Genomic DNA, 72,089 nt, shown 5'->3' with positions numbered 1-72,089 from the left:
GGATCTATCTTATATTGAGGAGCCAGTGGCAATATTGGATAAGTAAATTAGAAAGCTGAGGTCAAAGAATATTGCATCAGTGAAGGTCTAATGGCGAGGTCAGCCGGTCGAGGAGGTGACCTGGAAGACCGAGTAGGATATGCGCAGCTGTTACCCTCATCATTTCACTACTTCAGGTATGACTCTATGCTCGTTCGAGGACGAACGAATGTTTAAGTGTAGGAGGATGTGACGACCCGGCCGGTCGTCTTAAGAATTAACGCCACGATCCCCTATTAACTGCTTTCCCCAATTTTATTTCTGCTAATGTGATTTGCCGGAATGTTCGGTTTTGAGTTTCGGGGAGTTTTGGGACACTTAGTCCCTAAATGAGAGCTTAAGTGTTAGGAAGTTGACTGTAGTCAGAACAGTATGAAGACGACCTCGGAATGGAAATCTGATGGTTCTGTTAGCTCCGTTGGTGATTTTGGGGTTAGGAACATGTTCGGATTGTGTTATGGAGGTCCGTAGCTAATTTAGGTTTGAAATGCCGAAAGTTGAGTTTTGAAAGTTTCCGGTTCGATAGTGAGATTTTGATCCGAGGGTCGGAATGGAATTTTGAGAGTTGCAGTAGTTCTGTTGTATAATTTGGGATGTGTGTGCAAAATTTTAGGTCATTCAGACGTGTTTTGGTTGGGTTTTTGATCAAAAGCAAAATTTCGAAGATTTTAAAAACTTAGGCTTGAATCCGATATGTTTTGGTTGTTTTGATGTTGTTTGAGGTGTTTTGAAGATTTGTACAAGTTTAAATAAGGTTTTAAGATACGTTGATGCCTTTGGTTGAGGTCCTGGGGGCCTCGGGATGAATTCGAATGATTAACGGAGGAAATTTTGGAGTTAAAGTTGCTGCAGCAGTTGGTCTTCTGGCATTTTTGCATCTGCGATTTGGGGACCGTAGATGCAGCACCGCAAAAGCGGCTAAAGGACCGCAAAAGAAGCTTTGTGTCAATTCCTTAGGAACCGTAGATGCGGTGAAGCGCTCGCAGAAGCGGAACCACTCCTGCGGTTAGAGGTCCGCAGATGAGGAAGCTGGCATTTTAATGAAAGTCGCAGATGCGACATTATGTCCGCATAAGCGGGACCACAGATGCGGTCCCAGGGCCGCAAATGCGAAAATCGCTGGGCAGGACATATAAATAGTTGCCTTCGGGAATTTAAGGGATCCTTTCACCATTTTCATCCGGGTTTGAAGCTTTTAAGCGAGCTTTTTGAGGAAAACAAAGGGGAATCACTTGGAGGTAACATCCTTAAATTCATAACTAGTCTTTATGTGATTAAATACCTAATTAGTGGTGAGAAATTTGGGAAAAAATGGGTAATTAGGGCTTGAGTTTAAGAGGCCTTTAAATGAGGATTTGAGGGGTCATTTAGACTTCGATTTCAGTGTTCTTGTTATGCATAGACTCATGAGAGTATGAGGTTTCTGAAAATGTAAATTTTATCCGATTCCGGGATGTGAGCCTGAGGGGCATTTTGGTCATTTTACATAATTTCGCGTATTAGCTTAGAATTTAATTGTAGAATCAGTTACTTGAAGTGCTATTTATATTATGCAAATGAATTTAATAAATTTGGACCATTTGGAGTCGAGTACTCGTGGCAAAGACGTGGTGTTGGGTTGATTTTGAGTCGGTTCGAGGTAAGTGGCTTGTTTAACCTTGTATGGGGACCTTCCCCTTAGGATTGGTATATTTGGTAATTGAAATGCCTTGTACGTGAGGTGACGAGTGCGTACTTGTTCTAATTGTTGGAAATTCGATTTTCTTAAGTAATTACTAGTATGTTTCCTTTCCTGTTTCTATTTCTTGCATTATTAAGCTTGTTGTTAGCTTAGGAAAGCATGTCTAAGTGACTTAATTGCTTTAATTGATTCAACTTGCCTTACTTGAATTCTATGCAGCATGCTAGGCTAGAATCACTTATTGACATAATATGAAATTTTGCCATTTCTGTATACCTTCCTGTTGTTGCTGTGTATTTATTTTGGGACTACGAATGTGAGATTCCGGTAGCTCCACCTTGTCTGTTTACTTTGGGACTACGGGTTAGATTCCCGGTAGATCCCCCTGCACATTTACTTGGGACTACCGGTTAGATTACAGGTAGATCCCCCTGCACAGTTAAATGGAACTACGGGAATGCACCCGGTAGATTTTCCAGTACTGGGTATTTACATTTGGGACTACAGAACGGGATTCTGGTAGATCCCCGTGCACTATGAGTTGGACTACGGGACGAGATTCCGAGAGATCCTTCGGACATATTTATATGATGGACTATGGGACGGCATCCCAAGAGATTCACTGGATATGTAAAGATGGGACTACAGGACGGTATCTTGGGAGATCCCCGATTGTTACTATTGGTGTTGAGCTGTATTTCCTTTCCATTTTTGCCTTGTTCTGTATAGTTGTTGTTGTTCTATTTATCTTGTATTATTTTACTGTTGTACTTATTTATACTGTTTCATTCTATACTGTTGATCTTTATATTTTATTTAACCTTAGTAGGGCCTTGACCTTCCTCGTCACTACCTGACCGAGGTTAGGCTTGGCACTTACTGAGTACCGCTGTGTTGTACTCATGCCTCTTCTGCTCATGTTTTTCACGTGCGGATCCAGGCACTGCTAATCAGGTCTACTATCCTTGAGGGAGGCGACCGCTCTAGAGACTTCGAGGTACATCTGCCGCGTCTGCAGACCGAGAAGTCCCTTTCTATTCCTACTTTTAGTATTTAGCCCTTCTGTACCTTCCTGTTCTTATTAGACATTTTGGAGTTAGAGCTATGTAGTATTGATCTTAGCTTGTGATTCATGGGTTTTAGGGTCTTGGATTTATGTTTGGTATTGAGAATAAACATGGTGTATGCCGAGCAACACATTTAAACACTATTACTGCTTTATTTTTGTTTTAAATTGTTTACTTCCGCAAATTTTGGTTTTTCTTCTGCAAATTAGGCTTACCTAGTTGTAGAGACTAGGTGCCGTCACGATGGTTCACAGAGGGCGAACCGGGGTCGTGACATTAGAGCTAGAAATTATGGAATTTAAGGGTGAAAATTGGGGAAACTAGGGGGTTGAAAACTTAGACCTTTGTTTGGGGATTTGAAGGACCATTTAAGGTCGGATTTTAGAACTTTTTATATGTATAAACTCGTAGGGAGATAAGAAATATATTGATGTAAAAATTATTGAATTCCGAGATGTGGGCCCGGGGTGGTATGTATGAACTCTTGCACTTGGGCTGTAAGAGGCCCCTCCAGGAGTCTGTACACTCCCAATGAGCGCGGGTACCCATTGTGATGTGAGATTGAGCCCGAGGGATTGGTATTGTTCTATGTGATTGCCCGAGGGGCTGGTACTAATCTGAGATGTTGCCTGAGGGGCGGATTTGTTGATACTATGCCCGAGGGGCGAGCCTTTATGTGTTTACTTTTCATAATTGACTGTCAATTACCTGCTTAATTATTGTAAAAGGCTTTTTATGAAACTACATTTGAGTTAAAGAATTTTACCTATCTTTCACTAGTTTACTGTTTTAATTGTTTTACTGCTTCATTATAGAATGCTTTGTACCTTATGTAATTTCTTGTTTTCAGTCTTTATTTATATTTGTTACTCACTGAGTTGGAGTACTCACTTTACTCCCTGCACCCCTGTGTGCAGATTCAGGCATTGAGAATCCTGCCAGTGCGAGTTGAGAGCTCCTGACAGATATCGGAGTCCACGAGGTAGCTGTTCGATGTCTGCAGTCCCATGTTTATCCCTCTTTATTATTTCTATCTCTTATCAGACATTTGTAATAGTTTATAGACTCTTCAGACTTGTATTAGGTTTTATAGATGCTCATGACTAGTGACACTCCGTTTTCGGACTGTGTTGGGTATTTTCCGTGATTTATGCTATTAACCGCTTAAACCTTGGTTATCTATTCATGTTCAGACTGTTTCTTAATGCGTAATTGTTAATAATTGAAAAATGAGAAGTGCCGGCTGACCTTGTCTTCACGAAAGGCGCCATCACGATCGGGTTCGGGTTTGGGGTCGTGACATCTCCCTCTTCCATTACTCGTACGGATTAAAGCATCTTCTTCTACTCCATTAAATTCAAAGCATTCCTCAGTTATAGGAAGAATGATTTCCTTAACATGATATCAATATAAACATAGACTTTGATCACCTTTCTCGTAGCTGCAGAGCAGGCTTATGTTACTCAGCAATCTAATCTACTACTAACGTTAAGATTCTGATCAATGATTTCTAAAAGAATATAGTGGGTGATCAAATTCCTAGAGATAAACTGAATCTCTCTCTCAACACTAATAGAGAAAGATAAGAATATTTATCAGCCATATTATAAGGAAACAATTAAGAAATAAAAACAGTTGTACTCCATCTACCACACAACCTCTTTAATAAAGGACATGATGACTCATGTTTATGATTTTTGCCACCTAATAGTATGACCTTAAGAGTCACCTAAATATTAAGGGAGGGGCTGCCATGTGGGATTGGGTGGAAAAAGTTTAATCTTTATTCATTTATTAGGTAATTAGGTAATGTTTCGTTACCCGATAATTATTCAATTACCCGATTATCCATATAATTAAGAATTATCTCAACTTACTTAAAATACTACTTATTTTTAACACACTTTATGATCTAAAATATCTATGTAAAAATACAATACATTATGCATGCATGCTCATTTTTTGTTAGTTACATAGTCACATTTATTATAATACAATACATCAAAACTTAGTCAACATTAATAGTTATTATTACTGTACATGTATATTGATATGAATTAGACTACGTATATGTGGCATTAAGATTACCGACTATAAATAATGATTTACTTGCAACATGATACGGCTATAATGTGCATATTCATTATGATGAGAGTAATTTAATTATTGTGAAACATGGTTGTACATACAGGTAATATGTTGCTACACACAACTTACATTATTTAGAATTTATAACACACAATTATAGTTACATTGTTATATATAAAAATCAGTTTTCATATTTACACAGGGTATGTGATATAGATACAACAACAACAACAACAACAACAACAACATCCCAGTATAATCCCACCAGTAGGGTCTGGGGAGGGTAGTATGTACGCAGACCTTACCCCTACCCCGAAGGGCAGAGAGGCTGTTTCCAAGAGACCCTTGGCTCAAGAGAGCAACAAAAAGACAATATATTAGTACTATCAATAGAGTCATAATAAATAACATAAAATACATAATATAAAATAACAGAATAACAACAATATAAGAAATATAGGAAATACGAAAAAGGATGGAGAAAAGGATGTAAGGTATACTAATATCCAACCGACACAAGCCCTACATCCGTAGCCGATCGGTAGCCTCCTAAGACTAACTCCTAAATGGCTAGTGTTACTCTAGTGCGCTGTAGTAATACTCACAGACTTCCCCCTAACCTACAACCTTAATGCTCGACCTCCACAATTCCCTGTCAAGGGCCATGTCCTCAGAAATCCTAAGTCGTGCTAGGTCCTGCCTAATCACCTCCCCCCAATACTTCTTAGGTCTCCCTCTACCTCTCCTCATGCCCACCACAGCCAGTCGCTCACACCTCCTCACTGGCGCATCAGTGCTCCTCCTCTGAATGTGTCTGAACCATCTGAGTCTTGCTTCCCGCATCTTGTCCTCCATGGGGGCCACGCCCACCTTATCTTGAATAACTTCATTCCTAATCTTGTCCATCCTTATATGCCCGCACATCCACCTCAGCATCATCATCTCTGCTACTTTCATCTTCTGGATGTGTGAATTTTTAACCGGCCAACACTCGGTCTCATACAACATAGCAGGTCTAACCACTGCTCTGTAAAACTTACCTTTTAGTAACGGTGGCACTTTCTTGTCACACAAGACTCCCGTTGCACCTCCACTTCATCCACCCTACCCCTATATGATGTGTGACATCCTTGTCGATCTCCCCGGTCCCCAGAATAACTGACCCAAGGTACTTGAAACTACCCCTCTTAGGGATGACTTGTGAGTCGAGCCTTACTTCCACTCCTGCTTCCATCGCTCAGCCCTAAATTTGCACTCGAGGTATTTTGTCTTCGTCCTGCTCAGCCTGAAACCTTTATCTCAAGGGTATGTCTCCAAACCTCTAGCCTCTTGTTGACGCCACGTCATGTATCGTCAATTAGGACTATGTCATCAGCAAATAACATGCACCATGGCACCTCCCCTTGAATATGATGCGTTATGGCATCCATCACCAGGGCAAATAGGAAAGGGCTGAACGCAGACCCTTGATGCAATCCCGTAACAACCGGAAAATGGTCAGAGTCGCCTCCTACTGTCCTAATTCGAGTCTTAGCTCCATCATACATATCTTTAATCACCCTAATGTAGTCAACCGGGACCCCTTTAACCTCTAGGCATCTCCATAGGACCTCCCTAGGAACCCTGTCGTACGCTTTCTCTAGATCAATAAACACCATATGGAGATCTTTCTTCTTATCCCTGTATTGTTCCATCATCCTCCTAATAAGGTGGATAGCTTCTGTGGTAGATCGCCCTGTCATGAACCCGAACTGGTTATCTGAAATAGACACCGTCCTTCGCACTCTCATTTCTACCACTCTCTCCCAGACTTTCATGGTGTGACTCAGTAATTTGATACCCATATAGTTGTTACAGCTCTGAACATCGCCTTTGTTCTTATACAACGGAACCATTGTACTCCACCTCCACTCTTTAGGCATCTTATTAGTCTTGAATATAACATTAAACAACCCAGTAAGTCATTCCACGCCTGCTCTACCCACACACCTCCAAAGTTCAACTGGAATTTCGTCTGGCCTGGTAGCTCTGCCCCTCTTCATTTTACGCATTGCCTCCATGACCTCATCTACCTCAATGTCCCCACCATAACTTAGTTCATGTAGGCTGTTGGCACTCTTCAATTCACCTAGCACAATATCCTGATCCCCTTCTTCATTTAGAAGTTTATGAAAGTAGGTCTGACATCTCCTCTTAATCTGGTCATCCCCCTTCAAAACTTTGTCATCATCATCTTTTATGCACCTCACTTGGTCCAGATTCCGAGCCGACCTGTATCTCACCTTAGCTAGTCGTAATAACTTCTTCTCCCTCCTTTGTTCCCTAGTTCCTCATATAGATGAGCATAAGCTGTCGTCTTAGCCTCCATTACTGCCATCTTTGCCTCCCTCCTAGCTACCTTATATCTCTCATTGTTCGCTCTCCTCTCCTCCTCTCCAGAGCTCCCTACCAACCGCAGGTAAGCCGCCTTCTTCGCTTCCACTTTATCTTGGACAACTGCATTCCACCACCAGTCTCTTTTGTGGCCACCGATGCGGCCCGAAGATATCCCTAACACCTGTCTCGCCGCCTCCTTATATAATCAACCGTCGTCGACCACATAGTGTTTGTGTCCCCACTACTTCTCCAAGCCGCCATTGCTGATAACCTTCCTTCCAACTCCTGAGCTTTATCCTTAGTCAAGGCGCCCCACCTAATCCTCGGACGGCCTCGTACTGACCTCTTCTTCCTCCTTATCTTAATACCAATGTCCATCACCAAAAGCCTATGTTGCGTTGCTAGGGTCTCACCTGGGATAACGTCGCAATCCTCACACAATCTTCTGTCGCATCTCTTGAGGAGGAGATAGTCAATCTGAGTCTTCGCCGCCGAACTTCTATAAGTAACCAAATGCTCATCCCACTTCGGAAAACTTGAGTTCGCAATCACTTGATCGAATGCCTTGGCAAAGTCCAACAGCGAAGTGCCCCCTCTGTTCCGCTCCCGACATCATAGCCGCCATACACCTCAGTATAACCAACTGCTGACGACCCAATATGACCATTGAAATCTCCTCCTACGAATAATCTCTCCGAAGGCAGAATACTACGAACGATGTTGTCCAACCCCTCCCAAAAACGCCTTTTAATCTCCTCATCTAGGCCTACTTGCGGTGCGTACGTGCTAACGACATTTAAAGTACACTCACCCACCACCAATTTAATAGTCATTAGTCTATCATTCACCCGCCTGACCTCTACCACTGACTCTCTAAGATGGTTATCTACCAGGATACCCACTCCATTCTTACCCCTCAGGACTCCAGAGTACCATAACTTATACCCATCCACGTTTTTCGCCCTCGATCCAACCCACCTAGTCTCCTGAACACACGCTATATTAATCTTCCTCTTCTGAAGTATCTTCGCCAACTCTATAGACTTACTCGTTAGCGAACCTATGTTCCATGACCCGATTCTCAACCTATAGGCTCCATTGCCCCCTCTACCTCCCCTACCTCTCGTCCCACACCCTGAACCCAGCCCCTCACTCTGTCCCACCCGAGGACATGCCCTTAATCTATCATCCCAGATTGCAGCCACTACACCTACGACAAATCTCAAGAAGACTCACTAGTGCACACGAATCAAAGTAGAAGGAAACAAGTGACTACAAGTACACTAGTAGAATGATTGAACAATTGTGAACCAAAGTAACATCAATTTAGCTAACACCAAAAGGGAAACAGTAGAAAAGGAGGTACCAACTCCCGAGAACCAAACCTGTATTGATTTGTTGTACTTGATGTAGTTGTACACTCACGCACCGCTTCCCACCGCCCGTTGTGGACGCTCGTCCTGGTTGCTCTCCTTTGCTAGTGCTCGTGCTTCCAACTTGTCTCCACAACTTCGAGAATTTCCCCGAAAATACAGAAAATATCACGACCCGAAAACCAAAAAGGGCTGTCACCGCTACCACTGGTGACACCCAAATGAAAAAAATTGAAAAAATTGAACTTTTCTAGACCCAATATGGCAAAGATTTGAACTTTGGAGCAAAACCAAGAAATGGGAAATTCCTACCTAGATTGGCTAAAAGATTCAAGACCCAAAATGAAAAAGAATAATAACCCAATATGGGGAAAAAATCTGAACTTTCAAGACCCAATATGGAAAAACTTCTGGACTTTGGATAAAAATCAAGAAATGGGAAAATGGAAAATATATGAATGAAGCAAAAGAGTAGACGCGTTGATGAAATTAAGTAAATTTAAGTTTTTAAGAATGCAGCAGAAGAAAAAGGTGTAGTAGGGACAAGAGTCAATTCCTTGCTTACTATATGAAATGAGTAATACCTTAAAAAATGGAGTGAAACATAGAAAGACTAACAATAACAATAAGCACTAGTCCTGAACGGCTCAAATCATTTCAGATTCACAGCAATCAGGTGGTCAAAGTTTTCAGATCTGTACTTTAAGAAACAAATATGAAGAACGAAAAAATCTAAACAAAAGGGCAGATCTAGTTCAGCATAATGATACCCAAATCGATAAATTAAGCCTAATAAATACAAAATATGCATAAAACCCACAGATTAAACCTAAAACTTTACCTGAAAAAACCAAATATGAATAAAACCCACAAATAAATTGAAAATTTACCTGGAAAAAATCGATAAAACAAGATCTTTTGGGGTGAAAGGTTTCTAGAGAGAGAGTCTTTATATATATATATATATATATAATTTGTACAATTAACCTTGAAAGTTACATGAACAGAAGTATTGCGTTGTACATTGCCGCAAATACAAAATTATTCATTTGCTAGAGTCAAAACCATATTATAATTGATTTATGATGTAACATTTTATCTTATATCATCAAATAAGCATGTGATTTTTGCCCATATGAAATGCTCCTATAAAATCAAAGAAAATAGATTTTTTTCAATTATTTGTCATTTTATAGGATTCTTTTAGGATTTTTATTAATTATTTGCATTTTTATGCACATTTAATTTTTATTAAAATCATGAAAATGTCAAAAAATACCATGCATTGCATTTAGATTTTTGTTTTTATAGTTTTAGGATTAATTAGTTAATTATATTTTATTAAAGTTGAAAATAAATAAAAAATGGCTCATTTTACATTTTTTTATCTTTTAATTTTTAGATTATTGATTTTTTTTCCTTTAATTTAGGATCAAGTAAATTCTATAATTATTGTAAATATATAATTAGTTATATTTTACAAATAAAGATAATTTAGGACTTAGTTTAGGGTTTATCTAAATTAATTAGTCTTTAAAAAATTAAAAAAAAAAGGAATGGTTTTATGCCGAATTGGTCCATTTCTTCGTAAAAATTGCACGGTACGTCTTATTTGGTTGCTCTCATTTAACCTATACCCATTATTTTAAAAACCTTTGGCTTGTACCCACTTTTTAGACAACTTCAGCCCCCTTTCTCCTCCTCCTTCTCCTCCTCAAAGTTATATCCGCCCTCAACCTCTTTCTAAAGTCTGTAACAGTGTCTCCAAGCTCTGTGATATTACTAGAGTTGTTTGTGTATGAAAATCCAATACCAACAGGAGATTCCAAGAACAATAAGTTTGCAGCTGAAAATATTAATATTAATATACACAATTATTAGTACTACGAAGAGATTTTGAAGATATTTGGTTACATAAGGAAGTGAAAGAGGCACAAGCTAAAGAAGTAGTTGATGCAGTTGTTTTTCAATTTTGTTTTGTATTTCAAATGTGAAGAGTATATCGGAAGCAAATCTCTTTGTAATTAATCGTCTAATATTAGTAAGATGCTAAGTTTTTTTGTTGACCATGAGAAACGCCTGGCTTGAAAAGAACAGGTAGCCTACTAAAGTTTAATTCACTCTTTTTCTTCCCTTATAAATGTGATATTTTTATGTTATTGGTCTACAATTTGTTTAAGCTTTTCTAATTGATCTTATCACGATGAGGAATTGATGTACTAAGATTACTTTTCTGGGACGTTCTTGAATAATCAGCCTAGTATTACTCCTTCTAATGATGATTAATTAGAGCAGATATTTGGTTACATAAGGAAGATTATTTTCTTGACAATATCATTATGAAAGGAAAAAGACTCTAGAGCTGAAGTTCGCCAGTTACAAATAAAAACTTCAGCTCTAGAGCTGAAGTTCGCCGGTTACAAAACAAAAACTTCAGCTCTAGGGCTGAAGTTTGCCGGTTACAAAACAAAAACTTCAGCTCTAGAGCTGAAGTTCGCCGGTTACAAAACCAAAAACTTCAGCTCTAGAGCTAAAGTTCGCCAGTTACAAAACAAAAACTTCAGCTCTAGAGCTGAAGTTCGCCAGTTACAAAATCAAAAACTTGCTACTTCAGTCCCGTCTACTAGAATGCTGAAATTTTGCGTGATTGTCTTTGCTACTTTAGTCCCATATGCTGAAATTACGCGAAAAAGTGGGTATGTTTGCAATTTTTTTGTAAAGTGGGCACAAGTTAAAACGTAGCCCAAAAAGCGGGTATAGATGAAAATGCCCCCATTTCTTCCTAAACTAGCCCAATCCTAATTTAACCCAAGACTCCCCAAGCTCAAAGACCTTAAAAATCTGATCCCAACCCATCTTGCCCCCTTTTAATCTTGGCTATTGATCTCCAACAAGATCCAACGGTTCGAAACTCACCCCCCTTTTAATATAAAAGTGTCCTAAAATCTCCACCCCCCTCATTTCCAAACTCTTCCACTCTTCCACTTCTCTCTCAACTCCCTAAACCCTAAAGCCCTCATCTTTCTCCCTTCTCTCTACCCCACTTCCGCCGCCGCCCCTCCCCACGGTGGCACCGCCCGCCGGAAATCTCCATCGGCGGCGGCCAACCTCCAATTTTACCCAAATAACTCCAATCTTCTCCCCTTCTCCTCATCTACCTCACCCCACCAACTAACCTAAAAAAAACCAACACCTCCAAAACAAAAGGGTGGCCGAAACTCTCCCACCACCACTACTCCGCCGCCAGAAATCGCCCAAGACGGCGATGGAATTCCAAAACCCCTCAAACTCACACCATACACTCCTCTCATCCTCCTAAACCTCATCTTACCAACCAAATCCCAAAAAATACAACCAAAATTTCCTTAGATCTTGGATCTAAAAAGGCCAAAACCCTAGATCTACCCCTTTTTCATTTTTCTAGCCGTTAAAAAATCCCCCAGTCAAGATCTTCCATCAAGGATCTTAGATCCAAGACGGGAGACTTGGCTTGAGGGGTTTTTCACGATTAGACCCTTTTAATTTTGTAATTTTATTTAAGTGTTTGTTATTTATTTCCGTCATTTATGCATTTTTTTTTTATTTCTGTTAATTTCCGTATTTATTTCTATTATTTTTTCCCGCATTTTATTCTATTTTTTTATTTATTTACTTATTCTATTTTTTTATTTATTTATTTCTGTTATTTATTTTTAATGCATTTTTGTATTTATTTTGTTAATTATCATGTTTAGTTATTTTAATTATAATTAATTAATTAGTTAAAACCGGATTTAATTAAAATATATGTAAAGTTAGTATAATCATATTATGTTAGTTTTATATTATTATGTAGTTTTTATTTTATTTGTTAATTAATTAATTAGACGGATTAATCAAAAATTAAAAAAAAAACAGTGCTTCATTTCTTCCTCAATATTTCATTTTTGTTATTGTTGTTTTTTTTTTTGGGCCTGGCTAAATTGACAGGCCCATGGCTTTGTTATTATTTATTTATTTATTTATTTCTGTGTTAAAATTGGGCCTGGCTAAATGGACAGGCCCATAGCTTTGTTAAAGTTTAAGAGCCCAAGCTCTTTAGGCCAAGAGTCATCTGACTCAGGCTCGAAACCAATCCAGTTTTGAGGTAATTCCAAGACCCTTAAGGGTCAAGTTTTTAAACCTAAATTCTAAAAAATCATTCAGAAAGTGCTAGAACTTTCTAGAATAGGGACACCTGTCACAATGCTGAGTAAGAAAAAGGATAAGATCCAAAAAATATCCGGAAATAGGACACTTGTCCATTTTCTGAGATAAGGAAGGTGCCAGAAATTAGGCAGCTGTCCATTTCTATAAAGAAGATGCCATTTTCCCTAATTTATAGGGAATTCTGACAGATTCTTTGGACAAAAAAATTCTAATCCCTTTTCATCTCATCATTCTATAAATACACTCCTTCTTTTCATTATACACAGAGTTGGATATACATTTTAGACCTAAAAATACACTGATTCTGCACTACTTTGGGGTCTCTTTCTTTCACTATTAGCAAAGAACTCCTACTGATTTTTCTCACTAACTTTTGGATTTCTGGGTTATTGGAAGCTGGTTTTGGTTTTTTGTTTGGGTTTGCTGCTGTTTCTCACTCAACTTTTCAGAAACCTATTTTCTTTCTGTTTGTTTTCTTGCTACTGTCAAGGTACTTTTCTTAACAAAAAAGTGTAAAGTTTCATTCTTTTGCTGAATCATGATGGGAATTTGTTGATAAATCTGCAATTAGTTTGAATATTGCATGAACCATGTTAGTTTGAAGCTTGTTCGTTTGTTATGTTGTAAATTTGTTTACAATGTTTTAGGCAAATGTATTAGTTTAAAAGTGTTCTGAAAATTACAGAATCTGCTTAAAGATTCATACATTTATAAAATTTGTATGTTTATATGTAGTAGCATCACATAAATCATTTTCCAGAAATTCTGTTAGAATAGTAATAGGCAGTTTGGTTATTAAGTTAGCAAAAAATGTAATAATTTTACTGCATTTCCTTGTGTGTTAAACCAGTTTAATAGATTAGCAATTTACCTCACTGTTTTTAATAGTTAAATAATGTTGGATTATTATTAGCTTAAAGTCATAGAAATCAGATTTTTACAAAATAACTAAGTGATAACCATAATACATTTTTAGGTCCAAAGCCAATTGGGTTGATGAATTTGTGTTCTGATTTATTACTAAAATAAAATTAGTTGATCAATAGCATTTACACTTCAAGATTTTTTGAAATACAAATAAGCTTCAAAATCAGCATTTCGAAAATAAAGACTTAGGCAAATCAGTAGGAAGATTGTCCAAAATTTAACAGATTTCGATTTATTCAAAAACTCCTTTTTATTTTTTCTGTTTTAAAATATAGGCAAAATTTTACGTATTGTCATGACTAATGTTAATTTCAAGTTCCTTCAAATATGTGCTGGGCCGGAGTTACTTAGTAGGCCCAAATCTTCTTGAATCTATTATGTTCAAATCGATTGAATGTTTAATAATTTATTTGGGCCAGATTCATCTGAATTAAGTCAGGCCCAAGTTCTTTTAAAATAAATTTAGCTGTTTGAATAATAGACAATATATGTCTTGGTTAGAGTCCATTTGGAGTCAACCCTAGTCAGGCTCCAAAATTTCAAAATCTGGGCATGTTTGGCATATAATAAATAAAGTTGTCACATCTAATTCAAATAAGTATCTCATGTAGTATGTACCTTTACACCTAGCTACATGATGTAGAATAGTTTAGTGATATAATCACATCTTTAGGTGCACTTCAAAATTACGCCTTAATCAAATACTCGTAGTTTGCTTTAGGCTCGATTTAGACTATTATTGTAATTATGTATATGTTCGTGTAACATATTTGCAAATTTAATTCTAAAAAATAACTCGAGGGATGCGTTCGCGCAACTTCAACCAAACTTTTCTTAATAAAATAAACAAAGCATTATTAATCGTGGACATGTTCGCGTGACATGATTTTTAATGCGCCAAAGGAAAAGAGTATACATACGCGTAACTCAATTCTTTAATTACGAATAATCAAGCAATTAAAAGCAGTAAAATGATAAATGCACATAGGTCCTAAAATGAGTAGTTAAACAATTTAAGCCAAGTATAAATCGCTAAGCGACCGTGTTAGGACCACGGAATCCGGGAAAGCCTAACACCTTCTCCCGGGTTAACAGAATTCCTTACTTAGAATTTCTGGTTCGCAGACTTTAAAAAAATAAAAACTTCCTCGATTTGCGATTTAAAATACACCGGTGACTTGGGACACCATAAATTATCCCAAGTGGCAACTCTAAAATTAATAAAATAATCTCATTTCGATTTATGTCACTTTAATTGGAAGAACTCTCATATACCCCTCGGGTGGTAAAAAAAAAGGTGTGACAACATGTTTAAAACTAAATTACTTATTTATAATATAATATGCATACAATTTATTTTTTTGGTTGTATTGCTGTTATATAGTACTACTACATGCAAAAGCAAATCATTATAATATAACATATCAACAATTTTATTTAACAAAAATGTATCTAATTGCATGCTTTGTCAATAATATACTGTGCAAATATTGCATCAATCGTATACATGTATTTGTTGAACATATTATAATAACTTATGTACCCTACTATCATGGTTATATGGTATCTTATAAAATCAATATATACATTATTATTTAAAACATCTATGTAAAAATACATATATTTTCTTAACTTTTAAATTTTCCTAATCTTATATACAAAGTATAAATTTTCGTACGTTTAATTCTTAAAATGATAAAATGATAATCTTTTTTTCTTGTGCGAAAATAATTTCTATCTTTACAATAAAGAAAATCTCATAAACTTTCTCATATACGAAAGTAGTAATATTAATAACTATATAAAATCATATTCTTCAAACTATTTTACTTTACAAAAAAAATGTTCCACTCAAAATACCATATCAAATATATATAACGATGTCAATGTTGTTAAACTTATGAGGTGTAACACCTATAATAGTAACAAGTATTATCTCTATATATATTAGGTTAAAACACAATAACTTCAAAAATAAAATATTAATTTATTATAACAAATTAAATTATATATTGATAATATAAAAGTACGTATCAATGCATATAATTTCAAACTCGTTCTAAGTTACCGTAAGTATAAAAATTAAATTTATGCACCAACTTGTTAGGATGAAATCTAATTGATAGCCTTTACCCATGTTTTAAGTCATTGGGAATCTAAATTGGCTTCAATTGTTTGTCTCCTTATGTGAGGTTGTTTAAGGAACCTCGTTGTTTAATGTATGTCTGCTGACGAAAGGCCTGGGTTTTAAAGAATTATATGCGTAAGGGACAGAAAAAAGATTAATTTACAATTAATAAAAGAGTGAAAGCTAAAGGTTTGATCAAATGCTACATGTTTAGCATCGTCGTCATCTTCTTGAGCTTCATTATTATGGAGAAAATCAAATAATGTAGAGGTCAGAATTTGCTTTAAGAATTTAGCATATAAATCTAAAAATTTACATTATAAGTGCGATTTTAACTTCTTGTAGCAATAAGTAACTTTTTTTTGTGGTTAACGTGATACTTATACATATAAACATTCACAAAATTACACCAATATAGAGGGATGAGATCCCCTGTTCATTATCATCAATGTCTACCAAAGTCTCCCTATTACAAACATTGATTTTTCTTTCAAAAATAGTTCCTAAGGTGTTTGGCCACACTGCTTCGTTTGCAAACACATGCGGAACTGCCAAAAATTAGATATTGTCCAAAACTTTCTTCCTAGCTCATTCATTTGCGAGGAGGTCCGTACACTTGATTCTGTTCCCTGTAGTTATGGCCTATGACTGGGTTCCCCAACTGCTCCATCAGATACATGCAATCAGAAATTATGGAATTGTGAGTTAAGTTGCCATTCTTTAATACTTCCAACACCATTTCAGAGTCGTTGTGTCAATCATTAGAGGTGCCCAGCCTTGATCTAGGGCCATTTTCAGCCCCGACCATAGGGCTTAGAGCTCTGCCCTAAGACTATCAGTGTTTGGGAGCCCCCTCATGAAGAATAAGATCCAGTCACCCCTGCTATTTCTGAATACCCCCCTCCCCCATACCCCCTTTCCCTGTGTTAAGGCATGCAGCCCCATCAGTGTTCAGCTTATAATAGCCTTTATCTGGTGGTCACAACTTTAGGTATAAGGTGGTTGTTGCTCGAACATGCCTTAAAGTGGCTGCTACATGGTGGTATTCAACAACCGTAGCTATTGTTGGTTAACATTAATGTGATTTTTCCTCTTTTCAATGACATTAGAGTTCCTAGTTAACCATATTGCCCAGAGGCGGAAGGGCAGTAGTTGTTTTCATTTGATGCAAGCATTGTAATCCACATTTTGGAGCATATGCCATGTGTCTTCCCAATTGGACATAGAATAGGGGTTTGCATTAAGGCTAGGCTTTTGAGTGCAGTTGTGTAGATGCTGCCAGAATGTTTTGGCAGTGGCACATTCAAATAAGATATGGTTTATGTTTTCTATTGCATGATCACAGAAGTAACAATTAAGGATAATTCTCAGGCCAATATGATGTAAGTGATTTCCTGTAGGCAGCCTGTTTTGTTGCATGAGCCATATGAAGAACTTGATCTTATTAGGGGTCATTACTTTCCAAATCCAGCTGAAGTGGTCTTCGATAAAATTATTATTGTGTATAAGTGCATCAAGATAGGAGTAGACTGATTTGGTACTAAACGTGCCATTGGGGTTAAGATTCCAGATTAGTTTATCTTCGACAGAGGTGGAGGTGGGGATGAAGGTATTTTATATTATCAAAGCGATGTCATATGGGATTGGGTAGGGAATGTAGCTGAAATCCCAAACCCCATTAGAGAACACTTCATTAATCCTGGTGTTCATGTCTCTGTGGTGCCATGGACCATTAAGGAATTTATCCAGAGGTTGCATCTTAGGTATCCATGAGTCAGTAAAAAATCTAACCTTATCCCCTTTGTGAACCACCCATCTAGTGCAATTTGTGCAAATCTTCCAGCCCTCATGAATATTTTTCCAGGTTCTAGTTTTAGCCTTAGTCCTACTCCGTCCTCCATTGCAGAGCTTACCCATGAACACTCTAGCCCATATGGAGGTAGTATTATTGTAGAGTCTCCAAGAAAGACTGGTGTGACATGTTTTGTTCTTTAGGTGGGACTGTTGGAGGCCCAACCCTCCCTTGTTCTTTGGTTTGGTGACAATGGCCCACTTGACAATGTGTAACTTCCTTTTCATAGGAGTTGTACCCCAAATAAAATTCCTTTGAATTTTATCAATTTGGTTGGTTATTTGGGAGTGTAACTAGATGTATTGCATAACATGGTTTGGGATGCTACTAAGGCAGGACTTGGCCAGAGTGGTTCGACCATCTATGTTCTAGAACTTGGTTTTCTATCCTGTCATTCTACTGTTTAGGTTATCTATGATGAACTGAAAGTCACTATTCCTAGGCCTTTTAGTGAAGATGGAGAAACCAAGGTATTTCCCCAAAGTCTTTAGCACCTTTGATACCTAAAATGGCACTTCAAGATGTGGCACACTCTGTTTGGAAATTAGAGGAAAAAATCACTTTGGATTTCTGGAGGTTGACCTTCTGCCCAGATGCATCATTGAAATTGCCCAAAATGGCTAAGATTGTCTCACATTTTTTTTTATTTGCTCTGGCAAACATAGTGAGGTCATCAACAAAGAATATGTGGGAGATTCTAGGCCCTCCCCTGCTGATACTGATAGGGAACCAATCCTTATCAGTTACAGCATTGTCAATATCTCTTGAAAGCCTTTCCATGCATATGATGAACATGTAGGGAGACATAGGATCCCCCTACCTAATGCCTTTACTGGGCTTGAAGTAATCAGTCTGGGTACCATTGACAAGGATGGAGATGGAGCTTGTAGTAAGACAGGACATGCTGAGGGTGGTATGTTTAATGGGGAACATGAAGAAGAGAAGGGATTCTCTAATGAAAGACCATTCTAACCTAACAAAATCCTTCTCTAAGTTCATTTTCAGGATCATGTTGGCCTTCTTACCTTTCATATTTTGGAAGTGGGTAATGTACTCTTGGACCACAATGGCATTATCAGCGGCTCTTCTATTGGCTAGAAAGCTGGATTGAGTAGGGGAATGATGTTTTGAAGCAAGGTCTGATTCTATTGACACTAATCTTAGTGATCAGCTTATACAGTGTGTTGTACAGACCAATTGGTCTGAAGATTTTCAGCATAGTGGCATTAGGGAATTTAGGGATGAGGCAGAGATTGGTTTGGTTTATTTTAGAAGGGACCATACTTGTGGAAATGACAGTGTTGCAGAATTGGATTTTACTGTTAGAGACTATGTGCCAGTACTTCTGCCAGAAGAAGAGTGGAGGCCATCAGGCCCAGGTGCCTTCATGGCCTTAAAGGAGAATATGGTGCACTTAATCTCAGAGAGCCTAAGGGTGGAGTCAATGGTGTCCTACTCCCTGATATTTAGTACATTAGTACTATCAGTGATGTGGATCCTGTTCAACATTGAGCTACGATGTTCAATGGTATAGATCATGATGAAGTAGTTAAAGATTGTATCTTTAATGTCCTTGGGATTCTGAAAATTATTCCCAACCTCATCCTTTATGGACATGATTATGTTCCTCCTTCTTCTATTAAGTGTTTATATATGGAAGAATTTAATATTAGCATCACCCTCACTTAACCAACTAATTCTGGATTTAAGCTTCTAAAAGTCTTCTTTACTCTTTAGAATGACAGAGATGTCATGTTGGAGCTTGGCTTCAAGCTCTTAAAGGAAGGTGCTAAAGGGGTAGGCATTGGACTTCTGAATGCCAGAAAGTCTAGCAAGGATATGCCTTTTCCTATAGAAGATGTTGCCAAAAACATGTTTATTCCAGACAGCTACTCTATTGGTAAAAACAGAGGTAGCTTTCAGGATATTAGTACTAGCATCGAAAATGCCCTCCATAAGAGGGAGGAAGTCAGGGTGGCTACACCACATTGATTCAAACTTAAAAGGCTTGTTTCCTATGGAAGATGTTGCCAAAGACATGTTTATTCCAGACAGCTACTCTATTAGTAAAAACAGAGGTAGGTTTCAGGATATTAGTACTAGCATCGAAAATGCCCTCCACAAGAGGGAGGAAGTCAGGGTGGCTGCAGCACATAGATTCAAACTTAAAAGGCTTGTTTTCCCTGTTGTGATTCTGTTGGATTAGGCTTAAAAGAAGAGGATATTGGTCTGAGTGAGTCCTAGGAAGTTGTATAACAGTTGATTCAGGGAACTCCCCAATCCAAGCATCCGTTGCAAAGCCCTTATCAAGTCTTTCTAGGATTAGGTCTTGCTTATTGGAGTATTTTTTTAATAAACCAAGTTTATTTAGAGCCTTTAAAATATAGGTCCACCAATTTGCAACTGTTCAAGCATTTTAAGAATCTATTGTTTCTATTAGTGTTCAAGTTATTACCCCCAAACATATCCTTGGCTTTGAGAAGTTCATTGAAATCCCCTCCAAGAAGCCAACTACCCCATACACAAAAGCTAGATCCTCTAATGTATTCCAGAGCTTATTTCTATTATTGACATAGTCACTAGCATATATAGCAGAAAAAAGCCGTTTAGTGGAGGATTGGATTACCTTGACCATGACATGCACTCCCTATGGAGTAGTAGCTATTTCCTCTAACTTAGCAGATCATCCTTCCACATGACAACAATCCCACCAGTCTGTCCAGTAGAAGGGGATTGGAATTGGGCATCAAACTTGAGCTCAGCAGTGAGGTATTTGTGGTTTGCCATCTAGTCTCCAGTAAGACCAGCATGGCAGGGTTATAGAGCTTTACCATAGATTAGCAGTGCCTACGGAACTCCGCATTGTTGGCCCCCTAGCATTTCATATTATGAAGTTCATTAAGAGGGAGTTTTAGATTGGAGCTTTCCTTTTAATTCCCTTCCCCTTGCTCATGAAGGTTGGGTTCATGGTACCCGCCAGAGGGACTAGAGTCACTGCTGAATTTTTTGAGTATGGAAATGAGTGTACCCGAAGATCGAGTTTGTAGCTTTTGAGTCTTTTGGGGCACGGAGCAATAAGCATTTCTCCTGACTACTCTTTGAACTCTATCTCCAGGGGTTCCTGTATGAGGAAGTCCTTTGTCTTTGGCATCCCTAGATTTTCTAGGATGTTGTGCAAGTCCACATTGGACTCTCGAAGATAGTCCAATTCCATAGTAGTGCCCCTGCTCAGAAGATCGATTGTGAGAGTGGTTGTGATGGTGGTGGATGAGGAACTTGGACTATTGGTGGCCAGAGTTGGAAGGTTGGAGATGAGACTAGAGCCTCCAGGTTCATGAGTGGTAAAAAAGGGCATGGTCTGGCAAAACTGGCCCATGAGTGTGTTGAGTTCCTCTATAGAAATGGGTTGTTGGTGCCTCATGTATTGGGCTTGGAGTAAAGTGGACATCCATAACTGGTGTTCAAAGTTTTCCAGACCCTAGTAGAGAAGCCATGTGGCTTGTCGATCTACGTACCTGGGATTTTGGATGGTTATTTCTATTAGGACCAACCCAACCATCATTTAGAGGTTCTGGGTGTGTCCTTGGAGTGCCATTTCCAACCATGACTCCGGAATTAGCTCTAAAGGAATTGAAGTGGTGGAGATAGTTAACAGAGTTGTGGTTTGTGTTTGGGAAGGAGGGTTGTTGTTTTCCATCAGAAAGGATAGAGTGAATGGGGCTGGTGGTGTGACTAGGGGTGAATGAAGAAGAGGATAAGGGAGAAGCATTATAGTCCATCTCCTCTTTGGATTTCGTGTGGGACGATTTGCCTTCTGCAAATAATCTTGAGGGATTGACATGGGGTGTCACCTCAAAGATAGTATTGGTTCTTGGGTTTGTAATATGTAATTGATTACCTTCATTGGAAGAGGCAAAGTCGGGGGATAGAAGGGAGCGTGTAGTGTGTTGCGCAAGTGCAGGCGCATTAGAGTGGCCTTTCATGAGTGAGTGAGCCAAATTAGGATAGGTTTGTGTTGACAAGGGATCTTTTTCCAAAAAGGAGATACTCTCTATTTGTGTCAAAGTACCCAATTAGGGAGGAGCATTGTCATTTGGGATCCCATATTTGTAGATTGCATTTGGATTTTTGGGAATGGAGATATTCCTTAAAGTGGTATCTTTTGTGCTTATGTCTGACTTGTGCAGATGCCTTTTCGGCCCAGTCCGCTTTGCTTGTGGGGCTTCACTTATTTTGACAAGGCCCCCTTGTGATGATAGGCCTTTATCGGGTTTGGGCCTTAAGGACTTAGAGTATTGTTGGATCTCCAAAGCCCACCTCCTAGGGCCCAAATGTTCCCCTAGATTCAGATGTTCGTGTGCTTTAGGGTTGCTATCGCCACTAGGGGTGGCATAGAGGTCAAGGAACGTACCTGTAGCTTTATTGTACCGCCTTACCTAGATCGTGGGCTACTCCAGTGATGCTCCGACTGGCCTTGGCAAGTAATTTCTTTTGTGGGTTCCTTTTTTGTTCCGCCTAAATGGAACCATTTACCACAGGGAGTCTTCGGCATGAGTTGTACCTATAATTGTGGATATAGGGTTTGGATTAGTTGGGCTGTTGGCTTCATTGATATTGGGCGTGAATGGATAGTGGCAAAGTATATGGCCAATTCTCCCATATCCCTTGTAGAAAATCCTTTCCGCCTCATATAGGATGGGTTGGTTGTGGGTTTCGATGGTAACTGCGATGGTAATTGGAATGTCTAATGGAACCTGGACACAGATCTGGCATATCTGCCTCTAAGGAAAAGGAGGTACATGTATCTATTTTTAGTAGTTTTCCCACCCTATTGCCCACTTACTCAAGAATCACTCTGTTATAGACTGTTGGGAGCTGTAGGAGTTTGATCCAAATTGTTGTAATAGCAAGTTTGGATTCAGTTGGGACAAAGTTGGTTCCTATTTCCATTTAGAAAGGAAGTGGCCCATGATAAACTAGGGTCCCACTATCAGGACGTTGTTCATGCTAGCTTCTAGGTTGAATTTGACGATGAAGAAGTCATAACCTAGGTCGATTAGCATTAGGTGTTCAATGGGCTTCCAAAGATGTGCGAGCTTTGCTCGCAGTAGCTGATGGGGAATTTTCCTCCCAAATAGTTTTACTATTAGGGAGTTTCTTCAGGGTAGGTATAATCTGTTCTTGTCCTCCTTTGACAAAGGGATGGGGATATTCCCCGCATTTAGCTCGAACATGAGAGGAGAGTAAGTTAGTTCATATGAAGTGGTGGGCATCAAATTCTTTTCCAGAAGGATCTCTTTGAAAGAGATTTTTTAGGGGTATCCTCATCCATCTCAATTTCGGAGGAAATTGTAGGGGGATCCAGTGGTTCCGGTGGTCTTTTGGAGGATGGGTTCTCCATCGGGGGTGAGGATGCGACCATGTCAGTGGTATAAAGTTGCAGACAAGCTAACCACTCTGAGTTGGTTCATATGAAGTGGTGGACATAGCAATAAGTAACTTCAATTATGTTTCATATTATTGATTCTAATTTACTATAGCTAGTTATTGATAGTTATCATGTATGTTATTTGACAGTCTTAAGAATTCTTTACACTGTATTGAAGAATTTGGAAACTATATAGATAGAAGGGGAGCCTTGGTGCAACTGCTAAAGTTGCTGCCATGTGACCGGGAGGTCAGATGTTCGAGCCATGAAAACAGCCACATGCAGAAATGTAGAGTAAGACTATGTACAATAGACCCTTGTGGTCTGGCCATTCCCCGGATCCTGCATATAGCGGAAGCTTAGTACACCACCCGCCCTTTATATTGATAGAACCAGAGGCGGACGCAAGATATAATTTCATGGTTTCAACCTTTAAGACTTTTAGTATTGAATAAATTTTAATGATTTTTTTACTCATAAATTTTTGCTTTGTGTTGAAAGTTATAGGTTTAGATGAACCCGACACTTCTGCCTAGGTTCGCCCTAGGATAGAACTTACTATATTTCACAGAATTTTCAAATTTCATACGGTTCTAGAATACTCCAGTTAATTTTATCACTTCGAGTCGAATGTTATATACTTATAAATAGTAGTACTAGTTTTGGGTACACGCATTGCGCGTATATCCTATATTAACGAATAATTTTAAACCAAATCACATACACACACACACACACACACATACATACATACATACATATATACATACATACATACATACATACATACATACATACATACATACATACATACATATATATATATATATATATATATATATATATATATACTAAATAATATGTTTATTAATAAAATAAAAATCAAACACAGTTTACACTTCTAAAATGATGGATTTTTAAAACAATATTTAGTTAGCTCAAAAAAGAAAGAGATCTTGCTCCATGGAAGTCCTTGGGTACCTTATCGTGAATTCTATTTTTAAGTATAAGCATAATATACTTAATATATTGAAATTAAATGATAAGGTTGTAATAATAATAATAATCTTTTCATCTCCTTCAAAATTAAATCATTTGAACTTGATCTGCTTTCCCGTATTTTTTAATTTTCTTTAACTCTTTCATGTTTGAGTTTTTGAAAGCCGCGTGAGAGGGAGAATTATCCATCAACGGCTAAAGTTGTTAAATATTACTTGGGAAGGAGAAAAAATGTCATGACTTGGAATTTTCGCCGTCGGGATCGTGATGGCACCTAACATTTCACTTGCTAGACAAGCCAGCGTTAGAACATATTATACATTTTTAACAATTGAATTGAATAATGAGAAATATTGAAATAACTTTAATAAGAATGCGAAAGCTAAAACTATCAAACACCGACTACAAAATTGCTGAACCTGGTGTCACAAGTGCACGAACTACTAGAGTAATACATACAAGAGTCTGAAATAAATACAAAGTTATCTGAACGAAAATACACAGCTAAATGTAAATAAAGAAGGGGACTTCAGGAGCTGCAGACGCTGAGCAGCTGTACCTATGTCTCCGCAGGCTGTCCAACCCAAGCTCTCTAGTAGCCGTCGCTGGGACCGCTTCCAAAATTTGCACAGAAGTGTAGAGTGTAGCATCGGTATAATTGGCCCCATGTACTGGTAAGTCTCGAGCCTAACCTCGACGAAGTAGTAACGAGACTAGGGCGGGTCACCTACACTACAACCTGTACGCAGTATATAAGAATAAAAGAAAATAGGAATACTGAACAGAATTAAATAGTTCTGAAAACCACAGCCTCAAGAATAAACCAGTATTGTCCAGAATTACCAATCCTTAACAGTTCAAATAAAAATACCGAAAACCAACGCAACTCAAGAAATAGAACATATAGATTGTTACGGTGTGCAACCCGATACCACCAGACAATACAAAATCCTCCCTTATTTTACCCTAGTAATATCAACAATAATAAATAATATGTATATGTTGCGGCGCGCAACCCAATCCAACCATATATTAATATCAGTATCATAATTCACCCTTATTTCACCATATCAATCCACCCATATTTCACTTGCTGCGGTGTACAACTCGATCCTACCGTACAGTACGAATTCATCCTTATTCCACCATATCAATCCAGCTTTATTAGACTTGTTGCGGCGTGCAGCCCGATCCCACCATATTAGTACCAAACACTCAATATACACAGTCAAATCAACAGTTCAAACCACAAAACCTTTACAATCAATAAATTTCAAGCTGAATCGAAAAGAAAACCTTGTACAATATAAGAATCTAAACAAGTAATACTACACATCGAGACCAATCCAGTAATTTACAATTACAAGGTGCAAGCAAGTCAATTTAAACAAATAATAAGGATTCTTGAAACTATGAAAAGAGCTAACATCATTAACATGAGAAGATATTGATTAACAAGTAGCAGTTGAGTATGGAAGGTGTTTAGAGCATATAACAGTTAAGATGGGAAAGGAAATAATTAAGAAAAATCGGTAAATCGGGGAAAACAGATAATTCAGCGGCGTATAAACACTCTTCACCTCGCATCTACGCCACTCACATGAGAATCACATTGCACATAGTCTGAGGGTTTCTAATTCCCTGAAGTCAAGGTTAAACACAACACTTACTTCACTCCGCAGTCAATTCAAATCTCTACAGGGCCTTTTCCTTAAAATCCGCCTCCAAACTACTCATATCTGCCACAATTGACTCAATAATATCAAATATTGATAAAGGAATTAATTACAATACATAAATTTAGAATTCCCAAACTTTTCCCCAAAAAGTCAAAAATCGACACCGGGCTCGTTTAGTCAAAACCCAAGGTTCGGACCAAAACTCATTTACCCATTCACCCCCGAGCCCTATTATGTAATTTGTTTCGAAATCCGACCTCAATTCGAGGTTTAAATTCTAATTTTACAAAAATTCTGAATTCTACCAAAACCCCCAAATTCCACCATGAAAATCCTAGATTTTAGGTTGAAATCTCATGAAATGTAATGGGTAATTGAAAGAAAGTAAGTTAGAATCACTTACCAACAAATTGGGGAAGAAAATCTCATGGGAAAATTGCCTCTAGGTATTCTAGTTTTGAAATTTTGAAAGAATGGCAAAAATCCCGGAATGGGACTGTTTTATCACTGGGCGTCAATGTTCATCATGTTCGCATGAGCACTGACGCGTTCGCAAAGAGCAGCAACCCGAGTGGATTTCGCGTTCGCGAGTCCCTCATCGCATTCGCGAAGGCTACTCCCCCCGGCCTTCGCATTCGCGAGCCCGTGCTCGCGTTCGCGGTGAAGAGATGACTGGCACTCCCACAGGTCCCTAAAGTTATGCGTTCGCAAAGGGTATTACCCTCATCATTCCGCGTTCACGACCCAGCCTTCGCATTCGTGAAGAAGAAAACCTTCCCCAGTCCAGTTCACTCTTCGTGTTCGCGAGAGTACCTTCGCGAATGCGAAGAAGAACACACCAGATATTAGCTGCAACAAAACACCAGATTTTTCTAAGTTCCAAAACACTTCATAGCTTATTCGAAACTCACCCGAGCCCTCGGGGCTCCAAACCAAACATGCACACAAGTCCAAAAAATCATACGAACTTGCTCGCACGATCAAATCACCAAAATAATACCTAGAACTACGAATTGAACACCAAATCAAATGAAATTTTCAAGAAAGCTTTAAAACTTCTATTTTCACAACTGAACGTCCGAATAATGTCAAACCAACTCCGTTTATCACCAAATTTCACAGACAAGTCATAAATATAATAATGGTCTTGTACAAGGCTTTGGAACCAAAATACGAACCCGCTATCAACAAGAGTATCGATCGAATTTTAAAATCATTAAACTTTAAAACTTTAATTTTTCATCAAAAATTCATATTTCTAGCTAGGGACCTCGGAATTTGATTTGGAGCATACGCCCAGGTCCCAAATTACGAAATGGGCCCATCAGGACCGTCAAAATATAGATATGGGTCCATTTTCTCAAAATGTTGACCGAATTCAACTCAAATTAATTTTTAAGGCAAAAATTCTTATTTTTATCAGTTGTTAACATATAAGCCTTCCGGAAAACACCCGGACCATGCACGCAAGCCGAGGAAGGCTAAATGAGATAAAGGCTTCAAAACACATAATTGGGCTGTAAAACACGAGATGATCTATCAGGTCATCATATTCTCCACCTCTAAAACAACCTCTCGTCCTCGAACGGGCATAGAAAAGTACCTGGGTTGGCAAAAAAGTGTGGATATCTACACTGCATGACCGACTCGAACTCCCAAGTAGTTGTCTCAACAGGATGACCTCTCTACTGCACTCAAATTGAAGGATAACTCTTTGATCTCAACTGGTGAACCTGCCAGGCTAGAATAGCCACCGACTCTTCCTCATAAGTCAAATCCTTGTCCAACTAGACAGAGCTGAAATCTAGCACGTGAGATGGATCACCGTGGTACTTTCGGAGCATGGACACATGGAATGCCGGATGAACTACTGAAAACTAGCTTGCAATGCAAGCTTGTAAGCCACCTCACACACTTTCTGAAGAATCTCAAAAGGTCAGATGTACCTAGGGCTCAACTTTCCCTTCTTTCCAAACCTCATTACACCCTTCATGGGTGTCACATGGAGAAACACTCTCTCTCTGACCATGAATGCAATATCACAAACCTTACGGTCGGCATAACTCTTCTGCCTAGACTGAGCTGTGCAAAGCCTATCCTGAACGATCTTAACCTTATCCAAGGCATCCTGTACCAAATCTGTACCCAATAGCCGAGCCTCCCCTAGCTCAAACCATCCAACCAGCGATCGGCATCGCCTACTGTATAATACCTTATAGGGAGCTATTTGAAAGCTCCACTGGTAATTGTTGTTGTAGGCAAACTCCGCAAGAGGTAAGAACTGATCCCAAGAGCCTCCAAAGTCTATAACATAAACGCGAAGCATATCATCCAATATCTGAATCGTGCGCTCGGACTGTCCCTCCGTCCGAGGATGAAATGATGTGTTTAACTCAACCTGCGTGCCCAACTCACGCTACACTGCCCTCCAAAAAATGTGGGTGAACTGCGTACCTCAATCAGAAATGATAGACATGGGCACACTATGAAGATGAACGATCTCGTGAATATAAATCTTTGTCAACCGCCTCTGAAGAATAGGTAACTGCCACAAGAATGAAATGCACTAACTTGGTCAGCGTGTCTACAATGACCCAAACTGCATCAAACTTCCTTTGATTCCGTGAGAGTCTAACAAAGAAATCCATAGTGATACACTCCCACTTTCACTCAGGAATATCTATCTTCTGAAGCAATCCACCAGGTCTCTGATGCTCATACTTTACTTGCTGACAATTTAGACACCGAGCTACATATGCAACTATGCCCTTCTTCATCCTCTACCAATAATGCTGCCGCAAGTCCTGATACATCTTGGCGGTGCCCTGATGAATCGAATAACGGGAACTGTGGGCCTCCTCTAGAATCAACTTACGAAGTTCATCCACATTAGGCACACAAACACGACCATGATCCTCAAAACTCCATCATTTTCAACCGTAACCTGCTTGGCATCTCCGTGCCGCACTGTGTCCCTAAGGACAAACAAATGAGGGTCATCATACCGCCACTCTCTGATGCACTCAAACAATGAAGACCTAGCGACAGTACAAGCTAGAATACGACTGGGCTCAGAAACATCCAACCTTACGGACTGATTGGCCAAGGCATGAACGTCTAATGCAAGCGATCTCTCACCGACTAAAATGTATGCTAGGCTGCCCATACTTACTGACTTTCTACTCAAAAAATGAGCCACCATATTGGTATTCCTGGTGTCACACCTCCTTTTTACCACCTGAAGGGGTATATGAGAGTTTTTCCAATTAAAGTGACATTATTCGAAATGGGAATAATTTATTTATCAGATTCACCACTTGGAATAGTTTATTGGGTGTCCCAAGTCACCGGTTTATTTTAAAATCCCAAATCGAGGAAACTTCGACTTTACTTTATAAGTATGCGAATCAGAAATTCTATGTAAGGAATTCTGTTAACCCAGGAGAAAGTGTTAGGCACTCCCGAGTTCCGTGGTTCGAGCACGATTACTTAAATTATTAAAATTGGCCTAATTATCTGATTTATTACCTATTTTAAACCTATTGTGCATTTTTAAACTTATTAACCGCTTTTAATAATTACTGTTACATATTGCGAATCATGTCACGGGAACCGTACCCACAATCTACAACATGTTTAATTTTTTTAAGGATTAAATTGTGGCCGGGTCACATAAATGTACCCCTGGATTTTAGTAATTAGGCGTCACAACTACGTCACGGGAAGCATACCCGTAGCTATGACAATTATTTAGTTAACGCGCGTAAAGCAAACTACGAATGTTCAAAGCATTTCTAAACTAATTTTGTATTTATATGAGGGCCATAAATTATGGGATTTTATTTGTGTATGGCACACCTCAAATTATTTCAAGAAAAAGGTTACATATTTTAAGGGCAAACTAAAGGTGCTCCTATTTTAATCTAATTTAAAACTAATTATCGCAACCACGTCACGGGAACCGTACTCATAGTTGTAATAATTTAATCGTGCGCTTAGAGTTGTAGAAATCAATCGTTTAGGTGTAACCAAATTTTTTGTTATCTATGTGTGATAAAAAAAGAAACATTTTTTCAGGTTGTAGCTAAGATCGAGCGCAAGAATCTTTCTGATACTCAAGGCCCAAAATTCGAAGGGGCTTCAAAACACGGGCATAAGCTACCAAACCAAGTGATTTTTTGCAATTTAGCATTACTACTGAAGAATGTTACTACAGTCCCATCTTAAAATCAATAATATACAAATCACGAATTTTCACAGTAGGCCATCAAACTTTAAACGAGACTAGGATTCCATTTGGAAGCAACTATTGCATGAATAGCCTCTTTTACACCAGTTTTATCATTCCAAGTCCATTTTATACTAATCAAATTTCAGAATTGATGCTAACCCCTTTGAGATTCTTGAATTATCCCAAAAATCTCACTTTCAAATCCTACTCTAAATGAACATCATATTCATGTGAAGCACAGATTAACTATAATATGAAAGCTTTGTGCAATATCAAAGTAAATACTTCAACTCACAATTTTAAAAGTGTTACCCCAAAGCATATCAATCATTAACAAGAAAGAAAAACAAAATAGCCTAATTCTTTCTTCCTCTTACTAACACTCAAGAAATCTTTATAAAACTACATAGGAATCATGGAATGCTTCAGGCAAAATCTCATTACAAGTTCGAACTCAACAGGTTCTGGAGCTCATTCATGCATTATCCATAACCATTAGCCTACAATATTGAACATCAAGATAACTCAACTAATAGCATCCCTATATAGTCAACATTCTATCACAGTCCCGATGAATTGGACCTGTTAAAACCAACAGACTATCCTACCATACATGAAGTCATTACATTAGTTTACACATTAACACTTAAACCTTGCATACATGACATATTAGGACACCGATGTCAGCAACATTTGATCATGACATGAGAAAGAAAATCGAGTCTAAGAAAAGAAGAATAACAGAAAACAAACAACAGAGAAAAGAAGAGGAAGAATCTGAAGTCATATTCCAAAAACAAAAGGGCTACAATTCCATTTTTGTCACTTCAAGGCTTGTGAGAATACTTGGATACAATAAAGAACAAAGAAAGTAAGGAGTTCAGCAAGGAATGAATGAAATCAGACGCAGTCATGAGATACTATGCTTATATTATTTACATTCTCTCATCTAATGTAATTGAACTACGTTTGACCTGATTCCCATTTAAGAGGGGATACGTAGGCATCCTTATGGGTTCGGTCGTATCATAATAAAATTTTCATTTTTTCCAAGATCAAAAACTGGGGCAGAATTTTGAGGAGGACCCTCAAAATTCTGGAGCAAGTCCAGCCAATGCCAACATATACCAGATGGTCAGAAATCGGTTAAGAAACTGGGCAGAATTTTGAGAAGGATTTTCAAAATTCCGAGGAAGGTTCAACAAAGTTCGCAAATAGCCGAAGGATCATCTACCAAACTGGGGCAGAATTTTGAGGAGGACTCTCAAAATTCTAACAAGAGGAAGCTGCAGTGTCTCTAAGATGCGTTGTAGTCACTAGTTCATCTAAAATTACTCGATATTTCAATACATTTCTAAAATAAATCTATTTTATCAATAATTGCATATTTTCAAAAACTATATTTTCATAACAGTCAGGTGTCACCCAGGGAAACTCAAATAAGGTCCCCAGAACGGAGCAAAGCAAGGCCAGCGGACAGAAGCACGAACCAACCTCCCCCTTATAAAACTTATAATTTTTCTTTGAACGCAGGCACATTTGACGTAGTGATAGCATTCACAAACATGTATACACAAAGCAAATTCACTATCAATCCGACCAACAAACACCGAATATATCTCCAGCTAAGAAATAAACTACTCTTATTTGCTACTTGTTCTTTGAGGCTAATACTTGCCTCCATATCTGCGTGAGGCTAATCCCTACCTTCATACCTGCATGAAGCTAATCCCTACCTCCCTATTTGCATGAGGTTAATCATTGCCTCGATATTTTCAGGATGTTAATCCTTGCCTCCACACTTGCATGAGGCTAATCCCTGCCTCCACGTTTGCATGAGGCTAATCCTTGCCTCTGCATTTGCATGGGACTAAGCATTGTCCCTCCTTACATAAATATTGCTCTATTCTAGTACTATCTATTTTCTTTTCAATCGGGCTAAGCTCTGCCCTTCATTTCACGAGACTAAGCCTTGTCTTGGTAGCATCATATTATTACATCTCATGGGCTGAAATATCGCCAACCTATCCAAAGGCGTCATAGTCTAAAAGGCATCATCCTCATAGCCGGAAGACACCATGCCATGGCCTGAGAATCTCTCAAATTTGCATATCATTATTCAAAGGCGTCATGGTTCAGAGGCACCATTTTCATGGCTCGAGAACATCATTTCATGGCCTACGAATCCCTCACTAAACAATTCATGGCCCAAGACATCATGGTCTGAGGACGTCATCCTTAACCGTTCGAAGAGAACTTTCATGGTCCAATGGGAATTTGCATCATATTTAAAAATTTCGCACAAATACGTGTCCGTAGCATCTCTTTATCTGCAGGTAACTAGCATGCAACCACTATCCTAGCAGGAGCGACCTCGCTCTAGTTCCTTCAAACTATCTCAAACTTAACTGTTCACCATAACCGCTCTTGCATGTCGTATTCATTCTTTAATAACTTCATCGATATATTCTGCCAATGAATCCGGAACTACACATGGCCTGATTCCTGTAAAACCAGGGATATGTAGGCAACTCAAAGACCGAAACACGGCCTCTATCTTTCAAAACATCCCATTTGGTCAAAATTGGCCATCATTTCTTTACCCGAAAACTCTTTCATCCTTCCCGGGTAAAGAGGGGCAGCTGTTGATACCCAACTTTTCCCTCACATATTTTTTAATACATATATATACTTTCAAAATAATACATATGCAGTTATAAGCATCTAAATCAATTTATTTCTTCTCTTTATTTATAAAATATCCACTAATTATCCTTCAAATTATTTTTGTGATGATTTCGTCATTTAAATTCATTATTTATGCCATCATAATTGTTTAAATATTTTTAGTGCATTTTTTATAATTGCATTTACATTTTTAGGCTAAATTGCACATCTTTGCAATAATAGCCCATATTAACATATAATTACATTATTGATGCATAAAATTGTGTTTTATATTTTTAAAATATTAAATAACTATTTTCAATCATTTTAGTGCACAAAGACATTTTGGTACTCATTTATTATTTTTTATAAATTATTTAGTTGTTAAAATTGGCTATTTAAAATCTGGCCCCATTTTCTATTCAATTCTGATCATAAATTTGACCCAATACTCAATCCAATTTTAACCCAAAGTATACCCAGCCCAAACCCATCACCTACCCGACCCACTTCTTGCCAAATCCTGGCCATTGATCAAAATCCAGATTCACCTTTACCTAAATTAAACCTAATGACCTCCCCCAAACCCTTCATTTCCTCTCCTCTCTTATGCCGACATCTAATTCCCTCTTCTCTCAAATGCTCTCAAGTCCTAACCCTAACCCTAATCACTATCACCGGCAAGAAACTCTCATTTATGGAGATTCTGAGTATTCTTCGACCACTACCGGCCTTCTATACCCTCTGGTTGTTGATTACATGGATCCCTAAAAGAATCTCAAGGAGATTCAACCTGTTCCTTCGTACGAAGTTTGTTTACAGGCCTGTCTAGGGCCATCCTTATTTGTGAGTACTGATTTCCTTTCGTTTTTAGTTCGAATCTATGGCTTTTAATCAGGTTTCTTTCATCTCAGTTGTTTTTGAAAACCCTAGTTTTACAACTACTCGAATCCGTTCAGATCTTTGTAGATCTAGAAGGGTTCGAGTATTATCTGTCATTTTCCCTTGAAGATCTCCTATTTTGGTTAATTATTTTGATTCCTTTTGCTTTCTTCTGAAATTAGGGTTCTCCCTAAGTGTTTATCAAAAGAGTTTTTCTAACTTTTCAGAGTTTAAACTAATTGTTTCTTTATCATCTTGACTAATTCTCGTGTATATACTTAAAACCTAGATGTTTCTGTTTGTTGCATGGATTTTCTTCAATTTTTCTCCGTTATTTGTTTATTTATGTCAACCCAGCGTATTGATTGATTTCTATTAAGGATTTGAACCAGTTTTCCTGCTAAAAGCATTATTCTTTGGGATTTTTTGCTTAATTGATTTCTATTACGAATTTGAACCAATTTTTTCCGTTAAAGTCAGTATTCTTTGCGGTTTTTACTTAATTTCCTTATTTGTGGCTTGTAATTAGTGTTATTTGCCTTATTTCGATTGATTAATTAATTTATGGTCAATTTATGATTTGTTACCTTATTTAAGCCCCAATCAGGGCTGGTAAGGGATTTTCTTTGTATTAACGTGACCTTTCCGGATATGTTTGTGCAAATTAATGGGGATTAGCCCTAATTAACTGATTGATTGTATTTACCTACTTTATTTATGAACTCTAGATCATTTTTTTTACCTTATTTGTTTCATCTCTCTAAGTGCTATATATATACTCTCACTCTCTCAAAAGCTCTCTATTCTCTTCTGTTTCTTGCAATTCTCACTAACCCAGCTGGCTGTAAGCCAAGGCTAGCTATTTGCACCATCTCTGCTCTATACTCTGTATTCTCTCATTAACTGGTATGTCCTCATTCAATTCCCATGTCAAAACTATGTGTCTTCTTTGTTGCTGCAGTTCATTAGTTGTGACTTCCAGTTCTATTTACTATTCTACTGTCATGTGCTCAATATATAATCAACATGCCTAGATTATACTGCCTAACTACTGTATCACTTAGCATGATTGGAGTTTTGTTCTGTTAAAAGCTATGACTAGTATAGTTACTCATAAGGATCTGTTTACTATTTAGCATGCCGATTCCCGCCTTTAGATAATTGCATGAAACCTATTTGTTCACTAGTATGTCCAAGCTACATTGTTTGTTTACTGTCTCACCCAACATGTCTACATCCTGCTTGCTCTATATGTGATTTGTATTTCTAAACTTTGAATGCTTCATGAAGTGCCTGCCTAGTTTGTTCATTTGAGTCTTACCTATTCTAGTTTGACTAACTAGATCCTATTAAGATATCTTGCCCCACAAAGTATTCTGATTGTGTGCCTAAGACTTATGTGTTATCAACATGTATTTATTGTAATCTTTGTAACTAACTTGTCAATTCCATAACCTCATTTGTATATCTGTTTTCTTATACACTAGGGTGTATTTTATGTGTCCCCTAATCCTTCTCTCGCTCTATGAAGAATCTGCTTGCCCAAAATGTTTCTGAAACTGTATGTTCTGTGACTTGCTCTCTGATCTCAAAAATGTTCTTCATGTTTTCTCAAACTATTTTCCACCCTAACTAGTACTGATTTCAGAAATTCTTCTACTACTAAGGCCACTTTGGCTGTTGTTTACCGAACTCTTTCAAGTCATTATGCACTCTCACTTACTCTTAGTTCATTAAGTCCTGCCCCTCTGGTATGTGTACTGCTTAAAGACTCTTGAGGTATCTCTAAACTCTGGCATATCAGGGCTGGCACTTCCACACTGCACATAAATTAGTTCTTATTTGAGAAAGGTCTGGGTGTGCGCACTGGCCGGGATTATTGAGGTCCTTAGGGAACTCTGACACACCTAAACATGAATTGGGCTATGGAACTTTGGGCATTTGAGATTAGTGAAGGCTTGGTACACCCGGATTGCTTTGGGCCTACTTCAGGCTCCCTATAGTTTAATGTATATTTATATTTATATAATCTATTCAATTCTTGGTATGTAATAATTAATTGTAAACAAATATTGGGGTGACTAGTGAAAAGGGAAGATAGTTGTATATTGTGGGTAAAATTGGGTAGATAACATACCTATAGTGTCTATTTCGATTCAAATGTGTTTGTTAGATGACACGCCTATAGGGGCTTGTTTGGTTCAAATGCGTTTGTTTGATAATATGACTATAGGATCTTCTTTGGTTTCAATGAATTCTGCTTGCTTTGCTTTTAATAATTAGATATCATGCCTATAAGATTTAAAATCAGCTGTAATAGAAATCATGCCTATAGGGATTTTGCTTTGGTCAAAGAAATTCTGTTTGCTTCATCTTATGTTCAATTAGAAATCATGCCTATAGGATCTTAAACCAGTTTAGTTAGATTTAAAATCAGCTTAACTCGTACATGTAAGTTCTGAATCAGATCAACTAACCTACTCATTTCTTTAATAGTCACCAATATTGCGTTAAATAATATTACTGGAAAGCATGTCTATAGGATCCAAGTTGTTCGTTTTAAAATTGTTTACTATTTTAATGCATTCCTGATCAACGATTAGATACCATGCTCATAGGACATCACTATTATACGCCTAGGGAAGCCTATAGGGCGATTAAAATTCTGCAGACTATAAAATTATGTCTCGTATTTGTAACTGCTCATATTCAACAAGTCTAAAATCAGTAGGCAAACTGAACAGGTCTTTGACACTTTGGTTCTAATTCAATACTGTATTCTCTTTGATCACCTAGATATCATATTCTAAGGTTTTCTTTTAAATACCTGAAACTGTTGTTTGAGACGTGCACTTACTTGTTCTGTTTGTGGATGTAAAATGTGAGCTTTTAATTGTTCTCTCTTTAATGCAGTCCTAACTGTTTTGATTGACGCCTAAATTTGTCTCCTTTAAATACCTTAGGATGGACTAGAACTACCTAAATTAGAGGTCCTAAATACCTCTAGGGCCACAAGGAAGGGACGGTAGTGCACGCATAGGATATCTTTCAAGTTTGCTAGAATGCTTTAGGCTATGACCAAGGGGAGGGAATTGGGTAGTAAGGATATGATGACTACGCGCTAATGTCATGTGTATCCCCTCATTGAAGAGTGATTATCGGGTATTGTGTGGGTATGATCCTGTAGGCTAACCAACCTAGGACCCCTCTTTCCCAACTCTCGTTGTTTAAATGAATTTACTTTTCTTTATATATGTGCAAATTGTTCAAACCTTTTCCGTTGTTTTTATTACTTGAATCATATATGTACTTAGAATGTCAAAACATGCCTTTGTTTGCGAGTATGTGTTAAAGCTATTTTTTTGTTAAAATGACTAATTCACATAGTTTATGTTCGGCCGGGACCAACCGTTGTGGACCGCGAGGGGTGCCTAACACCTTCCCCTCAAGGTTATTCGAGCCCTTAACCTAATCTCTGGTAATGCAAACTAATTACATTAGTTAATCACTCTACGTTAACGCACCATAATCCGTTAGGTGGCGACTCTCCAAATACCCAAATTCCCAAAAGGAAACGAGTTATTCCCCCATGAACGTCGAAACCCAAACTCCCCCGAGGGAAAAAGGGGATGCGACAATGATGATAGAGAAGACAGTGAGGAGGGGGATTCTCTACATAGAAGACGACGACATTCCTCAACTCAACAGAATGCTTAATCTTTTAAGTAAGTTACACCAACCGAGGATGATGCCTCGGCACAATGGGAGGAGTATAATATGACAGAAAATGCCAACTCCCATTTTTGAGTCCCAGTCATCGTGCCCGGTATCGTGAGGATGAGTATCGAGTCCCTGCCATCTTCGGTTGATGAGCAACTAACAACCAGCATTGCATTTGTCATAGCCACTTCTCATCCTACAATGTCATCAGCTTCATCTCCTTCTTCACCAACTCTTCCTTCGCCACCAGCAACTGCTACATCATCTCCATCGGCCCAGTTTCCCGAGAGAAGAATGTCCCTCTTCCCTAGTCCCCAATTTAGGGAAACTTGGGGAAACATTATGCTTCCCCCTCAGAAGATCCCCAAAGGAGAAGGAGCTTCACCCTCTAAGTTTCTACAAGATTCCATCTGATATCCTAGTCGGTAGAACTTGCTAACTATCTGAACCTTTTGGCTTCAAAGAAAGATAGGGGAAAAAATACAAACTCTCTCGGGAGAGTGTCTATCGAACAATACCATGCGTAATGCAGCAACGATATAGTCTTTATTTCCCCTGTTATTTCTTCTATCTTTGTTATGACATGGTTTTGAATTTGTATTTTTGTTTTGCAAGCCAACTTCCTTGCTTCTGAGGGCCTTCAAAGGCTGGTTTCGTGATAAGGAGGAACTTACCCCCGAGCGAGATCAACTTTTGGCCGAACGAGACCAAACTGCTACTCGCCTATCAGAACTGGAAGCATGAGTTGCTAAGGCCATTTAATTGGAGGCTCGGTTACAGCAAAGCGAGCAAGAATTAGTGACCCTTAGCCAGGAGGTCGCCTATTTAAGGGCACAATTTGAAGAAACTAAGGCCAAATGGGTTGAGGTCCATAAGTCGTTCTTGCTGCATCCAATCGCAAGGCTGCCACTGTAGAAAGGTTGAATAATTGGTGGAAGCCTTAACCTCCAAAACTAAAGAAGTTACTGCTACCGAGGTGAAGTATGCCATGTTGGAGGAGAAACATAAGAGGACCATCGAGTAAAATAGCATTTTCAGCTCCATTGTCCGCGAGTTTGATGTCAGCCCCCGGGTTATCAGATCCGTGCAGCATAACCTTTTTGTCGAGGTCGACCAACTTAAAGAAGAACTCCAGCACTGAGCGGCTTCCCTCATTGTTGAAAAAATATATGCTATGTATAGCATGAGGAGAAAAACTTAGGAAGAGGCCAAAGCCGGTGTCATTGACTTTGATGCTAAAATTGCTAAGGTCCGTGAGCTGGAGTCAACTACCAAAAGGGGTCTTCCGGCCCAACCTGATGCTATCGACTCTTCTGGTTCCTGTTTCGAGTTCTCGAGAACTAAAGAAGAACCAGAAGGTGATGATGCTGAAGGCCAGGTATTGAGCCAGCGGCAAATCCTCCCACTTTCCCTAGGGGTGCAGATGCTTCTCTTACTCTGGGTTCCGGAGACGCAGTGGCTTATTTTTTCCTTTCTTTTCTTTTTCATACTTTTGTATTTGTGCTACTTAGCACATTTGTTGTGAATAGCAGCACTTTTTCGTTTAAATATTGTGAAAATTTTTCTCTTTGCATACTTTCGTTTAAGTATTCGCTCAACTCTTTGTGTACTTTTTGTTTGAGTGTTTGCGCAAGTATCTGCATTCTTTTCGTTTAAGTATTTGCACAAGTTTTACTCTTTGGGTCGAATTATGCAAGGCTTCGTTTGTGTTTTCCCCGACAGCGTTTGGATTCCGGGCATAATCTCTTCTGAAATCAACCCTTTAATGTGAGAGTTTTATAAGAGAGGGCCCTCTTATGTTTATGGTGCTCTTGAAAAAAACGTCTCCTGTTTATTACTGCACTAGAATTTGAAGCACTTATTTAACTTTCAAATGATAAATTAATTCATCACTCAATCAAGAAACAAGATATAATTTAAAGGTGTCACGACCTGGTTTTCCCATACTCGAGAGTCGTTATGGTGCCTACTCGTGAAATCTAGGCAAGCCGATTATTACAGATTTTATTACCCTTTTTCCTAAACCTTTTAACAATTCCAAATTAACGTGTGATCAACAACGGAATAACCATAATAATAAAAGACATGCGGAAGACAAAATCTGATAATTTAACTAAATACTAATACAAAATCCAACATACAACTCTACCCAAAATTAGTGTCACAATGTCACGGACCATCTACGAATACTACAAACAGTGGTCTAAATGGAAAATACAAGTCTGTCTCTGAAATGCTTAAAAACAGAATGGAAAAGATAGAAGGGGACGCTAAGGCATGCGGACGTCTGCAGGACTGCCTCGGGTCTCTGCTGGACTGAAGGTAGCAACCTCTTATGGTCCAAATTCTCCAGTACCGGGATCTGCACACAGTGCAGAGTGTAATATCAGCACAACCGATCCCATGTGCTGGTAAGTATCAAGCCTAACCTCGGCAAAGTAGTGACGAGGCTAGGACTAGACTACCAAATAAACCTGTGTAGTTAAATCATATACAACGGAAAAATAAAAGCAGATAATTACAAATAAAGATAGGAGGGGGAAGCAGTTAAAGATGGGAAGAGGGAAACATGATATGGGGTATATCGAGTACTAACAGAAGTTCAGTAGAGAAGCACAAAGAACACCATAATTCAATTATGAGCAAGAATCAGGAAAACAGTAACAAGGGCACGGCATCACCCTTCGTACTTTTACTCTCGTTCTCACCATATGAATCAATAGGTTCGGCACGGCATCACCCTTCGTGCGTTTACCTCACATAATCATGGCACGACATTATACTTCGTGCATTATCACTCATATCATGGCACAGCATCACCCTTCGTGCTTTTACATTTATAATATCGATACAACATCACCCTTCGTGCATTAACACTCACTCACAGATATCATGCATGGCATCACCCTTCGTGCTTTTATACTCTTCTTTACCCAAGCAACAATCACAAGCAATTCAGGCAAGGGAATCAATAAAATCACAATAGAATCCGGGAACAATAGTATAACAATAATATCCCGGCAAGGGAGGCAATATCATAAGCAACAACATCCCGGCAAGGGAAAACAATATCATAAATCTCATCTCGTTTCCACAATCACTTCACAATCTCAACTTGAGCCAATACTCAACAATGGTCAATTACCAAGAATACTTCCATAAGCCTTGTTCAACATTGATAACTATTATATTAAATATGGATAACACATAACGGAGTCACAACAATCATAGTATAAGACTCACGGGCATGCTTGATACCAACGTATAGATACTCGTCACTACACTTATATATCGTACTCAACAATTAACACATAGCAAATCAGACCACAACTCCTATTTTCTCAAGCTAAGGTTAGACCAAACGTTTACCTCAATACCACGAACACAATCACGCCTCAACTACCGCTTTACCTCTTGATTCCACCACCAACCTACTTGTATCTAGCAACAATTTTCTTAATAACATTAATAGATGCTAAATAAATCAATTCTAATGCATGAAAATAGGTTTTCTAATGATTTCCCCAAAAAGTCCAAAATCGATCCCTGGCCCGCTTGGTCAAACCCGAGGTTCAAACCAAAATTCGATCACTCATTCACCCACGAACTCAAATATATAATTTATTTTGAAATCAGACCTCAAATCGAGGTCCAAATCCCCAAAATTTGAAAATCCTAACTTATACACAAAATCACCTAATTTCCCATGAAAAACCCTTGATTTTGAAATGAAATCATGTAAAAAGATGGATTAGATTGAAAGAAATGAGTTAGAAATGACTTACTAATGATTTGGAAGACTTTGTGCCCTTGAAAAATCGCCCAAAGATGTTTTAGGGTTTGAAAAGTTGGAAAAATGAAGAGAAATCCATCTAAGTTTTAATTTACACAGGTACAGATGTCGCAATTGCGACTAAATTGCGAGCCCTTTGAAAATCTGCTGTCTTTGCAAATGCAAAGAAATTGTCGCATTTGAGACCCATGCTAATTCCTGTCATTTTCGCAATTGCGAAGGAAGACGTCGCATTTGCGATGGGTAGGCTTCACAATTCCCACCCAATGCTCGCATTTGCGAAGAGGGCCTGTCAGGCTTGGTTCGCATTTGCGACGCCTGGGTCGCATTTCCCAAGCCTGAGAACTTTGCATTTGCGAAGCCTGATCTTGCAATTATAATTTACACAGGTGAAGATGTCACAATTGCGAATTGCGAACCTTTAAAAATCCGATGTCTTTGCAAAGGCAAAGAAACTGTCGCATTTGCGACCCATACTAATTCCTGTCATCTTCGCAATTGCGAAGGAATACGTCGCATTTGCGATGGGCAGGTTTCGCAATTCCCACCCAATGCTCGCATTTGCGAAGAGGGCCTGCCCAGGCTTGGTTCGCATTTGCGACGCCTGGGTCACATTTCCCAAGCCTGAGAACTTTGCATTTGTGAAACCTGATCTCGCAATTGCGAGATCAAAGGCCTGGGCAAAAATACCAGATACCAATTGAAATTTCCTAAGTCCAATTCACCCCGTGACCTATCCAAAACTCACTCGAGCCCTCGGGGCTCCAAACCAAAACATGTACGCAAGTCCAAGAATATTATACGGACTTGCTCGTGCGATCAAATCATCAAAATAACATCAACAACTATGAATTAAACCTCAAATTCATGAAATCACTCAAGAACATTGAAATTTTTATTTTCTTAACTATAGGCCCGTTTCATACCAAACGAACTCTGATTCTTACCAAATTCCATAGATTCAACCAAATTATTATTTTAAACTTGTACCTGGCTCCAGAACCAAGATATGGGCCTGATACCATCAAGAAATCGCATCAATTCACTTCTAAATACCTTTACATTTTCTAGTAAACAATTTTCTTTAAAAACTATTTTCTCGGGCTTGGTACCTCAAAATTTGATTTCGGGCATATGCCCAAGTCCAATATTTTATTATGGACCCTACGAGACTGTTAGATCACGGGTCCGGGTTCGTTTACCAAGAATATTAACCAAAGTCAACTTTAATCAATTTTAAAGGCCAATTTCCTTATTTTACTTAGATTTCACATAAAAGCTTTCCAAAAATGCGCCCGGATGTGCAACATGTGCAACTTGTTTCTATGGGGCTGGCCGCCCAGTCCCAGGTCCCGATGATACAACTTTATTTTCGGGTTTCTTATTCCGGTTGATGTGGCAATCATTGTTGTCGTATCCTCATATCATTCCCCTAGTGTTCGAATGCGAATTTAAACACTCGATGTCTTGATCCTTCCAAGATTCCACTTGTAACACCCTGCAATATTACGATGATGTTATATCCTGCAGTATTACATTATGATGATGTTACGCTTCGTCGTATTAAGTTACAACAATGTTGCACCCTGTAGTATTGTACGTTGAATTTGTCGTAAGGTAATTGACATCAGTCCAAGTAAAAGATTATTTATAGATTATAAGGATTATGCTATTTCAAGCAAGTGATGAGTAAATTCGTGAAGGTGAGAGGGGAAGCAAGTCAAGAAAAATAAATTTTCGCCCAAGTTTGACATGTTGGATAAAATACGGCTTGGGATAATATACCCGGTATTTATGGACTAGTGACATACGAGGTAGCACATGACCATGATAGTAAGATGTACAAGGTGTATTTAAAGTGAGTAGTATTTTAAGTAATTTGAGATAATTCTTAATTACGTAGAAAATTAGGTAATTATAGATTTTTAGTGGGAGATTAATTATGTAACTAAGCTAATTGAGTAAATTAAGACATTTTGGATAAGGAGTTAAATCTCCCAATGTGGCAGCACGTCAAAGCCCATTTGATGACTCTTAAACTTGTGTTTTAAGGTGGCAAATAAAGAAAGAATGGTGGCTTAGTCACCACATAAGTGGGACCCACACTCAAGGACTTAAAAAGTCTATCTAAAATCATTTTAAACCTCTACAATTACAAGGAAAGCTTCAGTAAAGTTCTTGGATTTTGAATAACAAAACAACATTTTCATTCTCAAAGAAAACTACATCAGATTCCTACAAAATTCCTTACCAAAACTCTACAATGATATTCTAAAACATTACCTTAATAACGTGATTCTTTCAAGCAATTCTTACAAGATTTCAACCAAACTTCTTGTAACCAAACAATTCCAACGAGAATTGTTAGAACCATAGCAACGTAAAATTTTGTGATTCTAAAGGAGTACGGTGCAACCTTTTCCAAAAATATTATACGGATTTTTCCCTACCCCAGGTATGTTAAGGCTATCCCTTCTTTCTTTTTGGTATGATCTATACGACACAAACGAAACGAGCAAATGCATAAATTCCATAAATTACTCTATTCATAAAAGTATTAGAGATATCTATGTTCTTGAATTTTCATGTATCATAATATTCTATCATATGTTCATGGGTCTCAGAAGAATACGAAAGTTGAAAAGAGTTTACTTTACAATATTACTCAAAGGCAAAATGGTAATATGACATTCCGAAAGATTCTATTAACGTACTTTTCATGCATTGCATTCATGTACATTGACCCCTGACCAGACGGCGTTATATACGCGTATATATATATATATATATATATGTGTGTGTGTGTGTGTGTGTGTGTGTGTGTGTGTGTGTGTGTGTATGTATGTATATGGTATATGGGAAAGGTTATGGCATTATATCCGCACCACCACCTAATCAGCTGGTATACATTGATGAATTTTCCCACAGTGGCCGAGATGATATGATGGGATGCCCTCAGAGGCTGATGATGTTATGAAACATGTACATATGCATGACACTATAATTATTTCATGATTTACAAAGTTATCTAGACTTGCAGGTGGAGTCATTTACTCTATATTTCCTCCATGTCTGTTATGTAGTTATTTATGTGCCTTACATACTCTGTACATTATTCGTACTGACGTCCCTTTTGCATGGGGACGTTGCGTTTCATGCCTGCAGGTCTTGATAGACAGGTCGAGAGCCTTTCAAGTAGGCCATTAGCTCAGCGGAAGATGTTGGTGTGCTCCATTTGCTTCGGAGTTGCTTATTTGGTTAGTATGAGTTAGATGTGTATTGTTTGGTATGGTGGGACTCTATCCCGACCTTTATGAAAATTATGTATTCTTAGAGGCTTGTAGACTGATGTCGTGTACGTAAAAGATTGTATGGCCTTGTCGGCCTATGTTCAGTGTTCAAGTGGTTATTTTGGTCTTAGAGGCCCATATGTCTTATGTATAAGTTGGCATTACCTGTTGTATTCTACCTATTTCACGGCAGCCTCTCCAGCTAGCTCATTTACTCATGATAACATGATAAGAAAGATATGTTACGTTGGTACTCGGTTGAGTAAGGCACCGGGTGCCCGTCGCGGCCCTTCGATTTGGGTCGTGACAGAAGTGGTATCAGAGCAGTTCTGTCCTAGGGAGTCTGCAAGTCGTGTCTAGTAGAGTCTTGTTTATGGGTGTGTCATGCACCACACTTATAAGCAGGAGGCTACAGGGCATTTAGGACTGTCACTCTTTCTTCTTACTCTAAATCGTGTGGTAAAACTCACTTATAAGAATTCAAATTCCAAAATTCTATTTTATTCGTAATAAGACGATACCTACATTTGAAAAAAAGGTTGGAAAGAGAGAGAGTTGTGGAAGAGATGAGTCAGAGGAATTGGATTTTTGTATGATGCCTACAATAAGTAAATGTAAGGTCTTTTGCAGATCATGGGTGTACTGAAAGGTGTAAGCTTCCTGATAAGAAGCCTTAAGGCAAGAATACCTATCCACCTTAATAGTGAAAGACAATGACAGATTCAAAAGATAAATACAAGTTTCAACAAGCAAAAGAAGCAAGATGAAGAAGAGTACGAGGCGCCTAATTAATGAAGGTTAACAGTGTTTATAATTCAGGCATAGGAATATAAGCTTTTTGAGTTACATTCAATAGTAACAGAGGTATGTATAATTAGTCGTACCCATCTCAATTATGCCCTATGGGGGCTAACAGGTGTAGATTAAGAAAAGGACGGAACATCAAGATCAGACTGGGGTTAGAGTAACCCAAAATGGTGAATGGATTATTTGTGTTAGTTGACATTTCTGAAGGGTATTACAAATGTGCCAATAGATCTTCTTGTGAGACACTCAGATGGTGCACTCTAGAATATTATGATTAGATGTGAATAATAGCATGAAAAAAAATCAGAAGATAGGTACTGAAAGCCTGGATGGGATAACTATTACCTTAGTGTGACTCTTGTCCCTAGTAGAGCGAGGACGTTGAGCAAACTGAAGAGCCGATGAATGAAGCAAGGAGAGCTAAAAGTGAAAGAATGTTGTGTTGAAGTTTTCACAAAAAAAAGGGATATTCAGAAATATTAGCAGAAGAGAGATAAGGAAGCATTATGAATAAGGTGTGATACATGGATAACGACGGTAGGAAAAAAGAAAGAAAGAAGAAATGATAGTATTACAGAGTCTAGTCAAGTGAATGAAGAGACGAGAGGTGACAGGCCTTAGGACAACAAAAGAGTATAGGCCATGAAGTCATATCCTCATTTTAAGAAGTAAGTTTGTGACTCTAACGTGATTACCAATAGGAAAAGCTAGACCCCAGAATAATAGAGATCAGTACGGGCTGGTGAACAAGGTAAAGTAAACATGAATTAGGGATTTAGTGATTTGATAATGGTCGACATCATGAGAATTTCATATTTCGTTTCGGCAATAATAGAATGGACAACAAAGAAGATTCATGAGAAATTCAGAGAATGGTCATTCAGGAAGACGCTTCCCTAAAGCAAGTAATGTGAGCAAAGTTAAGCTTAAGCGATTGCATGTGCCAGTTACACTAAATCTCACCATCATGAGTGAGGAATTTTGTTATCCTTGGTACAAAAAGATTATCGCAAGTGAGTAAGGATCATCGATGATGTGAAAGGACGCCAAAGATGAAGAGAAAAAACATCTATAGGCAGGTTGTCAAAGCTCCAAGTCTTAGTACTACCCTAAATGGGGGAATATGGAATGATAAAGGAAGAATGCGATAAAAATGAGAAAGGGATGAGATTTCACTTACCCAAATGTTACAGATATGCTATGATTCTTGGACGTTATGTAAGCACGAAGTCAAAAAAAAGTAAGGGCTCCTGCCCAGGATGTTATTGATAGATAAGGAGCCATCACGTGAGGTAAGTTAAGATAAGGATATAACCCAAGAAAGATTATGCAGAATATGGATATGAGAATGGGACGACGAGTAATTAGTAGTCAATTCAGGAATAGCCTAGTCGTGACTAGACAAGAAGTTACGGACAAATCAGCAGATCATGCAAGATGAATGTAGTAAACCGCAACATGGAGAATTCATCCTCGCAATAATGTCATTATAATAATTGAGATATATTCAAATAGGAGTCGGGGTAGTTAAAGGTACCATATGAGTGTTACGGGGATAAAAGAAAGTGCCAATAGGAAGGCAATCAAAATGTCAGTTCAGAAGCAACCCTACAAGTACAAGGGCACGGAGGTAAGCAACTACGGATAATTATAGGCAAGGAAGGACATCAAAAGGTCTGTAATAAGCTCACAACTTTACGAGGGTCAAGGGTTCTCCCTAAGCACAACGACCTAAAGAGGAAATGGTCGTGTAACAACAGTCTCACAACAACATTGTAAGCACTCCAAAGGAAAGTGGCACCTACCGTGGCTAATGAACGGGAAGTAAAATTAAAAGTAATATTCGAGATCATATGAGTTGCACGGAAACTCTAGCATGTGTGGGCACTAAGATAAGCTAAGTATGAACGTAACAAGGGGCAGAAAAACCAGAAACAGTAATAGCTTACGTTGAAAGAAATCTAAGATGGAACAAAAGAAATTATTCAATCAATGATTCATAGTTGGTTACGTTATAAATGCACTTAAGGGTTCGGAGTTTTATATATGCAGCATATATAGACGTAGAAGATTCTGGTATACGTTAAAAGAAAGAATTGAGCCCAAGAAATAAGTGAAGGATTAAATTATTAAAGGATTGTATCATGCATATTCCTCAGCACCCATGAAAGGCTAAACATAATAACTAATACCAGAAACCCCAGATCGGAAGATAGCTTAAGCCGACGTAAAGACCGATCAGAAGAAGGAGGAAACTAAAGAGTTACATCACCAAGTAAATCAGAAGCTTGATTATTGGACCTAGAAGAATAGAAACATCATGATTGAGAACATTACAGGATCTCCCTTAAAATCAGAGGTACTAGAGAGATAGTACAACAACCATAGTTTATAATGGCTCTATGATAAAGCGGTTAAAAAAGAGTAACAGCCTCATAAGAAGTCATTATGAAGCGCCCACCGAATTGTAGTATTATAATAGAGCTTCAAGTTGTGGTGTGAACCATACCTATGTGGAAGGGAGGTTATGAAGAAGATAGAAGATATGATGCGAGATTTTAAGTAAGTAATGTAAAGGTGAACAACGTAAGAGATACTCAAATGCAGAAAGTTGTGAATAGTCCATACTTCGGATAGAATGCTAGAAGCACGGGGATTCAATATCTAGGAATGATAGCAGCATCATCAGTGGAATATCTAGTAGCCTATGGTTTCTAGGTATCGAAGAGCCTAATTAAGACAGTAAAGAAGAGTTAGAGACGTTGTGATATCTCGCTTGATGTTCCAGAGTTACATAAGGAAACCTATAATACAAGCAAGTTAAAGGAAGGTTGCGAGTAATATAAATAAATATAGGTAGGTCGTGAGCTTAAGTATGGCAAAGCGACAAGGTTTTAGGAAGGCAAGAGTAAGGATACGAAAGGGAGAGTGAGAAGGTGACGAGAATGGATAAGTCCTCAGGATTAAACCCATGAAAACAAGTGAGCTAATGGTTTCTCTAAGTCATAGAAAGCTCAGTATAGCCTGAATGAACTCAAAGGAGTCTAAGACTAATATCATTTGAAAAAGATGAGGGTGCAATTGTGGTAGATAAAGACTGGCATTTGGACCTTCATTCAAATAATGATTTTGAAAAAAAAAGGAAGAGAAGGAGAAAAGATTTCACTGATGGCACGAGATTAGGATACCATACCCCACATAAGGTGAATTACATTGAGACACTATGAAATACGATTATGGAAATCACTTCAAATATTCCTCAATGCAACGTAAGCCCTAGCGGCAATGTATTACGTAAGAAGTTTCAAATCTTCAAGTGGAGGTTTATAGATCAACATTGAGGTGAATCAACAATGGACAGATACTAGTTACAAAGTATAACATGAGATTACGCCATCCTTCTTAAGATGAACGGCAATGAAGAAGCATTAAGGGACTGAGATTTATAGCTAAAGGATAGGAAACAAAAGTAAGTGAGAGTTTGGTAAGCATACCTCAATAACGATAAATTGAAGTAAAAAAATTATGGTATAGTATGACCCATGTAGATGCAGTAAAGCCATACTAATGGATACCGGATCTATGAAATAAGATATGGCCATATTCGCAAGTTCTACAAAGTATCGAGCGAAGAACTTCAGTACACCTATAGATGCACAGAGAGGCATCCTATTAAGCCTTGTATATGTTTACAAAGTAAGGCCTAGAGATTGACTAAAAGCTAAAAGGAAAAATGAAAAATGAATCGCATAAGCTCACTTACAAAGCCAGGGTCATAGAGGCTGCATGACAGGAGGTAGCAGCAATTGCGAGATTAGAAAGATTTCGACCACAAGTCATGATATGAGCAAAAAGACTAAAGGGGGGAATTCCCTAGACTTTGGATTTATTCACAAAGCTACTACTTAAATGGCAAGGAGAGTATTAAGGTATTCACAAGAGCTATAAGTTATGAAAATGATAGAGCATTAGTCAACATTCGAGGATGAATGTTCCAAAGGGGGGAATGATGTAACACCCCACAATATTACGATGATGTTACGTCCTGCAGTATTACATTACGATGATGTTACGCTTCGCCGTATTAAGTTACGACAATGTTGCACTCTGCAGTATTACATTACGGTGATGTTACACTTCGTGGTATTAAGTTACGACGATATTGCACCCTGTAGTATTGTACGTTGAATTTGTTGTAAGGTAATTGACATCAGTCCAAGTAAAAGATTATTTGGAGATTGTAAGGATTATTCTATTTCAAGCAAGTGATGAGTAAATTCGTGAAGGTGAAAGGGGAAGCAAGTCAAGAAAAATGAATTTTCGTCCAAGTTTGACATGTTGGATAAAATACGGCTCGAGATAAAATACCCGGTATTTATGGACTAGTGCCATACAAGGTAGCACATGACCATGATAGTAAGGTGTATAAGGTATATTTAAAGTGAGTAGTATTTTAAGTAATTTAAGATAATTCTTAATTACGTGAAAAATTGGGTAATTATGGATTTTTAGTGGAAGATTAATTATGCAACTAAGCTAATTGAGTAAGCTAAGACATTTTGGATAAGGAGTTAAATCTCCCAATGTGGCAGCACGTCAAAGTCTATTTGATGACTCTTAAATTTGTGTTATAAGGTGGCAAATGAAGAAAGAATGGTGACTTAGTCACCACATAAGTGGGACCCACACCAAGGACTTAAAAAGACTATCTAAAATTATTTTAAACCTCTACAATCACAAGAAAATCTTCAGCAAAGTTCTAGGATTTTGAATAAAAAAAACAACATTTTCATTCTAAAAAAAACTACATGAGATTCCTACAAAATTCCTTACCAAAACTCTACAATGATATTCTAAAACATTACCTTAACAACGTGATTCTTTCAAGCAATTCTTACAAGATTTCAACCAAACTTCTTGCAACCAAACAATTCCAATGAGAATTGTTAGAACCGTAGCAACATAAAATTTTGCGATTCTAAAGGAGTACGATGCAACCTTTTTCAAGAATATTATACGAATTTTTCCCTACCTCAGGTATGTTAAGACTATCCCTTCTTTCTTTTTGGCATGATCTATACGACACAAACGAAATGAGCAAATGCATAAATTCCATAAATAACTCTATTCATAGAAGTATTAGAGATATCTATGTTCTTGAATTTCCATGTGTCATAATATTCTATCATCTGTTCATGGGTCTCAAAAGAATACGAAAGTTTAAAAGAGTTTACTTTATGATATTACTCAAAGGTAAATTTGTGTTATGACATTCCGAAAGATTTTATTAACGTACTTTTCATGCATTGCATTCATGTACATTGACCCATGACTAGATGGTGTCATATACGCATATATATGTATGTATGTATATGTATATGGGATATGGGAAAGGTTATGGTGTTATATACGCACCACCACCTGATCAGATGGTATACGTTGATGAATTTGCCCACAGTGGCCGAGATGATATGATGGGACGCCCTCAGAGGCTGATGATGTTATGAAACATGTACCTATGAACGACATGATATTCATATCCATATGCATGAAACTATAATTATTTCATGATTTACAAAGTTATCCAGACTTACAGGTGGAGTCATTTACTCTATATTTCCTCCATGTCTGTTATGTACTTATTTATATGCCTTACATACTCATTACATTATTCGTACTGATGTCCCTTTTCCCTGGGGATGCTCCATTTCATGCCCGCAGGTCCCGATAGACAGGTCGAGATCCCTCCAAGTAGGTTATCAGCTCAGCGAAAGATGTTGGTGCGCTCCATTTGCTTAGGAATTGCTTGTTTGGTTAGTATGAGTTAGATGTGTATTGTTTGGCATGGCAGGACTCTGTCCCAACCTTTATGAAAATTATGTATTCTTAGAGGCTTGTAGACAGATGTCATGTACGTAAAAGATCATATGGCCTTGTCGCCCTATGTTCAGTGTTTAAGCGGTTATTTTGGTCTTAGATGCCCATATGTCTTATGTATAACTTGGCATTAACTGTTGTATTCTACCTATTTCATAGCAGACTCTCTGGCTCAGTTATTTATGATATTATGACATAAAAAGATACATTATGTTGGTACTCGGTTGAGTAAGGTACCGGGTGCCCATCGCGGTCCATCGGTTTGGGTCATGAAACCACTCGTGGATGGTTAGATAATATTTAGTTCGGTAACAAGCTTAACTTCCCCTTAGGAACTTTGTTATCAAGCCAAAGACTATCTAACAACCACCCAGTAGCTTGCACTCGTGAATGGTCGGGTAACCCTTGTCCGATAGCAAATTTTACTTCTCGGTAGGAACTTTTGCTATCGATCCAAAGATTATCTAAACACTCCATAGAGATCCTTCATTTGCGTGCCTTGTCGTTATAAGGTCTTATTTGTAAGGCCTCGTTTTACCTAAAACTCGAAGTTTCATGCTGCCGAGGTTGGCTAATATGATCAAGGATTGTAGGATGCACTAAATTGTTGATGGAAAAGAGTTTACCAGAGTTTGACTTTTGTGCAAAATTTGAAGTCATTCCGGATTGATTTGACATGTTTCAGCGCAAATTATAGAATTTGGAAAATTCATAAACTTATAATTTGATTCGAGGTGCGATTCGTAATTTTGGCATTGTTTGACAAGGTTTGAGGTCGCGACTAAGTTCGTATTATAATTTAAACGTGTTAGTGTATTTGTTTATGGTCCTGAGGGCCTCGGGTGAGTTTCAGACGGGGTTCGGATTTGTTGAAGTTGCTGGTGCACGTTGGACATGGTTCAAGAGCTGAAGAAATGAAGGTTCTGGAATTCGTCACGGTTCAGCGCATCTAACGGTTGGAACTTTGTACCCATTTTAAGCTAATTTTGGGATTCATTTTCCCTATTTTCTCTTGGCCAAATTTTGGGGTTTTCCTCTACTCTTTCAAGACCCCTAACTCCTCTCTTCTTCAAGGTAAGCAATTCCCATTATCTTGGTGTGAAATTCTATCATTTCTACACTAGTATTGATGAAATCAACACATGAAATCCTTAGATCTTCAAGAAATTCCTTCAAGAACTCAAAAGGGGGGTTTGCAAGATTTCTTCCAAAAGAAAATCCTACACCCTTACACTTACATGTATGGATTTATTATGGTAATATGAGTATGAATTAAATATTGGAACTCATGCTATGGTGATTAGAAGCCATAAGTTCCCAATTTAAAAACGTAACTATTGTAGAGATTGAAAGGTGATTATTTGATGAAATTTTGTTGGTTAGGTGTGGATGGATGGTCATGCATGTGATGTTGGAAGTTATAGATTGTTTATGAATGATGGTGGGATAAGTTGTTGGAAAATGGTGGTAGTTAGATGAACTAATTTTATGGTTATGAGATGTAGAGATTTATGCTTACGAGGTGTTTGATAAAGTATCTAAATAGCCAAACTATGGAATTTGTTACTAATATTGTTCCCATTGGATATTGTTGTTGTATATTGAAGTTGCTTAGTGTAGTAGATCATTGTAATATCATTAAGGGGCGAAGTGGAGGTATGTTAGCTAAACTTTTCTCTTAGAATTGAACCTCCCAATGTCCTTGTAAGTCTCGAGTTGCTCATTATGAATCGGTTTTCCAAATAAGCTTGTGCCAAAAGACATTCGTGTTCAATATCTAATTCAAATGCTCTTGTTATGTTGTACTACTAGTTGAGAATGTGTTCAAAGTATGGGTTGCATATCTAAATGCCTTGACTTCAAGTTGTGTTTCAAATGAAATCTGATGACAATTGTGTAAGAAATCTTAAGACGCCTAAGACTCTTATTTGCTCATATGTGTGCTTAAATGTCTTTAATAGAAATGCCTTGTTGTTGGAAATTCCATGATGATGATTGAAAGTGAAAAGGTGTGCATGAAATATGAAACATGAAATACAAAACATGAAATGCAAAATGAGAAATATGAAATGTGAAGTATGAAACATGGCCAATGTGCCAAGAGAAATAATACAATTGTGAACACTAGTGTCAATAAAAAGGAAGATATGTGAAAGAAGTGTGCAATGGGATGATTGATAGAAAAGGATGATGTCTCGGATGAGACGGCCTAGCCCATCGGGTCGTGATCGGACACCATGCCGCACACATGGTGGTGATTGTCTTGAAAATTGTATTTTAAATCGGAATTGTGATTGTGATTGTGATTGTGGTTGATGTCTCGAATGAGACAGCCTAGTCGATTGGGTCGTGATCGCACTCTATACTAAATGTACGGTGGTATTGTGAATGGTGATAAATCGGTGCTAAGATCCCCCAACTTAAAACATGAAGGTTTACTTGAAAGGCTTATCTTGCTCCTAACTTGATGTTTGATATTGCTTGTGGTTTTGAATTGAAATTATGATTGTTCCTTCGTGCATTATTACTCATTCTTTGGAGAGGGTGTTTAGTTATACATACTAGTACTATTCCATATGCACTAACATCCCTTTTGTCGGGGCGCTACATCTTTAATGGATGCAGGTGGTTACATAGAAGGCGACATTGATCAACGATAGTGGTACACCCTCTTCCCAGCAAACTTGGTGAGCCCCAATTCATTCCGGTGTGATGTGTCTTTTGTTCATTATATTATCACGTTTTGAGGTATAGCCGGAGCCTTGTTGCCAACACTATCATAATAATCTTTTGTACCTTTTAGAAGCTCCATAGACATAGTGTGGGTTGTATATGATGCTGGGAAAGTTAAACAAGTTATATTGTGTTCGAATCACTTGTTCCACATCCTACTATGAAAATCTGTGTATTTTGAGACTTTAAAATAAAGTAACTAATGGTAATGAATTGGTATTGTATACATGCTCTCCTTATTGTCTAATTAACGAAAATATGTATTCTCTTTAATCATGAGTGAGTTTGGGTAGAAAGTATCTAACATGATTGTTTGACTGGGTTCACTCGGTTGAGCGCCAGTCGCGCTCCCCGAGTTCGGGCCGTGACATTATTTCTGCTGACGAAGCTTCCTTCGTAGTATGCTTTCCGTTGTTGCCTCGTTAAAAACCTGTTTTTACCAGAAAAACCAATTAGGATAAAAACTGGACGAAGGAAAAAGAGTGCAGCACAGATTTTTAGTGTAGGCGAGGCTCATCAGTAACAGTATCTTTTGAGGTGTGCCACGTTCCAGTTGGTTGGAAACTTTTCTCCGTCTTTATTTTCTAACTCGAATGTCCCTTTCTCGGTGACAGTAGAAACCTGGTAGGGGCCTTCCCATGTCAGACCTAACTTCCCTGCATTGAGCTCCCGAGTGTTTTGAGTTACTCTCCTGATAACCAAGTCTTCTACTTTGAAATAATGGAGATTGGATCTTCGATTTTAATATCTTTCTGTTCTCTATTTTTGGGATGCCATCCTTATATGCACTAAGTCGCTTCATTCATCGAGCAGCTCCAATTTGACCAATATTGCTTCGTTGCTCGTTTCTTCGTTTGTCCGAAAATATCTCAGGGTAGGCTCTCCTACTTCCACATGGATTAGGGCTTCTGCTCCGTACACAAGAGAGAAAGGATTTACTCCTATTCTTGACTTGGCTATTTTTTGGTATGCCCACAGTACTCCTGGCAGCTCTTCGGGCCATTTACCTTTAGTTGTTTCTATTCTCTTTTTGAGATTTTGTATAATTACCTTGTTGGTCGATTCTACTTGGCCGTTTGCACTCAGATGATAGGGTGATGATGTGATCCTTTTCATTTTTAAGTCTTCAAGGAACTTTGTGACCTTTGCACCTATAAATTACGGCCCATTATCACAGGCTATCTCTTTTGGTATCCCAAATTTGCAAATTATATTCTCTCACAAGAAATCTACCACCTCTCGTTTGCCAAAGATCTGATAAGGACCTTCTTCAACCCACTTAGAAAAATAGTTAGTTAAAATCAAAAGAAATCTTACCTTGATAAGGGGCCGGTGGCAGTGTGTTTACCGTGAAAATGATAATAACAATTAAATTTGTTGATGGGACTCTAAAAATACGTGATCTATTTTTATGCTAGTTGTTAGAGCAGTTGATGCTAGATATGTGAAGCTTAACGGTAGAATTACAAACTAAAGCAGAGTTATAATCAAACCGAGGGGCTAGCCGTCAGGGCCTCGGGCTAACCAATGAAGGGCCTCGAAATTGATGCATGGGCTCGGGCTCGAGCTATCGGGGGAAACTAGAAAGGGACTAACATTTAGAATATAATTAAAGGAGGCTCTTTATGGCCGATATCAATCAATAAATGAAGAACAAGTATGAAAGTAATAAGCAATAACGATAGCATCAAGAGAATATGTTAGAGAGAAAAGAGAGAGAGTTGTTATTGATCTTGTGTAGAATAGTTGGAGTAATAGCAGCCCTTTACAAAGTGATGAGGATCCCCTTTATATATAAGGGGAGATACAACATAGTACAGAATGCATTAATTGTAAAGATACGGAGATGGGACGGCTAGGCATGATACTAGACTCTGTCGGTGCTATCTGCTCGCCTTGGGAACTCCCCATCCTCGGCGTCATTGTTTGGTCGAGCGTAAATGAACATCGAGGGAGAGAACTCGACCGCAACCCCACAGCCTCAAGATCTCAATATGAGTTCCTGAAACCCCTTAATTTGAGTTGTCGTTCCGAGGACATCATTGCAGTGACATCAACCGATAAGAGCATTAAATGTCATGTTCCAAAAAACTGTGCAAGGGTCGCCGTCAAATGTGATAATCGAGGAACCCACGAACTGCCATTGGTTCGTCCTTTCTACTGCCCAAGCAGTTCCTATAAATACATCGACTGTTTGATAATCCTCATCTTCGTAGCATCTTCAAATTCACGAGTCCATACCCATATTCTTTTACACACTTCCATCTTGCTTTCTGAGATGAAATTTCACCTTTACAATGGCCAGGACTTCTAGAACGGTTCCCCGGTGGAATGAAGCTACATCTTCATCTCGATCGTCTAAGGAGAAAACCAAAGAGGTGCCCACATTGGAATAGTGTACTCCCTCCAAGCTTTGCATGTCAAAATATTTTACCGCCGATACTGCTTCATCCACAACAGGGCGATGTGAACATGTATCCCGATACATTAGTGTCGTGACCAACATTGAAACAATGAAGACAGACTGCCAATGGGGTAAGGCAGTGAAGGTGGAAATTCTCGGCCCCTATGAGAATATAATGGACCATAAGATCGGCTTCTTTCATGTGTATACCTACCGTTCACCTTGGGTCCCGCTGAGTCCTCTGAATCTTCTGATCCTTCTCCCCTGGATATAGATCCGGTTATCCTTAATTTTTGCGACAAATAACAAGTGACGCTCGGACAGATCTATCCCGCTATCTGGAGGATAGTATTGATGCTTCATCATTTTATCGAAGGAGTTGCGGGCGAGGTTTTTACCCTCAACTATTTGATCAGGTTATATAGCCCTCAATTTACTAAGGTTTGATCAGGCTCAATTATCGATCCAAAAAATCATTTTTCTCGAGTACCGACGAGGGGAAGGACCAAGGGCGGATGAGCAGGTTCGTCCGAGTAAGGACCTCGGACATAATCTCGGCCCGGAGGATGCCTTTTCCAGAGAGATGGAACATACAGCGTAAGCGATTCTCCCTTAATCACAATTTGTAATTTTCTTCCTTTTCCCCGGAATGATGACTTCTTTGTCGCTTCGCGCAGCAGCTGATTGGTTCCCCGAGGCAGTTTCGAACTTGCCAGATTGGATCAGACGGTGGGACCTCGCGTTCCCGTATCATGATCGGTCTTGGACCGACCTGGCCAAGGAACGATGGGTGGACAAGAATCATGGTAGATCCCCTTTGTTGTCTATGCCTTAGATTTGCGCTGTTGCGTTTCTCCCTGTACCCTTTGTGCTGACAAACTATGATTTTCGTGCTTGTGTAGGTCTTGGCAAAAATATGGAGATGAGACCGCCCCCTATGGTGGGGCGGAGCCTTTGGAGCCCGTCAAGGGTAAGAAGAGAAAAGGCAAGGCAGTTGTCATCCTTCCTACGACAAAGAAACCCAGGTCACTCAAGCATCAAGCCACTGCTAGGACCTCTGCTTCAATTTCAGGGGCGAATCCCAACACCGAGGAAGAGGATGACTGTTACGCCCCACAATATTACGTCAATATTACGTCCAGCAGTATTATATTATGATGATGTTGTGCTCTATAGTAATATGTTACGATGGTGTTACCCTCTGCAGTAATATATTACGATTGATGTTACGACGATGTTTTGTAGTATTTTACGTGGAATTTGTCGTAAGGTAATTGACATCAATCCAAGAAAAAGATTATTTGGGGATTTTAAGGATTATTCCATTTCACAAGTGATTAGTAAATTCATGAAGTTGAAAGGGGGAGCAAGTCAAAGAAAACGAATTTTGTCAAAGTTTGATATTTTGGGATAAAATACTGCCCGAGCTAAAATACCCAGTATTTATGGACTAGTGTCATATAAGGTACTACATGGTCATGATAGTGAGGTGTACAAGGTATGTTGAAAGATAGTAGTATTTAACTAAGTTGAGACAAATTTTTTTAAAATTATGCGGGTAATAGATTAATTACTGGGTAATGAAACATTATCCGGTTAACTAATAAGTGGATAAATTAATAAAAGCACCTTCCCAAGTATGTACGTGGTATCCCTCCACCCTCCCCTTTATTATGGTGATTCATCAATCACCTTTAATATGTGTCAAGACTTGAATACAAAGTCTTATCAAGACTTTTTAGCCTTATCAATCAAAAAGCAATTCATTTCATTTTCAAGACCAAAAAGAACAACTTCTACATTCTGTTAAAATGGTCAAAAACGTGAAGGAGCTTGATCATGTCACAAAAATTCATTTATTAACCAAGTGAAAAGCAGAAGCATTGTTTAAGCTCATTCAAATCGTTACTTTGGAGTTTAAGCCAAATTTCTTTCCTCAATGTTCAAAACACAGAATCTTAAATTCAATTTTTGGGTCTAAGTTCAATCCACGAAGGTTTGGGTCTAAGTGCAAATGCACAAATTCCATGAATGACTCTATTCATAGAAGTATTGGGGATATCTATATTCTTGAATTTCCGTGTGTCCTAATATTTTATCATCTGTTCATAGGTCTCAGAAAAATATGAAAGTTGAAAAGAGTTTATCTTATGATATTACTCTAAGGCAAAATAGTCTTATGAAGCTCCGAAAGATTTTACTAATGAACTTTTCATGCATTGCATTCATGTACATTGAACCATGACCAGATGGTGTTATATACGCGTATATATGTATGTATATATGTATATGGGAAAGGTTATGGCGTTATATACGCACTACCACCTGATCAGCTGGTATATGATGATGATGATGATATTGCCCACAGTGGTTGAAATATGATTCAAACAACATTATATATGCGTATATATGTATGTATATATATATATATATATATATATATATATATATATATATATGTAAATGGGATATGGTAAAGGTTATGGCGTTATATACGCATCACCACCTGATCAGCTGGTATACGATGATGATTTTGCCCACAGTGGCCGATATGACATGATGGGATGCCCTCAGAGGCTGGTGATATTATGAAACATGTACCTATGCATGACATGACATTCATACGCATATGCATGACGCTAAAAGTAATTTATGATTTACAAAGTTATTCAGACTGACAGGTTGAGTCATGTACTCTAAATTCCATCCATGTCTCTTATGTATTTATTTATATGCCTTACATACTCAATACATTATTCGTATTGACATCCCTTTTGCCTGGGGATGCTGCATTTCATGCCCGCAGGTCTCGATAGACAGGTCGAGAGCACTTCAAGTAGGCTATCAGCTCAGCAGAAGATGTTGGTGCGCTCCATTTGCTTCGGAGTTGCTCGTTTGCTTAGTATGATTTAGACGTATAATGTTTGGTATGGCGGGACTCTGTCCTGACCTTTATGACATTTATGTACTCTTAGAGGCTTGTAGACATATGTCGTGTACATAAAAGATTGTACGACCTTGTCGGCCTATATTTTGAGTTTATAAAGGATCATGTTGGCCTATTAGGCTCGTATGTCATGTGTATATGATGATGTAATAAGAAAGATACACTACGTTGGCACTCGGTTGAGTAAGGTATTGGGTGCCCGTCGTGTCCCATCAGTTTGGGTCGTGACAATGACGATGAATGCCAGTTAGCGCGAAGGACGAGGTTGAATGCGAGAGCCTCACAGGTGCCTCGATCGGAGGTTGCTGAGTTTGGAACGACTAACTCCGGTTGGTCTCAAAAATCGGAGACCCTTGAAGAGGGTGTTTATGTGGCCTCAGATCGCACGACCGGTTTTGACGCAGTTTCGATTGGGGCGATCGCTGTCATCGATCTTGAAGGGTCGGGGCCTAGAGCTTTTTAGGAGCAGGGCTTGCCTTTTGGAGAATTCGGTGACATGAATGACTTCATCTCATGCTTTCATGTCTCGTCAGGGGAACTAAGGGATGCTCGAGAACCGGACGTCGTCAAAGTAAGGATTCTTTTCCAAGGGGGAGGCTCCCTTGCCAACATCTTTGATGGTGTTAGTGATAGTATCAACCTTGACATTACTAGTGCCGTCAAGGCGGCGGAGAGATTCATGCAACAGGTGATAGCCATTTTTCATGCATTTCTTTTAATCTCGGGCGTCGTTCTTCGTCTTTCTAACTTTTCCGCTATGCCACAATACAAGGATATGTATGATCATGCCTTCTTTTGGATCTGGGAGAAGCTTTCTTACCATGAAAAGGAGTGTAACAAACTTACCTCAATGTTGCGGGATGCGGAGGCTTGTTCTGCCCAGGAAGGGAAGGAACTAGGAGAGCTCCGAGCTGCTTTGGAGGGAGCACTCCGGGAAAAGGCTGACCTTGTTGTACAGGTATTTCGCCTTGCTTGTACCCGACCTTTGCTCCCGTATTTTGACACAAATTGGCTTACTTTTCTTTTATAAGTCGAGCGGAATGGTTCGTAGATTAGTCAACTGAACACAGAGATCTCCAGGCTGAGGAAGCAAAGTGAAGTAGCGACTGAGGAGTTGGCGACATCCCAGGATCTTCTCGAGAATGCTCGCAAGGAGGTTGTTGCCTTGGCCGCGGCCAAGTTCAAGGTTGAAAGAAATGTTGCCACTTATATGGAGGACGCAGCCACGGCGCATAAAATAGCTCGTGATGTATCGATAGCAGCTGAGCAGAAGCTAGCATGAGCTATTAATCATGCTAAGGTGGAGGTAAGGAGAGAGACCCTAGAGGAGATCGGAGCTAGAGGCGTCGACTTGTCAGTTGATCTTGAGGAAGTCCACGAATTAGAGAGAGAACTGGCGCTTTTAATTGCCCCCAGTGACGAGGAGTAGTTCCCAAGTCGTTTTGCATCCCCTCTGTTTCCCTTTGTATGCAGCCCGCGGGGGATGAATTTTGTAAAGATGTCTCTTGTGGATACATTTTTGGCAATGTAAAAAAGAGGGATTTTCCTCCTTTCAGTTATTTCAGTTCCCCCCCCCCCCTCCTTTTATTCTTTTACTTTTGCGGATTGATTTTCGGCTTTTGATGTTGGCCTTTCAAAATCCGTTCTTGGAGCAACCGGGACCCGCAAACTAGGCCATGCCCCGGGGTTAAATTCACAGCTCCTATCAGACCGGTACTAGTGATATCGAGAGGCCCTGAGGCCTCGCAATTTTTTGAATTCTGCGGGGTGGTAATATTTGCTCGATCTGGTAAAGGGGGGTCCCAGGGTGATTCTGCCAGTACGTTTCCCTAGTAGAGGGTGATGCTAACACGATCAGAATTAATTGACCTTTTGGGTAGGCGGGCTAGCCATGACTGCTACGTCGATGTCCGACCGTAGTGGAGAGGGGAGTTCTTCCTGTGCTCCGCATTCGGTTGGTGATAGCGACTCACCTCCGATGTCCGGTGAGCGAGCCTCGGGGTGCCCTGCCTCGAGGAGAGTCAACACACTGGGGAGGCCTCCCAATGTTCCGGGTCACCGGGAGCACATGTCAAGGATCATCTCATCAGTGGGGGAGGAAAACCTCGAAATGATTTGAAAAGATTGCGGATGGGGAGAAGGCGCAGTATTACAAGTACCTTTTCCCTAGGAGAGCGTCATGACATACGTTGAGGGGTTTTTAAGCGTATACATGCATATTTTCACATCGGGTTCCCCCGACCGAGTCGTGCTTGACTTCTGTCGGAGATATCTGGTTACACTGGCGCAGGCTCACCCCTTCCTTTGGAAAACATTGCAGACGATGAGATATTTTGCCAATAAGTCCAGGATAGAGTTTACCCTTAGCCATCTCATGAGGTCATATCGGCCACTGCATACCGAGTTTTGATTGCTCTATAGCGTCGATCCACCCGGGCTCCTGTGGTTGGTAGCGAGGGCGACGAGGATCGTGAATGGATGAATCAGTTCGTTCGGATTCAAACGACCGATGTCATTCCTAGAGAATTTTTGTCATTTCCTAAGAAATGGAGCTTCACACGTAAGTGTCTCATCTGAACGGTCATCGTTTTGACCGGAGGTAGGCTCTGTAATGATACCTTTTTGTTCCATATTTGTAGAAACCCATTGGTCGTCGAACGAGGTCCCTCATTTAGCCGAGTGGTCTCGTAAGCTAGCAGCTTGCTCGATTTATGATAGGCACCGGTGGTGAGATCTGTCCAAAGGGAGATGGGAGGCAAAACAATGTGGTACGTATCCGGCGCTTCGCTTCCTAAAAATGGCACTTTTCTTGCTGGCTTATTAACTCAACTGCTGCAGGTGTCGGGGATTTTTCAAAAATGAGGTCGTGTCTTCCGGGGGAGGAGGAGAGATCACTGGCCTCGGGATCGAGGATTGATGACAAACGAAAAGATGCTCCGGGATGCGAAGCGGCTTACAGTGGGGCCACTCCTTTTTAGCGGTTAAGAAGAAGTAATTCGGTCGATCGGCTACCTTCTGAAAGTGGTAAGGCATCGAATATTGGCTCGGCCTTTGGCGAGGCTCAACGGCTTGGCCTCATGGTGAGTTTTTGATCGCTGTAAGATTATTCCGGCCCCGTGCCTTTATTTTTTATTTAGTTTTTTTCGTAGGCCTTTGACACAATTAAATCTGAGCTGCTTCGTAGTAAGGCCCCGTTTAGGGAGGCTTTGGATAGGGAACAATCCCTTAAGCTTCTTTGTGCGGAAAAGGAAAGTGAGTTGGTTTCCCTGCGGTGCGAGGTGGATTGGAGCCAGAGCTGTGAGATTTACCTAGAAAAATAGGTACTCTACATTTCATGCTAGCTTGCATTCCCCCTTTTTACCTCGGCATCTTGATGTTTTGATATTTCAGTTGCAGAACAAGGCAGATGAGCTAGGACAGCTCTAGGGAGAGGTTGGTCGAGCCAAATGCGAATTTAATGAGCTGCAGGTGCGTGTAAGTGCCCATTTTATGGCCAAAGAGAGTGCTCTAGCCATGGTTTCTGCTCTTGAGGTGCAAATTCAGACCGTTCACACAAATGATTCTGCTTGAGCAAATATGATCGCAAGGATCTCGTCCGAGCTTTCGAACGCAAATACCGAGGTAGTGAATGTCCGGGCCGAGGTTGTGATGAGCAACACTAGGGCGGGATAGAAAGTGGCGGCTTATTTGAAGAGTGCTGCCGTTGTTAAAGCTGAATTGAAGAGAGCCCTTGATCGTGCAAGCAGTAGCAAGGAGCATGTGAGGTGCAAATCCCAGAGGGAAGTTCTAGAGAAGATTCATGCCAGGGCTTTGATCTCTCAAAAGAGATATAGCAAGCCAAAGGGGAGGAGTACGATGCCAAGTTTCTTCTATCCGATGCTGAAGACGGTGAGGAAGGGGCTGCCAGGCCATAGTCACCGAGGGGGGACGTTTATTTCCTGCCTTGTTCTTGTGCACATAGCTTTCATAGTATGTTGTAAATGGAGCTTGTATTTTACCACCTGTATGTAAAAGGGGGAACCCCGCAATTTGTGTCTTCTGTGTTTCTGTTTGTCAAGATCTCAACCAGGTCGATTCGACCTTTGAGCTAGTAGTAATCTTCGAACCCGTGGTGCGGCCTTGAGGTTCGTTAAGCTGGCGGCAGCGGCTCTTACCTTTTGCCCTTGGGCATACGCATATTAACTGTTTTGGGTTTAGTCTCTAAGTCGGGCTTCGACTCGAGCTCGATCGACCCTCAATTTTTGTATTTGTGTGGACTGGTGACAACAGCTCTTGTGCCTTGGGTCTAAGTGACCTTTTATGTATATGGCCCTGAGGCTCATGAAGCTGGTGATGATGGCTCTTACTCTTTGCCCTTAGGCATGCATTAGTCAACTATTTTCGATCCGGTCTCCGAATCGGGTTACGACTCGAGCTTATTTTGACCCTCAAGCTTTCAAATTTTAAGCTGGCGATAGTGGCTCTTACATTTTTGGTGGTTGCGACCATTTAGTGTGTATGGCCCTGAGGCTCAATAGCCTGGCGACAATGGCTCTTACGCTTTGCCCTTAGGCATATGTAGGATTTCTTTTCCTCTCGTTAAGGACTTTTTAAAATAATTTTGCTTGACCCGTCGTTGGTTCGGGAAGAACCTTAATTTCAAGTCATTTGTGGCGATGTTCGAGCACCTTGAAAGGTTTAGCTCGTAGGCTGAGTAGCTCGAAACCTTGTGATTTGGAGTTGATATGGTCGAAGCTCATTTGCCTATCGAGGGTAGCCTGTTTAACCGGTTCTGTTCAAAGTAGATTCGAAGTAATGGCCTATGATTTGATAGCGACGGTCGAACCTCCCCGAGTCGCCGTAATTCGGCTGGTGCAGCCGTATGACCGTAGTCATTTGTGTTTGGCCGGAGCCATTTTTGATCCCGAGTGTAGTAGTTTAGGTGTCTACATCGAGGGTATGCCCTTTTGGGAGTCATACAAATGCGACATATAGCCTAAATTTCGGGATTGAATTTATGCTTGTAGTAAGGTCTTACAAATATTTCATGCCTTTTAAGGTCTTACAGTATTTTCATGCTTGTTGAGGTCTTACAGTTTTTCCATGCCTGTTGAGGTCTTACAGTTTTTCCATGTCGTTGAGTTCTTTCAGGTGTAGTTGTTGATACTCGATGCGTGCTTTTATTTGAGACCGAGTCTACCCGCTTGGGGTCTTACGGCCCCGATTTTTTTAACGAATGGCGATCGGTAACAGTCTTCGAGTCATTGAGTTTGCTTAGGCTTGGAGGCCATTACTTGTGAGCTCGAATTTGCCTCATTGAGGGCTTATAAGTATGGAGCTCTGACCTTGAGGCCATGCGGGTGCCGAGTTATTGACGCTAATTTTCGAGTATTTCGGAGCATTCTCGGCGGAGGGATCCTTGCTATGAAAATGCTGAATTTTCTTTGGAATACGAGATGCTTTGGCGAAAGATATTCTTTGATTGTTTAGCATAAGTACATGTTGTTTTGTTGTCGTGAGCCCGGCTTGTGCGGACATGGCTCTTTTGACTGTTTGGCCTGGTACATTATTTCCTATTGGAACTTAGTTAGTCGTTCCCTGGTTCCTCTGAGTGGATGAACTTTCAATGGGGTGCCCTCCAGTATTTGGGGTTGATTGCAAAAGAAGTCTTGTAAGCTTGTTGGGTCCTCCTTAGGTAGCGCATGGACGTTGCCTCGTTAAAAACCTTGCCGGCAAAAGCCCATTTTGGGATAAAAACTTGGTCAAAGGAAAAGAGTGCAACAGACGTTTCAAAACCTCAAGGTCCTCAAGCCGGATCGGCACCTCGACTGTTTTAGTCTATGGCCTGCGCAAGAGTTATCGTGAAGTAAAATATAGAAAAAGGAGAGATGATTATACCTTAGTGGCGATGGCGCTTTTGGGCTCCGACGTTCATTTGGCAGATGCAATGTGGTCCTTCATTTGAATACAACCGAGGACATGTATTAAAAAATCGTGCGGATGACGTGTTGGGGTTCGTATTCTTTGTTCTTCTTTGTTGTTTCTCTTTCTCGGGACTGGTTTTAGTTCGATTGCTGAGGAATTCCCGAAGATGTCTGTTATCGAGTAGTTGGGCCAATTCCTCTCGGAGTTGCTTGCAATCCTCGGTTATGTGCCCGCGTGAGTTGTGAAACTTGCATATCAAGTTGTAGTTCCTTTAGGAAGGATCTGAGTGCATAGGCCTGGGCCACTTAGCGTCCCTGATTTTGCTGATGGCAAACACGATGTCCAATACATCGACGTTGAAGTTGTATTCTGATAGGAGAGGTGCCCCCGTTGGCCCAGTGTCCCCGTTGAATCCGTCTCTGTTGATGTGTCCTCAAGGGTTCTATCCTCTATTCATCAATCGATCATTGCGAGGCGGATTGCGTCTCGGGGAATTCCTCCTATCATTGAGGTACGACTGATACCTCTCTTTGTTTGATTTTGACTCCTTTTCTAGAAGTCTGCTCGGATATATTGAGCCCGAGAGGGCTCCCAGCTGGTCATCCTCGACCCTGATCTTTAATTGGTACCGATTGTGGACATCCGACTAGGTCACGGCGGGATATTCGATAAGATTCTCTTTTAGCTGCCTTGAGGCCACTAAGCTTCGTTCATTTAGGCCTTGAGTGAAGGCCTGAACCGGCCAGTCGTCGGAGATCGGGGGTAGTTCCATTCGTTCCGTTTGGAAACGACATACAGATTCTCGTAGCATTTCATTCTCCCTCTGCTTAATCTTGAATACGTCGGACTTCCTTATTGCCACTTTGATGGCACCGGCGTGTGCCTTTATGAAGGAATCTGCTAGCATGGCAAATGAATCTATGGAGTTGGGAGCTAGGTTGTGATACCACATCATGGCCCCCTTCGAGAGCGTTTCTCTGAACTTCTTCAGTAAGACGGACTCTATCTCATCGTTTTTTATGTCATTGCCCTTTACTACGCACGTATAGGCAGTGACATGTTCGTTGGGATCTGAGGTCCCGCTGTATTTTGGGAGTTATAACATTCTGAACTTCTTTGGAATGGGTTTTGGAGCCACTTCCTCTAGGAACGGCCATTATACGAACTTCTTTGAATCTATACCCTTTAGAACTGGGGGTGCGCTTGGGATTTGGTCGACTCTAAAGTTATAGGTTTCGACCTTCTTGTCGTTTAATGCTATCATTTTCTCGCCCAACTCAATCCTTTTGGTGAGGTCCTCTAGCATTTTTACAATGGCAGGAACGGCTACCGATCCATTGTTGCTTGATCTCTCCGGTACCTATTCGACCGGGGGAGTAGTTTCCGGTGCTACTATGCTGGGAGTCTTCGGGTGACTTTGCAACTGAGCGATAGTTAACTGTTGTGCCTGCAACATTTCAAAAATAACATGAAGACTAACTTCCTGCTCTTCTCGAGCTGGGGGGTTTTGGGCTTCCTATTGGTCGCCATATTGTATGCTCCTGTCGGTGTGTGAGGTTTCGTCGACCTACTGCATGTCCTACGAATCAGCGTACGCTGGAATTGGTCCGGGTGCATTATCAGGGTTCTGCAGTGGCGCACCGACAACTGGAATAGCCACACCATTTTCTCCGTGGTTTTCAAGGTCGTCGTTCTCAACTCTATTTACTGAGCCAGACATTTTGACCTGAAATCGAAGATCTCAGATAAGAAAAAGTATGAAAGATAACTTGCGTTGTGTAATGAAACCAGCAAGAAAATAATCACTATTAGTTTTAGCCCCACGGTGGGCGCCAAACAGTTTATCGTGAAAATGGTAATAACAATTAAATTTGTTGATGGGACTCTAAAAATACGTGATCTATTTTTATGCTAGTTGTTTAAGCAGTTGATACTAGATGTATGAAGCTCAACGCTGTAACACGAACTAAAGCAGGGTTATAATCAAATCGAGGGGCTTGCTGTCCGGGCCTCGAACTAACCGATAAAGGGCCTCGAGATCGATGTCTGGGCTCGGGCTTGAGCTATCAGAGGCAACTGGGAAGGGACTAACAGTTAGAATATAATTAAAGGAGGTTCTTTATGGCCGATATCAAGCAATAAATGAAGAACAAGTATGAAAGTAATAAGCAACAACGATAGGCCGAGAGAATATGTTAGAGAGAAAAGAGAGAGAGTTGTTATTGATCTTGTGTAGAATAGTTGGAGCAACAACAACACTTTACAAAGTGGTGAGGATCCCCTTTATATAGAAGGGGAAATACAACATAGTACAAAATGCATTAATTGTAAAGATACGGAGATGGGACGGATACCAGACTCTGTTGGTGCTATCTGCTCGCCTTGGGAATTCCCCATCCTCGGCATTATCGTTGGGTCGAGCACAAATGAACATCGAGGGAGAGAACTCGACCGCAACCCCACAGCCTCGAGATCTCGATATGACTTCCTGAAACCCCTTAATGACGAGAAATCAGACCCTCCAATTTTACCGTATACATAGTGGTCTGGCGATATCTATCCCCCACTTCATGAATGGCCATGGTGACAAAATTGAATGCAGTGGTCCTACCAGTTGATGTACCAACGGAGCGTAATGTTGACATTTATCTCATTTTTGAACATAAGCCTTGGCATCTTGTTCCATCGGGGGCCAGTAGTATCCCGCCCTAATTAATTTTAGCACCAAGGAATCGGTGCCTGGGCGATTTCTGTAGATCCCTTTGTGGATTTCTCGCATAACATAATTAGCTTTGGATGCTCCCAAACATCCGGCCAACGGGCCTTGGAAAGATCTTCTATATAATTGGTTTCCCTTGAAACTATATCGTGTCGCTTTAGTGCGTAGCACTCGGGATGCCTTAGGATCTTCAGGCAACTTTCCATGCTCGAGATAGGCAATGATCTTATTTCTCCAGTCCCAGAACAAGTTGCTCGTGTTTACCTCGTAAAAGCTATTTGCGCTCAATATCGAGTACATAAGTTGTACGACCGTACCAGAGTCCATTCCTTTCATTTTCATAGACGAGCCTATATTGGCTAGTGTGTCCTCTTCCACATTCTCTTCCCTCGGGATCTGCGTAATTGACCATTCCCTGAACCGAGCGAGCAGAGCCTAGACTTTTACTATATACTGTCGCATACGCTCCTCATTGGCTTCGAAGATCTCGTAGACCTGATTTACTACCAATTGGGAGTCGCATTTGATTTCTATGACCTCGGAGTCCAATACCCAGGCCAGTTCGAGTCCTGCAATCAAAGTTTTATACTCTGCTTCGTTGTTAGTCAGAGGAAAGGTTCTTATGGCCTTCCTTAGGATTTCTTCCGAGTGCGTGGTCAGTATTATGCCGAGCCCGGACCCCTTCACGTTGGAAGATCCATCCATGAATAGGGTCCAAAGTCCTGATGTTGATTATGACACCATTATAGCTTCCTTGGTAGCCAAAGGTAACAATCCCGGACTGTTATCGGCCACAAAGTCGGCCAATACTTGTGACTTAATCGTCGTCCTAGGCTTATATTCTATGTCAAATTCACTCATTTCAACGACTCACTTGGCCAACCTACCTGAAAGTTCAGGTTTATGAAGAATATTCCGGAGGGTTTCACCACGGCAATCGGATGACATTAGAAATAAGGCTTAAGCTTTTGAACGGCGACTACGAGAGCTAAGGCCAATTCTTCCAGATGTGGGTAGCGAATTTCTGCTCCCGTTAAAATTTTACCAACATAATCAATAGGAGATTGTGCACCTTTGTCCTCACGGACTAAAACGGTACTTACTGCTACATCTGAAACCGCTAAGTAGATCAACAATTGTACGCATTCCTCTGGTTTTAATAGTAGTGGAGGACTTGACAAATACATTTTCAAATCCCTCAAAGCCTGATGACATTCCAAGGTCCATTCGAAGATGTTCTTCTTTTTTAGCAGCGAAAGCAAATGATGGCATTTCTTTGAAGACCGAGAAATGAATCTGCTCAAAGCGGCTAGTCTCCCTATCAACCTTTGAACCTCTTTCACGCTTCACAGATGATTTGGGATGTCTTTGATGGCTGTAATTTTATTGGGGTTAACCTCGATTTCCCTTTGTGACACCCAGGAACTTACTGGAGCTAACCTTGAACGCTAACTTCTCGGGGTTAACCTTCATGTTATGCTTCCTTAAGATGTCAAAAGTTTCTTGCAAATGATTAAGATGATCACATGCGTTCAAATACTTAATCGGCATATCATCTATGTAAACTTTCAAGGTTTTCCCTAATTGTTTCTCGAACACTTTGTTCACGAGTCGTTGATATGTGGCTCCAGCGTTCTTTAGCCCGAAGGGCATTACATTATAGCAATATGTGCCGAAGTTCGTTATGAACGAAATTTTTTCCTGATCCTCCGGGTTCATCTTGATTTGGATGTACGCGGAGTAAGCATCAAGGAAACTCATTAACTCGTGCCCGGCCGTTGGATCAATCATGTGATCAATGTTTGGTAATGGGAACGAGTCTTTTGGGCACATCCTATTTAAATCCTTATAGTCTACGCACATGTGGAATTTATTATTCTTCTTTGGAACTACTACTATGTTAGCTAGCCAGTCAGGATACTTTAGCTCTCAGATTGAACTGATATCAAGCAAGCAAGTTAACTCTTCTTTGACAAATTTGTTTCTGACCTCAGCAATAGGACATATTTTTTGTCTTACCGGAGGGATGCTGGGATCCAGGCTTAGTTTGTGCACGGCCACTTCTAGCGGGATACATGTCATATCCTCATGCGGCCACGCAAAAATATTCACATCAAATTTAAGAAGTTCAACAAATCCAAACCTGAGCTTAGGGTGTAGTCATGTCCCCAAATGAAACTTTCTCTCCAAAAACTTTTCGAACAATGTGACTTGTTCAAGTTCTTCCGTTGTGGATTTTGTTGCGTCCGTCTTTTCTAGTACTTGGAAATATCTTGGTACCTGATAGGATTCCAATGACTCTTCCCCCTGGTTGACTTTGCTCGGCTTGGGAGTAGGCGTCGGTTCCTGTAATTTCTATGTCGCGTGCTCCTCTCCTTTGCTATTGGAAACTAAGATTGCATTCATTTTCCTTGCTACCGGTTGGTCACCTCTTATTTGTTTAATTCCCTTGGGAGTTGGGAATTTCAGCAACTAATGGTATGTTGATGGAACAGCCTTCATCTCGTGCAACTATTGTCTCCCCAAGATGATATTGTAACCCATATTGCCATCCACTACCTCGAAAAGGGTCGTCTTCATCACCTCCTTGGCATTCATGGGTAGAAGGATCTTTCCCCAGGTTGTCACGCTTTCCATATTGAACCCAGCAAGAAGTTTTGTGGCCGGAGTGATACTTCCGGTGAGCTTGGCTTGCTCCAACACTCTCCACTGGATAATATTGGCCGAACTTCCTGGGTCCACCAGAACACGTTTTATTTTAAATATCTAAAATATTTAGAAAGATTACCAGGGCGTCGTTATGTGGTAGCAACAGTCCATCTGTGTCTTCGTACGTGAAAGTAATGTCATCCTTGGCGACTTCCCCGAGTCTCGTGTTATGGGTTACCGACACCTTTGTCTTTTTTTCCGCCGAAAATGTCACACCATTAATCTCGTTCCCCCTCCCCCCCCCCAAAAAAAATTATGTTGATTATCAAAAGTGGAGGATCCTCTCCTACTTTCGAAGGCTCTGCGTTATCACAATTGCGACCACAATTGTTTTTAGCCTGATCACTAAAAAATTCCCTGAGATAGTTGTTTTTCAACAATGTCGCCACCTCTTCGGGCAAATGCCGGTACTCCCTAATATGGTGACCGTTTTTCCTGTGGTATTTGCACCACAAATTAGGATCCCTTTGGCTGGGATCAGATCTCATTGGCTTAGAGAATCATGCTTCTTTAATGTTCCTCATAGCCAACACCAGCTCCACTAAGCTGACGTTGAAGTTGTATTCAAAAAACCTGGGGTAGGAAGAATCTTGAGAACCTAATGTCCCCTTGTCTTGCAATGACCTATTATTACTGTCGCGATCACCTCTCCTATCGATAGTGAATCTATTCGCCGATTGGAAACCTCTGTCACGTCCTTCGGTCCATTCATAGGGCAAAAATTGACCCCTTGAAGACCGTCGATCTGTGCCGAAATCATCCTTTGATTTCTCTTTATTCTTCTCTCGGTCCTGAACCTTGGCCGACACCGAGAAACAGAGCTGATCATCCTCAATTTTTATCTTTGACTCGTACTGGTTATGAACATCCGCCTAAGTTGTTGCTTGGAACTCGAGCAAACTTTCTTTTAATTTTTAGGAAGTGTCAAAACTTCTCGGATTCAGACCTTTGGTGAATGCTTCAGCTGCCCATTCGTCCGGTAGCAACATCCTTTCCTTCTGGAATCTTGTCACAAACTCCCACAATAATTTAGACTATCCTTGTGCAATCCTGAATATGTCTGCCTTTCGGACCTGAACATTTCGGGCCCTGGTATGGGCCTTGATGAAAGAGTCTGCAAGCATCTCAAAGGAGTCTATGGAGTGCTCTGGCAAAAGCGAGTACCATGTCAGGGCTCCCTTTGTAAGAGTCTCCCCGAATTTCTTTAGTAAGACTGACTCAATCTCGTGAGGAGTTAAATCGTTCCCCTTCACTGTCGTTGCATAGGCGATGATGTGCTTCTAAGGATCTGAAGTCCCATCATACTTTGGCACGTCTGCCATTTTAAACCGCTTCGAGATCAATTCTAGTGCCGCATTTAGTTTGAAAGACAATTGTGTGTACTTCTTTGAGTCCGGCCCTTTCAACACTGGTGGTGCGCCCGGAATTTGATCCATTCGGGCGTTTATTTCCTTCATAAACCGCATGAATTCGATTTTAAAGGGATCACTCTCATTGTTGTGAATGGATCCGGTAACGTTCCCCCGGCCCCATCGAAGCCGACCTCGCCCCTCAGGATGTTGTTGTCGACCTTCTGCGTTG

The sequence above is a fragment of the Nicotiana tabacum genome, chromosome 5 (assembly GCF_000715075.1).
Source record: "Nicotiana tabacum cultivar K326 chromosome 5, ASM71507v2, whole genome shotgun sequence".
Taxonomy (NCBI): domain Eukaryota; kingdom Viridiplantae; phylum Streptophyta; class Magnoliopsida; order Solanales; family Solanaceae; genus Nicotiana; species Nicotiana tabacum.
Note: the sequence above shows the minus strand (reverse complement) of the source record.